Raw genomic sequence first — 72089 nt, 5'->3', positions numbered from 1 at the left:
TGAAATCAGGTGGCGTGATGCCTCCAGCTTTGTTCATTTTGCTTAGGATTGTCTTGGCTATGTGGGCTTTTTTGGTTCCATATGAAGTTTAAGGTAGTTTTTTCCAGTTCTGTGAAGAAGGTAATTGGTAGCTTGATGGGGATAGCACTGAATGTATAAATTACTTTGGGCAGTATGACCATTTTCACGATATTGATTCTTCCTAACCATGAGCATGGAATGCTTTTCCATTTGTTTGTGTCCTCTCTTATTTCCTTGAGCAGTGGTTTGTAATTCTCCTTGAAGAGGTCCTTTTCATCCTTTGTTAGTTGTATTCCTAGGTATTTTATTCTCTTTGTAGCAATTGTAAATGGAAGTTCTCTCATGATTTGGCTCTCTGTTAGTCTGTTATTGGTGTATACAAATGCTTGTAATTTCTGCACATTGATTTTGTATCCTGAGACTTTACTGAAGTTGCTTATCAGTTTAAGGAGATTTTTGTCTGAGATGATAGGGTCTTCTAAATATGCAATCATGTAATCTGCAAATAGAGACAATTTGACTTCCTCTTTCCTAACTGAATACCCTTTATTTGGTTTCCTAGCCTAATTGCTCTGGCTAGAACTTCCAATACTATATTGAATAGGAGTGGTAACAGAGGACATCCTTGTCTAGTGCGATTTTCAAAGGGAATGCTTCCAGTTTTTGCCCATTCAGTGTGATATTGGCTGTAGGTTTGTCATAAATAGCTTTTCTTACTTTGAGATATGTTCCTTCAGTACCTAGTTTTTTGAGAGTTTTTAGCATAAAGGGCTGTTGAATTTTGTCAAAGGCCTTCTCTACCTCTATTGAGATAATCATGTGGGTTTTGTGTTTGGTTCTGTTTATGTGGTGAATTACATTTATAGACTTGTGTATGTTGAACCAGCCTTGTATCCCCGGGAGGAAGCCTACTTGATCGTGATGGATAAGCTTTTTGATGTGCTGTTGCAATCAGTTTGCCAGTATTTTATTGAAGATTTTTGCATCTATGTTCATCATGGATATTGGCCTGATGTTTTCTTTTCTTGTTAAGTCTCTGCTGGGTTTTGGTATCAGAATGATATTGGTCTCATAAAATAATTTGGGAAGGATTCCCTCTTTTTGGATTGTATGGAATAGTTTCAGAGTCAATGGTACCACCTCCTTTTTACTTCTGGGAAAATTCAGCTGTAAACCTGTCTGGATCTAGACTTTTTTTTGGTTGGTAGGCTATTAATTGCTGCCTCAACCTCAGCCCTTGTTATTGGTCTGTTCAGGGTTTCACCTTCTTCCTGGTTTAGGCTTGGGAAGGTACAAGTTTCCAGGAATTTATCCTTTCCTTCCAGGTTTACTGGTTAATGTGCATAGAGTTGTTTGTAGTAATCTCTAATTGTAATTTGCATTTCTGTGGAGTCAGTGGTAATATCCCTTTTATCATTTTTGTATTGTATCTATTTGATTTTTTTCCTTTTATTGATCTGGCTAGCAGTCTGTCTATTTTGTTGATCTTTTTAAAAAACCAGCTTCTGGATTTACTGATTTTTTGAAGGACTTTTTGTGTCTCTATCTCCTTCAGTTCTATTCTGATCTTAGTTATTTCTTGTCTTCTGCTAGCTTTTGAGTTTTTTTTTTTATCTTGCTCCTCTAGCTCTTTCAATTTTGATGACAGAGTGTCAATTTTAGATCTTTCCTTGAGTTTCTGGTGGGCATCTGTTGCTATAAATTTCCCTCTAGACACTGCTTTAAATGTGTCCCAGAGATTCTGGTACGTTGTGTCTTCATTCTCTTTGGTTGTAAAGAACATATTTATTTCTGTGTTCATTTCATTGTTTATCCAGTCAACATTCAGGAGCCAGTTGTTCAGTTTCCATGAAGTTGTGTGGTTCTGAGTTAGTTTCTTAATTCCAAGTTCTAATTTGTTTACACTGTGATCTGAGAGACTGTTATGATTTCCATTCTTTTGCATTTGCTGAGGTGTGATTTACTTCCAATTATGTGGTCAATTTAGATTAGATGCCATGAGGTGCTGAGAAGAATGTATATTCTGTGGATTTGGAGTGGAGATTTCTGTAAATGTCTATTAGGTCTGCTTGGTCCAGATTTGAGTTCAAGTCCTGGATATCCTTGTTAATTTTCTGTTTCATCGATCTGTCTAATATTGACAGTGGAGCGTTAAAGTCTCCCACTATTATTGTGTGGGAGTCTAAGTCTCTTTGTAGGTCATTAAAAACTTGCTTTATGTACCTTGGTGCTCCTGTATTGGATGCATATATATTTAGGATAATTAGTTCTTCTTGATGCATTGATCCTTTTACCATTAGGTAATGCCCTTCTTTGTCTCTTTTGATCTTTGTTGGTTTAAAGTCCATTGTATCAGAGACTAGGATTACAACTCCTGCTTTTTTTTGCTCTCCATTTGCTTGATAAATCTTCCTCTATCCCTTTATTTTTAGCCTATGTGTGTTCTTGCACATGAGATGGGTTTCCTGAATACAGCACATGAATGGGTTTTGACTTTTTATCCAAATTGCCTGTCTGTGTCTTTTGATTGGGGCATTTAGTCCATTTACATTTAAGGTTAATATTGTTCTGCATGAATTTGATCCTGACATTTTGATGCTAGCTTGATATTTTGCCCATTATTTGACACATTTTCTTCATTGTATCGATGGTCTTTACCATTTGGTACATTTTTGGATTGGCTGGTACTGATTGTTCCTTTCCTTGTTTAGTGCTTATTTCAGGAGCTCTTGTAAGGGAGGCCTGGTGGTAATGAAATCTCTCAGGAATTGCTTGTCCATAAAGGATTTTCTTTTTCCTTTGTTTATGGAGCTTAGTTTGGCTGGATTTGAAATTCTAGGTTGAAAGTTCTTTTCTTTCAGGATGTTGAATATTGGCCCCCACTCTCTTCTGGCTTGTAGGGTTGGATCTGCTATGATAATGAGCTTCCCTTTGTGGGTAACCTGACCTTTCTCTCTTACTGCCCTTAGTATTTTTTCCTTCATTTCAACCCTAGTGAATCTTACGATTATGTGCCTTGGAGTTGCTCTTCTTGGTTTCTCTTTTTTTAAGGATACTCCCAAGTCTTGTTTAGAAGTCCCTTTGTAGGCTTTACTGGTATTCATATCTTCTTTATCAGATAACTTCATATATACTATTTTTATTGCTTATTTGCATGTTTGTAATGACTACTACTTCATATTGTATTGTGTTCACCTCAGTTGTATCTATTCCTTACAAAACTCTATGTAATTGGTACAATTACTCTTTTTATATAGACAAGCACATTGAGATCTAGAGGTGTTATATAACATCACATGATCATACAATTTGGTAAATAGTAGGGCCAGGATCAAACCCAACAGTGAGGTGAACTTTCACTATTGTAAGTAATGACAAATAAGTCCCCCATAACACAATCACGACTGGCTATTTTAAAGAGACAGGATTTTTTGCAATAAAATATTCCAGAAGTCACAACTTAGAAACCATTATTCCCAAACATGCTTTTTTCCCAACATATCTATTGTTTTCCTTATTAAAATTTCCTTATTATACATTCTTATATACCGTACTTAAGATAATTATTTTTTATTTTAGTTTAGAGCCAGAGGAAATAATAAAATGCTTTGTTAGATAAAAGATGCCAACTTTTCAAAAGTTTCACAATATCCCCAACATACGTTTAATAGAACTTACAGATTTCCCTTATGGCTTATTTTAATCAAAAGATAAGTTTTAGTACTCCATGAGGACTGATACATATACTATTGTAATTTCGAGAGATAGAAGTTATGCTTATTATGCCTTTTGCTTAATCACAGAGTATACACTAATCCTCATGGTTGAAGGAATTTGACTAGAAAGGTAAATGATGCAATATATAATCTGTTGATTTGATATTTGTAACAAGGGATATATTCCAGGTGTATTCCTGAATAAAATATCCAGTTATGCCATGAGATGACTCACTCTTTTTTACTCTTTCCTCCCTCTATTTTATCCCTGTTAAGAGCATCAATTGTGCCCTTGACACACCAACTGTTAGCAAAATCATAGCTTAAGTGTAAAACAACTGATTGGATTTATTTAACCATCTATGGGAAATATAAAATTTAGTTTTAAATGTGATCCATCTCATATGGGAAGCCTCTATTTTCTCCAAACCAACTTTGAAGCAGGACTTTATGGCATCATCTTTAAAAATAATGCATCTTATAAAGCAACAGCAGCTAATATAAATGTAATAGAGATTTCGAAGTATGGTGACTTCCACTATTTCCTCCGTGACATAAAAATTCCTTCATTCTCTGTTGATGTAATTCCACACTAAATATCTTACCTTCCACAATGATGGCACAATTTACCTGCCTCTTTGTACATGCAGTCTTGCTTTTTCACCCTTTCTTACTCTTTATTGGCTCTGAATATTTACTATGCCTCATTTTTTTTTTTTTTTGGGTCAGAGGCAGTTTATTTTAAATGTGATTTCATTTACATTTATAAGCAGCTTTTCTTGACAGGAATTTTGATTAAGTTGCCTTTAATTCTGATACAAACCTCTGTTGCTTTCGGACTTAATGTGCTCTGTCCCCAACAAAACATATGAAAATATAATTTAAAGCACAGTTTTCACAGACACAGTACAATACATTCACTATACACAGTATAACAAAATATTCCCATCCTTACCTGTTTAGTAATACTGTCACAATGAATAAGTAAATAGAAATTGGAATTTGTTTTATCATTGAAAGAAATTTAACATGCACAATGACTATTTTATGACTGTTTAGCTGTTAAACTACTGATCCAGCCTGCACTAGTTCTCTGCACTAGAAGGAGCAAAGCTAAATAATAATTGCTGGCCTAAAAACTTTTTTTGGTTAATTGTAGGTAGATATGAAATAGCCAAGTAGGGCCTTCTTATGCACCAACTATGTCATCTGGATCACCCTTTTAAACATAGGATAACATTGTATATTCAGGACCAAGACCATGCTTCAGATCTGAGAAAATTTTTAGACGGCAGTGTCTATAAATACTTTAAAATCCCTCATTATGAGGGATTCAGAACTTATGAATATAGAGGTTTACTCATCTGGCTAACATAATTGTCATCCTTTCAAAACGTCTGAAAATTGAGGAGGGACCCCTGCTTCCTAGCTATATGTGATATAAGATTTTTCATCATCAGATGGGAACATGGGAAGATAACTTTTTATGAGCAATCTGAGTTTGTTTTATGGGCAGTGAGCTATCGCAAAGCATTTTTTTATTGCATAATTAGGCAACTGGTAAACTCTCTGGTTTAAGGAATAGCACTTGGGAGAAAAGAACACTCAAGGCATGATGGTACTGTCGGTGAAGAAAAACTTCAGGAATGGTCCAGATGTAGGTTACTCTAACGGGTCGTATTAGTCATGCTTTTCTTTGACCACCTGCTGCAAGAAGCACTTAATTGTCAATAAGGCTCATTTTCATATTTCAGCAAAGTGTTTATAAAGCTAAACAGACATTTCCAATGAGAATGCAGACCTCTCTACAATGTGATGAGAAAAGTGCCTTTTAAGAAAAGACTCAAAAATGATGAGCATGAAGAAGAGGCAATAGGGGCCTTAACAAAAATGAACCTCTTTGAAACATGCTTAGAATTTTAGTTCTGAGTTGCAACCCACAGGATTGGTAGGGCAGTGGTTGCAAGAATTGGCAACACATAAACATCATTAAATTGTTGGCAATAGAGAACTACAAAGTGCTTTAAAACTTCATCTGAAGATGAAGATATAACTAAATTCCACACACACAAAATTTGCACTTAAGTATTTCAAAGTGTTTCCTAACAGATTTCAAGGAAAAGTATTTCACTAAATTGGTATCTTGGTCCGCAGATATCAAGAGGCATAGATTGAATCCCTTGCACCCAGCAGGCACTCAATGAATGTGTGTTAATGAATGAATGAACTGAAAAGACTATTTTGTACAAAATGCCATTTATAACACTAAAATGACTAGTAAGTCAGAGGGCAAGATTTTCAGCTTTTTAAAGGGCAAAAGGATTTGCAAGATCTTTTTTTTTTCTAAAGCAAACTAATTTTACTGTCTTGTTTCTCCCAAATGTACCCATTCAGAAACATTGCCTCATTCATCAAAGAAAAGTCCCTCTGAATATCATCTAGGACCCATACTCATTAGAAAGCAAGAGATAATTCTAAATGCCTATTTTTTTTTTTGTAATCAGCTCTTTAGTAATTCAAAGGAGGGACTCTTCTTTTGACAATAAAAACATATGACTATTTTTGTACTCTGAGACAACATCATGCAGACTTCAGCTTTACCTGTTCTCAAAGATAGTACTGGATTCTATATCTTGGAGAAAAATATACTAATTGCAAATCTTATATAATAATATACGTAAGGAAACAGTTAACTCAATGGCAGTATTCATTAACAGAAAAATGAAGAATAATAAGGATGTAAAAATGGGATTTAAACACTATACTATAGTGTTTAAACAGTAGCCACCCAAAAGATATGTTCATGTGGTACTTGTCAATATGACCTTATATATGTCTTTGTGAAGTAAGTGAATTAATAATATTTAGAACAGATCATCCTAGATTAATCAGGCAGATCCTAAATCTTTGTATGAGATACAAGACAGAAAGTAGGAGGTGATGTGAAGACTGAGGCAAAGACAAGACTGATATATCTACAAATTACAAGTATTGCCAACAACTATCACAAACTAAGAGAAAGGCATGGAACCAGACTCAGGATTGCAAAGAAACCAATCCTGTTTCTGGCCTCCAGAACTATAAGAAATTCATTTTCTACTATTTAAAACAGGCTATTTATGGTTATTTATTGTGCTAGCCCCAGAAAACTAATACAGATGCTTTTAGTTTCAAACTAACAAATTTTATAACACTTAATGTGTATTATTGTTACTTGTCCCTTATTATACTGTGAATATGGTGTAGGGAATTGAGGATTGACTTTAAAGGCAGAATGATGAATTAAACTTGTGTCTCAACTTTACTTTTTATTAACTGTGTGAATAAGTTATGTCTTTAGTTCTTCATCAAAATTGGGAAAAATATTGTACAAATATGAGAGAGTATTTAATCTCATTTTCCTATAATGTTCTTACTTAAAATTATGCAATTACATATTTAAAGAAAATGAACTAGTATTATAAAGTTTATTACAGGATGAAGCAGTTCTTTGCTCTATAACTCTTGCTTTCCACATCTTTTCTTCCTTGCTTTTTAAACCTGTTTGATGTGGTAATGTTGTAAGGATAAGTATATATGACTATATAGTCAAATTTGTATTTATCAGTTTTAGATATGGATTTGTTTTCTATTATAATAGTTCCAGAATTAACACCATTATTCTCCTCAACTCCTTATTCCCTCTTCCTCATTGTAATTTTAGCACAACTGTGATTGAATCAATACTGTGGGTATATATATATATATTATTTTGACTACATAAATAGTAAACATTGTTCAGCCAAGTAATTTACATTGGTTATATATTTTTTCACTCACAATTTTTTATTATTTTATACCTCTAATTTTCTATGTGTATATCATCATTTTCCCCTAGTCTTCAACGGCTCTATGATATTTCTACTATGAAATTTTATTTTCAGATTTATAAATGGATTTTCAAATGGTGGGTATTTGATCTATTCTTGAATAAATGACATCTATATTTCCTCTTTCTTTTTCCCACGTTATCCAACTAGGAAGCTTATAAAACAGTGTATGAGAGATATAGATTGAAAACTTGAATGTTGATAAGTGACTTATTCTACCTTTACCATTAATTTTAGATGGGATAAAATTTTAGTTTAAAAATCATTTTTTAAAATAATTTTGAAAGTATTTCTATATCTTCTGTATCCATTATCACTATTGAGTTTTGTATCATGTTTCCTGTTTGTTTTTTAAGTCCTATTACTCTTAAGCTTTCTTCAATCTTTTTCTGTTTTTGGTCTCACATGAAAAATGAAATGAATCACAGAGGAGATTGTCAAAAGTTCTGAGGATGTGAGTAGAAATTATTAACAGATGAGCAACATTAATGGAGAAACAGGAAAATGGCATGTCAGTACTTCAATATCCTTCCTTTTGAGATTGAGCAATTTCTGTAACAATGTAGTTCAAGCAGAAACTGGACCGTATCTGACACCTTACACTAAAATTAACTCCAGATGGATTAAAGACTTAAACATAAGACCCAACACCATAAAATCCCTAGAAGAAGACCTAGGTAAAACCATTCAGGACATAGGCATAGACAAGCACTTCATGACTAAAATGCCAAAAGCATTGGCAACAAAAGCTGAAATAGACAAATGGAATCTAATTAAACTCTGCAGCTTCTGCACAGCAAAAGAAACAATCATTAGAGTGAACCGTCAACTAAGAGAATGGGGAAAAAAAAATTGCAATCTACCCATCGGACAAAGGGCTAATATCTAGACTCTACAAAGAACTAAAGCAGATTTACAAGAAACAAACAAACCACCACCACCACCACCAACAACAACAACAACAAAAAACATCCAAAGTGGGCTGAGTATGAACAGACACTTTTCAAAAGAAGACGTATATGAGGCCAACAAACTTATGAAAAAATGCTCATCATCACTGATTATTAGAGAAATGCAAATCAAAACCACGTTGAGATACTATCTCACACCAGTTAGAATGGCAATCATTAAAATATCTGGAGGCAACAAATGCTGGAGAGGATGTGGAGAAATAGGAACACTTTTACACTGCTGGTGGGAGTGTAAACTAGTTCAACCATTGTGGAAGAGAGTGTGGCAATTCCTCGAGGACCTAGAAATATAAATTCAGTTTGACTCAGCAATCCCATTACTGGGTATATACCCAAAGGATTACAAATCATTCTGTTATAAAGACATATGCACATATATGTTCATAGCGGCACTGTTTATGGTAGCAAAGACCTCAAACCAATCCAAATGCCCATCGACGATAGACTGGACCAAAAAAATGTGGCACATATACACCATAGAATACTATGCAGCCATAAAAAATGATGAGTTCATGTCCTTTGTAGGGACATGGATGAATCTGGAAACCATCAATCTCAGCAAACTGACACAAGAACAGAAAATCAAACACTGCATGTTTTCACTGACAGGCATGTGTTGAACAATGAGAACACACGGACACAGGGAGGGGAGCATCACACACTGGGGTCTGTTTGGGGGGGGCCAAGGGAGGGACAGTGGGGGTGGGTGGGGAGGTCGGGGAGGGATAACATGGGGAGAAATGCCAGATGTAGGTGATGGGGGAATGGAGGCAGCCAACCACACTGCCATGTGTGTTTCTATGCAACAATCTGCATTATCTGCATATGTACCCTAGAACCTAAAGTATGATTCAAAAAAATGTAGTTCACCATTCACTTGACTTTGAAGTATACCTCTGTGGCAGTCTGAAGGTGGTTCTGCAACCCTATTGTGTGATACCAAAACATATCCCAAGGTCTATGGTTCCCAATATCCTAAGTATAGGGACTCCAATTAAATTTCTTCAGAAAATAAATCTCTGGTCTTCTGTAAGCCCTTTTAATGAGTCCCCTTCAATACCTGCATTTTCATGTCTTTTGCCTCTTTTGCTGTTACTCTGCAGGGTAAATAAGCTCTTCTTATAATTTCCTACTTCTGTTGGTACATTAGATTTATTTTCTTTTGACGTTAGTTACCAATTTTTATTGGCTTATTTCAATTTTCCAAAAACTTGATACCTCTCATCCACTATTTTTTCTTTTGTCCCTCAAGAATGAACAAACATATTGCCACATAAATCAAAAAATTACACAAATTTGACAGCTTAAAACAACACAAATTTATTACCTCACACTTTCTCTGGCGCAGGAATCTGAGCATGGTTTAGCTAGGTGCTCTGCACAGGTTCTCACCAGACTAATATCAAGATATTGACTAGGTTGCAATGTAATCTGAGGCTTGAAATCCTCTCTCAAGATCGTTCGTTGTTGATGAAGTTCAGTGATTTTTAGATATGACTGTAGACCTAGTTTTCTCACTGGCATCAACCAGGAAATACACACAGTTCCTAGAAGCTGAGTTAAGATCCTTGCAATATAAATCCTCCGTAGGCAGCTCACAACATAAGCTATGCCTCTTCAAAGCCAGCAGGAAAATCTCTCTTGTTTCAAATATTTCTGATGACCTCTTTTCTTTTCTTTTTGCTTTGTTTTGTTTTGTTTGTTTGTTTGTTTCTTTCTTTTTTCTTTTTCTTTCTTTCTTTCTTCTTCTTTTTTTTTTTTTTTTTTTTTTTTTTTTTTTTTTGAGACAGCGTTTCTCTCTGTCACCAGGCTGGAATGCAGTGGCAGGATCTCAGCTCACTGCAACCTCTGCCTCCCAGGTTCAAGCAATTCTTCTGCCTAAGCCTCCTGAGTATTTGCGTCTACAGGTGTGTGCCAACATGCCCAGCAAATTTTTATATTTTTAGTGAGATGGGGTTTCACCATGTTGGCTAGGATGGTCTCCATCTCTTGACCTTGTGATCCACCTGCCTGGGCCTCCCAAAATGCTGAGATTACAAACATGAGCCAGGGTGCCTGGCCTTTCTGATCCCTTTTAAGGACTAAGCTGATTAGGTGAGCCCCACCTGAGATAATTTCATTTTTAATGAATTTAAGTAATCATGAATCTTAAAATCATCTTCAAAATATCTCTTGTCATGTAATGAAATAATTGCAGGAGTGATACACCATTGTATTCATAAATCCTGCTCACATTTAAGAAAAAATAATGAAGCAGAGTATGTACACCAATAAGTGGGAATCTCTGGTGCCATCTGAAACTCCTGCCTCTCACTATATTTGTCCCCTATTGTAAATGTGTGAGGAATATTTTCAGAACCCGAGATCCATCAGAAGTTATTTTTTTTTACTATTAGTTAACAATTTATAATTGTATACATTTATAAAGTAGAAAGTGATATTATGATTTATTAATACAATGTGGAATAATTAAATCAAGCTAATTCACATATTTATCACCTCAAATACTTTTTGTGGTAGAAACATTTAAAATTTCTTAGCAATTTTGAAATGTACAATATACTAGTATTAACTATATTCATTATGTTATACAATACATCTTAAATAAATAATACACTTATTTTGTTTTATTGAGATTTTGTGCTTTGATCATCATCTCCCCACTACCTCCAAGTTCCCTTACACTAGTAACCATCATTCTATTTTCTGCTTCTGTGAGTTTGTTTTATATTGCACATATGACTGAGAACATGCAGAATTTGTCTTTTTATGCCTGGCTTTGCTAGCAAAATGATTTCCAATTCCATTCATGTTGTTGCTAATGATAGAAATTCCCTTCTTTTCTAAAGCTGAATAGTACTCCATTACACAATTTTACTACATTTTCTTTATTCATTAATCTTTTGGCAGACACTTTCAATGATCTGGTATTGTGGCTATTGTGAATAATGCTGCAATGAACATGGGTGTGCAGATATCTGATTTCAGATCAGTTTGACAAACTGGCTTCAAATATTTTGGGTAAATATCCAGAAGATTGATTCCTGGGTCATACCATAGTATTTTTAGTTTTGTGAGAAACTAAAATTTAATGTCCAATACTATGTTGAATAGAATTATCAATATATAGGCATCTTTGTCTTGTTTTGCATCTCAGAGGAAAGGCTTCCAATTTTTTTATAACTGAGTTTATTAGTGGTGGGCTTCTCATATATGGTCTTTATTGTGTTAAGGTACATTCCTTAGTTAATTTGGTCAGAGTTTTTATCATAAAAAGATACCAAATTTAGCCAACTTTTTTTTCCATCTAAGATGAAGATGAAGATCTGAGATGATCATATGTTTTTTCTTCATTGTGTTAAATTGATGTATCACATTTATTGGTTTGCATAAATTGAACCTTCCCTGCATCTCAGGGATAAATCCCACTTACCATGATCAATTTTTTTGTGTGTTATTTAATTAGGTTTGCTAGTATTTTGCTGAGATTTTTGCATGTATGTCCACCAAGACTATTGGCCTGTTGCTTTCTTTATTGTAATGTTCTTGTCTGGCTGTGGTATCAGGGCAATTCTGGCATGGTAAAATGAATTAGTATATATTCTCTCCTTTTCAATTTTTGGAAAAATTTGAGAAGGATTGGTATTAGTTTTTCCCTGAAATGTTTAGTAGAATTCACCAGTGAAACCACTAGGTGCTGGGATTTTCTCTGATGGGAAACATTTTTTTAAAATAATTTGGATCTTCTTATTCATTATTGGTCTGTTCAACTTTTCTATTTCTTCATGATTCCATCTTGGTAGGTTTTATGTATCTAGGAATATATTCATCTCCCTTAGAAATGAGACTCTACCATCATGAGTGTGTTTAATATCTTTTAGAAGAGGCTTTTAGGAATGGACTGATTCATTCTCTCTCTCTCTCTCTCTCTCTCTCTCTCTCTCTCTCTTTCTCTCATTCCCTTTTAGCTTTTCTACTCTTCTGCCACGTGAGGAAAAGTGTTTCTGCTCTCCAGCATTCAAGGCACTAGCTTGGAAGCAGAGACCAGGCTCTTAACAGACACCTGACCTACTGACACCTTGTAAGTGGACTTGCCAGGCTCCAAAACTAAAACACCAAAAGCAATGGCAGCAAAAGCCAAGATAGACAAATGAGATCTAATTAAAATTCAGAGCTTCTGTACAGCAAAAGAAATCATCTTTAGAGCAAACTGGCAACCAACATAATGGGAAAATTTTTTGCAGTCTATCCATCTGACAAAGGGCTAATAACCAGAATCTACAAAGAACTAAAACAGATATACAAAAAAAAAAAAAAGAAAGAAAGAAAGAAAGAAAGAAAGAAAAGATAAACGACCCCATTCAAAAGGGGCCAAAGGATATGAACAAGACACTTTTCAAAAGAAGACGTATATGAAGCCAGCAAACATATGAAAAAATGCTCATCACTGGTCGTTAGAGAAATGCAAATCAAAACCACATTGAGATATCATCTCACACCAGTTAGAATAGTGATCATTAAAAAATGTGGCGACAACAGATGCTGGAGAGGATGTGGAGAAATAGGAACATGCTTACAGAGTTGGTGGGAGTGTAAATTAGTTCAACCATTGTGGAAGACATTGTGGCAATTTCTCAAGGATCTAGAAATAGAAATTCCATTTGACCCAGCAACTCCATTACTGGGTATATACCCAAACAACTATAAAATGTTCTACTATAAAGACACATGCACACGTATGTTCACTGCAGCCTTGTTTACAATAGCAAAGACCTGGAACCAACCCAAATGCTCATCAATGATAGACTGGACAAGGAAAATGTGGCACATATACACCATGGAATGCTACACAGCCATAAAAAATGATGAGTTCATGTCCTTTGTAAGGACTTGGATGAATTTGGAAACCATCATTCTCAGCAAACTGACACAAGAACAGACATCCAAACGTGGCATGTTCTCACTCATAGAAGGGTGTTGAACAATGAGAACACATGAACTCAGGGAGAGGAGCAGCACACACTGGGAGCAGTTGAGGGGGCTAGAGGAGGGACAGCAGGGGTGTGAGAAGGGTGGGGAGGGATAACATGGGGAGAAATGCAGGATATAGTATGCACCTATGCAACAACCCTGCATGACCTGCACATGTACCCCAGAACCTAAAGTAAAATAAAAATAAAAAATAAAAAAATAGTGCAGACTTTGAAACAGTAAATAAATAAATAAATAATAAATTTGATACACATTACACATTATGGAACATTTTATAATTTTAAAATAAAGACAATGACCAATAAATTTCATGTTTTGTGTCATAGTGATTTTAAAATAACATGTAGTGACAAATTAGGAGAGAAAACATTTACTACCACAGCCCAATGTATAGTGAAAACAACAAATGTTTTATAAAGAGACTTATGCACATAAATGATAAGGAAGAAGTAGGAAAAATAAGAGAAGAAAAAGTATGAAGTATTACTCAAAATAAGAAAAGATTACTAAATTGTCATAATTTTCACAACAGTTCTTCATGTTTCTTTTACAAAACCCAGAAGACAAAAGAAACCTCACTCTTTTATAGAATCATTTAATGTTTAAATTTTTCCTTACATTGACTATTTATTGCAAATGGAAATACTCTTTAAACACTTATACCAGTTTCTCTTATCTTTCACATATTGTGGCAATCCTTGAAGTCATTTTTTTTCTTTTAAACTTTGTTCCATGTAATTGGATTAGTATCATTCTAAAATTAATTTATATAATAAATTAATATAGTCTTCACTACTAGGACTCATATTCTGGTTTCCTTTTTAATGAACTGTAAGATGTTGCTATGTTAGTAGAGAAAAAAAAAAAGAGTGTCACAGACAATTGTTACATGCATTTAAAAAATATATATGCCTACAGTATCCTAATTATGTTGGATTACAAAATATTTTTCTCTTGAATATACACCTAGGCAAATCTTGAAGATTCAAAGAACACATACATAAGACTGACAGCCAAAACAACATATCATGATGTTCATTCGGGTTTAGTTCCACTGTACTGAACAATGGAGACACCATTGTCAAAGGAAGTCATGTGTTTTCTCTCCCAGAAATAATTTACAAAGCACCTTACAAAATTATTGAATAGGAAGAGTAATTTTTCCTGGGTTACATGATGTCTCCTTGATCCATTGTTGTTGGAGAAATAATTTAAACAGAGAAGTAATCTAAGACTAGCAGAGTGTGAGTTAGGAGACCAAATCATCATTGATTTCCAAGGTGACAGAAAAATATCCCAGTTTAGAGAGATTGTAAATGAGCATTAATTGCACCCCATTTTGTATCTGCAAATGGAAACAAATAACTCCCCCTGAGGAACATAAAAAATAATTGTCACATAAAAATTTCCTCATAAAATGAGTTAAATAGTTAGCAGTTTCTCTATATTAAATAAGTGAATTAATCCTATATGGTAATAGAATATTTTTGAAAATTGTATTACAGCTTTAAACTCAGAGCTTCTATGAAACTTTGCTTTAAAAAAGTAAATATTTTCTTTACCTGTGTCTATCTGTATTCCTGGGCAGGCTTACAATACTAAATAGCTAAATGTGGTTATTCTGTGATGATTTTAAAGATATTTATTTTATCCTTAAACTAATTGCTTTATCTCATAAAATTGAAATTTATCATTCTTCTTATTTTTATTAATGTTTTTATAATGTAATCAAGCCACTATTCATTTAAAAGTTGTTGAAATGTTCTTTTCTTTTACTGTTCAACCTGTTGACCAGCTCAAGCCAGATATGAGTTTACCAAATGTATTGTCTCTTTCTGCTAGATATATATCTAGTCCATGTACTCTAGCTTTACAGTTTATTATTTTTTGTTTTTTGAAATGGGGTATCACATTGTTGCCCAGGCTAGATTGCAGTGGTAATCCTGACTCACTGCAGCCTTGATCTTCCTGGGCTCAAGCAATCCTCCCATCTCAGCATCCCAAGTAGCTGGGACTAGAGAACCATGCCACCACCCTGGGCTAATTTATAATTTTATTTATTTATTTATTTATTTATTTATTTATTTATTTATTTATTTTGTATTTTGCAGGGACAAGCTTTCGCCATGTCGCCCAAGCTAGTCTTGAACTCCTGGGCTCAAGTGATCCACCTGCCTCGATCTCCCAAAATTCTGAGATAATAGGCCTGAGCCACCATGCCTCACATTTTATAGTTAAAGGTAGGCATGTGATTGAGTTATTTATGCCCCTTACATGTGGGCAAAAGTAATAGACATCAATGCCTGATCCACTAAAACAATCCTGGGTGTGCTGTTTCCTTCTTGATCCTTCGCTAGTGAACTTGGAAATGTTTGTTTGATGATGATGATGATGGAGCCATGATGTAGAAGAAACCTAAATCATTAAATCACTGCTTCCTGGAGAATTGCCTACCAATCAGAAGCATCAACTTTGTATTTCCTATAAGCAAGAAATAAATTTCTATTGTTTGAAGCCAATGTGAATAAATTAATGTCTTAAAATGGGAAGATGATTCTGGATTATATAAGTGAGCTGATATGTTTTGGTTGTGTCCCCAACCAAATTCTCATCTTGAATTGTAGTTCCCATAATTCTCATGTGTCATGGGAGGGATCAGGAGGGATGTAATTGAATCAAGGGGTGTGTCTTTCCCATGCTGTTCCCGGGATGATGAATAAGTCTCACAAGATCTGACTGGTTTTATAAAGGAGTTTGTACACTCCCTCTTGCTTGTTGCCATGTAAGATGTGCCTTGGCTTCTCCTTTGCCTTCCACCATGGTTGTGAGGCCTCCCCAGCCATGTGGAACTGTGAGCCCATTAAATCTCTTTTCTTTATAGATTACTCAGTCTTGGTTATGTCTTTATTAGCAGCATGAGAACAGACTAATACATCCATAATCCCTACATGTCAATGGCAGGACCAGGTGGAGGTTATTGGATCATGGGGGTGGATTCCTCCATGCTGTTCTCATGATAGTGAGTAAGTCCTCATGAGATCTGATGGTTTTATAAGTATTTGGCACTTCCCCTGCTCACACTCATTCTTTCTCCTGCAGTCCTGTGAAGAGCTACCTTCCATGATTGTAAGTTTCCTGAGGCTTCCCTATGCCTGCAGAACTGTAAGTCAATGAAACCTCTCTTTTTAATATAAATTACCCAGTGGCAGGGTAATTTCCTTACAGCAGTGTGAGAATGGACTAATGCATAGGCCTAATGCAATCACAAGTGTCTTGATAACAGGGAAGCAGGAGTAGTATATTCAGAGGAGATGTGAATATGGAAACGAAGGTTGAAGTGATGCAGTACCAGAAGTTGATAAATGTGGGCAGCTTCTAGAAGTTAAGAAAGGTATGGAAATAAAATTGCCCCTAGAGCCTTCAAAAATAATGGAGACTTGCCAGCATATTTCGGACTTTTAATCTTCTGTTTAATAGTACACTTTTTATTGTTTTAAGCCGCTAATTTGTGATAATGTGTTACAGCATCTACAAAAAGTAATATAATCTTTAAATATGTAAATAAGGAGAAAACATGAACGGTTTGTACATAAACCCTTGTTAATGTATGAGGAATCCAAATATAATTTATCATACATATATATGTATATATATATATACATATATATATATAAGAAGCACCCAATATGTATCTTCTAATATATATATGTGTGTGTATATATATTTATGTATGATATATATATATATATATATATATATTATATATATATACACATATATAAGAAGATACATATTGGGTGCTTCTAATATATATACATATATAAGTATCTATGTGTATATATATATGTATGATAAATTATATTTGGATTCCTCATACATTAACAAGGGTTTATGTACAAAGCATTCATGTTTTCTCCTTATTTACATATATATGTTTGTATATATATATATATATATATACACACACACACATATACATATAAAGAAATGTATTAGTCTATTCTCATGCTGCTAATAAAGACGTAACCAAGACTGAGTAATGTATAAAGAAAAGAGGTATATATATATATACACACATATATATTTACATTTCAGACTGAAACACAACACAGAAATTAATTAAAAATACTGATGAAATTTGATTAAAGCCAATATTTTAGTTAAGAATATCATGCCAATGTTATTTTTTCTATGTTGATAATTATAAGTAATTAATTATGTAAGATGTTACATAAAATGTTAACAACGGGAGTAAGTTCAGTGAAAAGTATTCAGGAACATTGTGTACTATCATTGAAACTGCTAAAAATTTAAAGCTATTTCAAAATAAAAAGTTACAGAAATTTTTTAGAAACAACCTTAAAGATATTCTCTTCTTTTCTCATTTCTACTTGTACTAAATGTATTGAGATTCTTATCTATTTGTATATAATTATTAAAACTGACTTCAATGGTCTTATAAATGTCTCTTATTTTGACCTTTTTAACCCTCTATTATAAACTGTCACATGCAGAAATAATCAAAATATTTGCATAAAATTTTATAATACCCCATGGTTTTCATTACGTAGCATATTTCTAGCTTCATTTCACTATGCTCTCATGCCTGTTCCATATTTAATTGTTCTTTCCAGTTCTCTATATCTGCTAATCTCATTTAGATCTCTGTTCTCTCACACTTGAGATTTCTTCAGCCAAAAATATTCTTCTCAATTATTTAAGCAGATAATTTATTCTAACCCCCCACACACAAAAAAATAAATAAATAAAACAGCTCAGGAATAACAGTTCCCGTAAGCTTTTTCTAGCATCTTTGATATAAATTTTGTGTTTTTTCTCAGAACCCTGAACATAAGTCTATTAATAGCCTTTTATCTACTATCTAACCTATCTTATCCACAATCCACTCTTTAGGGCCTGGCAATAAATACATTCAACCACATCTTTCAAGAATTATCAAATAATTATTGAGAATAAATTCAAGTGGAAATATAAAGTCAAATTTAATAAGTAATCAAAACGTGAGAAAATATTAAATTTTTTAAAAAATATTAAATCCTGTGATTCTATATAGAAAGTAAACATATCAAATGTTATCACGTGTCTGGACTAAGATACGAGAAACCAGTCAGAAATATTACTTGCTAAAACATACTTGACAGGAAAACATCATTCGAAGAAACTGACCTCAGATGGAATTATACTGCAGAACTACAGGCATTTCCATGACAGAGGAACTCGATGCATGTGTTCATGTGTGTGCATTAGAGTTCTTCAGTCTAAGAATCAAGTCTTAAGTGTCACAGGATTACCTTTCCTCTTTCAGAGCCACAAGGAGTCATCTTTATTTTCAAAGATCAGAGTCCTAGGGGATCCATTCTGAAGGCTTTTAAGGCTGCTATTGACTCTATTGGGACAACCTGGACAAATCATTAATCTTAAGTGAGTCAGTCAGCAAATAAATTCAAGGGGAATGACATGAAAGACATTTTGTCTGAGAGCAGAGGAAACAGATCCAGCCTTTGTAAATCTCTTTTAAACTCAGAATGTATGAACTAATTCATTTCCGTCATTGTCAAATAGATAAGGGTTCATAATTTTTTATTTGAGTTTAAAAAGAAAATATGGCTTTTTCCCTCCCACTACACACTAACTATAATAACATATCAAAGTTCATAAAATTCTTTATATGTAATGTCAAAATCATATCCAGTATATGAATTTGGTTGCTTGAAGACATAATGTTGAAAGTGTCAATGATCAAGGCCAAAGCAAAGCCTGAATTTTTTTAATGCATTTTCTTCTTAGTTTTATATAGTAGAGTTGCCATGGAAACTGGTGAAGGAGCTAAATTACTTGTTGATTTCGTGTAACCCTTATCTTCTGTTCTCCTATTCCAATGCTTAAGTGAAAAACTGAATAGGTAGGATTTTTTACATCTTTATCTCCCTTTAAGAATATCCTTCATCTCCTTTAAGAATATTCATTTCCTTTAAGAATTTACAAGAATATTTCCTGATCGATTCTAAAGTTAGAAATGAAGAAGTCTTTATTTAAATTTAAAAATGCATTTTATATTACAACACATTCTCTTCAGTAACTTGAGTCCATGATTTCATTATCATCACACAATTGTCAAATTTAAGGAATGCACAGAGTAGAGTTAGTGCCTAATATTACCCAAAATGTGCTAGCTGTTGAGATAATACAATTGTAGTACACCTGTATTCAAAGCTGGATGTCCAGAGAGGGTGTATATGGGACAGCAGCCAGTAAAGACTCCCGCCACTACCTTATCTTAATAAAAATATGCTAAAGAAGCTATAGTTAATTATTCAGGCTGAGTGACTGTCATTAGTAAAGACAGAAAAAAATAGTATTACTATGTGCCATGGTACACTGCTGAAATGCAGCAGTGAAATATCAGAAAGTGTGATAGACAGAAAACAAAAGGGTAGCCAGTGTCTTAGGGAAAAGCATAATATGATGAAGTGGTGTTGATTCAGTGGCATAAGGGTTATTCTGGCAGTAATATTGAAAGTACTAGAATTAATGAATACTTTTGGGGTGAAGGATTTGAAAGTTTATATAGAGAATTTGGCATCTAGTTACAAATATTTTAAAAGTGGATTCAAAAATGGCTTCTAAGGGCAGGGATTTTGGGGAATGGTTTATTATAGAGAGTGTATGCTTTCTCTCTTATGCAAACATCCTCAGGGGATCTCTGTGTAGATGTGATTTCTCAGTTCAGGAAGTAATATCTCTAGAGTCCAAAAAACTAACCATCCTAAAAAAGGGCATCCCAGGAGAGAGGACTACAAGGAGATTAAAACTACAGGGAATTAGTATACTCCTCAGGGTAGAAACACACAGGAAATCCAATACTGAAAGAATAGATAAGTAAAAGCACTATGCACTGGCAAAATTGTATCTTATATAATGTATGTATGTCTCTGCATCATTTTTAAACAACGGACTATAAGGAGATGAAAACTACAGGGAATTAGTATATTCCTCAGGGTAGAAACACACAGGAAATCCAATACTGAAAGAACAGGTAAGTAAAAGTACTTTGCACTGGCAAACTTGTGTCATATACAAATGATATATATTATATATGTATATGCATTTACATTTGTCTCTGCATCATTTAAAACAATGAACTAGATTCATATATAATCAAATTAGTTGAGATCAAAAACATTATGTTGAATTTAAAAGTAACATAGGCAATAATATTTACAGCACAAATCCAGCAAGACATGTTTTCAAATATACATTTGTCTAAATAAAATTATAAAATTTGGATGGGAGAAGATAGGAATAGGTTTAGGAATGGAGTATAAAATTAGAAAACCTATAAAGTGGCCGGGCGCGGTGGCTCAAGCCTGTAATCCCAGCACTTTGGGAGGCCGAGGCGGGTGGATCACGAGGTCAAGAGATCGAGACCATCCTGGTCAACATGGTGAAACCCCGTCTCTACTAAAAATACAAAAAATTAGCTGGGCGTGGTGGCGCGTGCCTGTAATCCCAGCTACTCAGGAGGCTGAGGCAGGAGAATTGCCTGAGCCCAGGAGGCGGAGGTTGCGGTGAGCCGAGATCGCGCCATTGCACTCCAGCCTGGGTAACAAGAGCAAAACTCCGTCTCAAAAAAAAAAAAAAAAAGAAAAAGAAAAAGAAAAAAAAATAAAGAAAACCTATAAAGTAAGTGAAATAAGTACATGAAAATAATTCTTTGCCGGTATGTGGTAGGATACCACATACTTTGTCCTTAAAAGAAAATACATTAATGTCTAAAGATATTTTTGAATATTAAAATTCAATAAAACGGAATGTCCCATATCACTCTCCTGTGGACAATAACAAAAGACCATAGGGAATAAAGATACTCACATGAATTGAAACAGGAGTGGGTGCTGCATTTAACCTTCAGTACAAGATAACAAGGAGATGAGTCGACCTGAGGAAAGCCCCTCTGCCTTTTGAGGAGACTCTGGGGAGTTTAGGGCCTCAGAAAAAGACCTCAGAATTTTATACACATGTTTTTTTCTCCTCTTTTTTTTTTTTTTCTAAATGTGCTCAAATTCTTTTACATTTTTCTCCAATATTTCCTGCCATACATATTTGAGGAAGAGGGCATAGACAGCTTTGTCTTCCAACAGAGCCCCTATTAGATCTGCAGTGGGCATGTGTTAGCAACATGACACAGTCCCTAATATAGATGTTTAACAAGGAAAAAAAAGTTGGGGAAAACACATTGACTATCCTATTTACATAAAAATGTATGTATAAAATCCACACAAAGACATGGATGTACTGTAAACATATATTGCAAAGCGAAAGAAGTCATTCTGAAAAGACTATAAAACTGTCTGGTTATATGACATTTTGGAAAAAGCAGAATTATAGAATGGTTGGTAAATCAGTGGTTACCAAGTGCTTTGAGAGAATAAATGAAAACTGGAAAATTCTACAGCAATAAAGCTGTTCTGTATGCTATAATAATGGTGAATACATTATTGCAATAGAAATTTATGAAACACTGAAATGGGTGTGAGAAAACGGTACTGACCTTGGAGATGAACAGAGACTAGAGGACTAAAGGCAAAAGAAACTGCATGTACACTATACTTGATGAATTATTTCCATTAGACATGTATCCTGCAATTTAAGTAAATGGATGAAATGGATGGTAGCTTCTGGCTGGTGGGGAGGCGCAGTTACAGGTAACCAAGGGGAAAGGAGTAAAATGATTCATGTGGTAATGGGTTAAAGACATTTGTTAAATGTCTAGAGTTAAAGACATTTGTGTGAATTTATGTTTATTTAATATAGTACTATAGATATATTTGGATAAATTTGCAAATATTTAGATATGTATACGTACACAAGTTACTATATGTGTATCTATATGTGTATTTCCTTGCTTTATCAGCTGAGAGAGTCTAGAAGCAACTGCATCACAGGAGCATTCAGCACATCTAGAGCCAAGATCTTAGTTTCCAGTACCACTTACAAATAAAAGGAACCACTAGTACTCTTTTAAAAAATGGCTTATTTTGGAAGTAGGCAAAGAAACATAGAAGATGAGTCTATAGCATTCTATAGTGCCAGAAAGCAATAAAATGCTCAAAAGGGAAGAAAAAGAGAAAGAAAGAAAAGAAAGGAAGAAAGAAAAAAAGAAGGAAGGAGGGAAGGAAAGAAGGAAGGAAGGGAGAAAGAAGGAAAGAGAGAGAAAGAAAGAGAGAAAGAGGCTGAGACCTATTGGGCTACATTCCCAGATGGCTAGGCATTCTAAGTCACAGGATGAGAGAGAAGGTTGGCAAGAGATATAGGTTATAAAGACCTTGCTGATAAAACAGGTTGTAGTAAAGAAAGCTGGCCAAAATCCACCAAAAGCAAGATGGTGATGAGAGTGACCTCTGATCATCCTCACTGCTACACTCCCACCAGCGCCATGACGGTTTACAGATGTCATGGCAACACCGGAAAGTTACCCTACATGGTCTAAAAAGGGGAGACATGAATAATCCACCCCTTGTTTAACACATCATCAATAAATAACCATAAAAATGGGCAACTGGTAGCCCTCAGGGCTGCTCAGTCTATGGAGTGGCCATTCTTTTATTCCTTTATTTTCTCAATAAACTTGCTTTCACTTAACTCTATAGCCTCACCCTGAGGATGGCTTAAGTCCAGGAGTTTGAGACCAGCATGGGCAACATAGTGAGACTCTGTCCCTACAAAAAAATAAATAAATAATAGTGGTCATGGTGACATGATCCTATAATTCCAGCTGTGTGGGAGGCTGAGGTGGGAGGATTGTTTGAGCCTAGGAGCTGGAGGCTGCAGTGAGCTATGTTTGCACCACTGTATTCCAGCCTGAGCAACAGAGCAAGATCCTGACTCAAAAAAAAAATACATAAAAAGAAAACAATATTTTGTGGGACATTTTAAACATAAAGAATGCTTTAAGTCATGATCTGCATTCTATATTTATTTGAAGTAAATTATCTTAAATTTAACTTGTTAGTGATTCAAGTTTTATAAAGACAATAGCCATATTTCCACACTTGTGCTGTCTTTAGTCTTGTTACTTTGTGACTGAATCAGCCTCCTAGTTCACTGACTCCCTGATGCAGGTTGGGTACTAGGGGGGTGAATATACCATCTATCCCTTGAAGAAACAGCTCACAATTACTGACTAGAAGTTTACTGTTTCAGGCACTGTGTTAAGTTCCTGGGGAAATGTGAACTGATGGAGGGGAAAACCCCACATGTGGAAAATTTCCACTTCATCAAGAGCTACACTGACATTCCTCAAAATGCTGCTGGTTGAGATACAGGAAGAACACAAGGGTTCATGGAAGAGGGTCTCAAGGAAGAAGAGAGGTTTGATGTGGGGCCCTGGGGACTATATGGCCATAATAAATCCCATGCTGCTGGGGAGGTTGGGGAAGGCCCAGAACCTCCAGAAGAAAGAGTGGGGAAAAGCATGGATAAGCAGTAAGAAGGTCCAGCATAAAGAGTCTTGGAATTGTGACCCAGTCCTTGGCATATACCAGGCACTCCAAAGCTTGCTGAATGTCAGCAGTTGGTAATTGAGGTGATTAGTAACAACCTCATCTGCAATGAAGGTGTATTAGTCTGTTCTCATGCTGCTAATGAAGACATATGGAAGACTGGGTAATTTATAAAGGAAAGAGGTTTAATAGACCCACAGTTCCACATGGCTGGGGAGACCTCACAATCATGGCAGAGATGAATGAGGAGCAAAGTTACATCTCACATAGCAGCAGGCAGGAGAGCTCGTGCAGGGAAACTCCCATTTATAAAACCGTCAGCTCTCGTAAGACTTATTCACTTCCAGGTGAACAGTATGGGAGAAACCACCCCCAGATTCAATTATCTCCACCTGGCCCTGCCCTTGACATATGGGTATTATCACAATTCAAAGCGAGATTTGGATGGGGACACAGCCAAACCATATCAGAAGGCGACGTGAAGAGTAGAACGTTTTGTAAAATTGGACAATGTAGGTACAAACCCCGTGCTGTAAGGGTTGAAACCTAATCCCCGCCATGATAGTATTAACAGGTGTGCCTTTAGGAGGTGATCAGATCACGACTGCAGGGCCCTCATTAGCAGAGTTGATGCCCTTATAAAAGAGGCCTGTGGGAGCTGGGAGTTCATTTGCTCTCTTCCACCATGTGAGGACGCAGCGAGAAGGAGGCGTTCTGCACCCCGAAAAGGAGCTCTCACTGGACTCCAGTTGCTGGCACCCTGATCTTAGACTTCCCAGACTCCAGAACTGTGAGCAAATTTCTATTGTTTATTAATTATCCACTGTATGGTATTTTATTATAGTAGCCTGAACAAACTCAAACACCAGTTGTTTTCTCCATCCAGTTCTGCCGTTCCTGTGAAATTCTGGGGCCTCGGGGCTGGCCGGGAGGTCACTAAATGTTGCAATGGGAAGACACTGTATCAGAATAGGTAGAGATGGGGTGACAATGTTATATAACTCGCATATCTCGCAAATATTTTTTCTGCCTCTCCGTGTAGGAGGGTTATACATGCCGTCTCATTGATAGTAGAAAATGATGCTGTGGTTTACTTTGAAAATAAAGTGTTGGTGGAAGTGATAAGTTGCAGTTCGAAGTAAGAAACTTTAAATCAGGCGTCCCCAAACGACGGCCTGCAGGCCGCATGCGGCCCCCTGAGGCCGTTTATCCAGCCCCCACCGCACTTCAGGAAGGGGCACCTCTTTCATTGGTGGTCAGTGAGAGGAGCACGGTATGTGGCGGCTCTCTAAGGGTCTGAGGGACAGTGAACTGGCCCCCTGTGTAAAAAGTTTGGGGACGCCTGCTTTAAATGATAGTAGGTGCTTTGGCGTGGTGATCTCTTTTCCCTCAGTTTCCAACAATGTTCCGGATTGCTGCTGCTCCATTCGCCTAGTTCCACAGACAGAATGACTGCAGGAGCAGAGCCACAACCAGGCCTAACACAGACTTGTTAAGTGGATAAAATGTGAATGTTTGGGGTCAAAGCCACCAAGATTTGCCATTGTTGTTAGGGAAACATAGCCTATCCAGAATGACAAAGGAGACATGGAGTCGGTTCCCCCTGGCAACTGAGAAGTATGGAATTATACAACTGCAAATTGTTTTCTGAAAGCTTACTTTAAGCCAGGAATTATGCCGGATACTGTAGAAACAACAATCAATGTCTTATCCTTAAATAGTTCAAAGCCTACCACAGAAACAAATATGAAAACAAATATTTACAGAAAAATGCCTATACTAATATATAAACAGATACTAAGCCTGTGTTTAAGTCTGAAATTTAAATATACATACATGTCAGAAAGAGGTTTCTTAGCTCAAGAAGACAATTATATTTTTTTTAAAAAGCAATTTTGTTATAATGATGCTAATGGCAACATTTATATAACACTACTCACCTGACACTAAGTGCTGGGCATACATTTAATGATTCACCCTAATAGTCTTGGGAGGTAGCTACTATTATTACCCATTTCATAGCTGAGGAATTTAAGGTATTAAAGGTTAAGTGATTTCCAAAACTACAAAGATTGCCAGGAAGATTTTGAGTTCTACATATGCATTAACTTCCAGTCTTTCTTGAAACCTTGCTAAAATAATAGTAAAGATGTTTTTAAGGCCATAAATTTACAAGGACAATGAAAATTAGAAACCATAGAGTCAAAGTTCTACCTTACGTGGAGCTGTGTCTTTCTTTGTTGCTTCTTTCTTGAAATTGTGAAATTTTCTAATCTAGTGGTTCTCAAACTTGAGCAGGCGTCAGAATCCCTGGGAGGATTTGTTAAAACACATGAATGTGTTTGCCCCATGCCCATAATTTCTAACTTAGTAGGTCTGGTGTGGGGTTGGAGAATTTGTATTCTGATAAGATCATAGGTGATGCTGTTTGTGCCTTCCTTGAGAACTACCCTTTGAGAAGCACTGTTCTGATCCAGTTTGCTATGAGGGGAAGCCGAGAGGTAAGATTTTGTAATTGGGAAGGGTAAGGTTCCTTTGTACTTTCAAATGCTGACTGACAAGACACAGAGGCCAGAGCCCCATATGTAGAAAATCCCTGTCCATGAAGTCATCATCTGCTGGTTGTAATCACTTCAGGACCATGTAAAATACAGATTCCCAGACCTTACCGCTAGCAGTTCTGGAGAAGGAGACTTAAGGTATGTAAGATTTAAAAGCTCCTTTGAAAAGTTTTACAAGTTAGAAAGCCATTTCTTACTCTGAACAGCCAGATAAATTCTGTCACCTCTTTTGAAAACTTATAATCAATATAAAAATATAGTTAAAAGTAAATGAGTAGAAAAATAGTCTATTCAAACACAAATTATAATAAACTTTCCTGTATATTAATATAGCCAAATAAATTTCAGAACAAATAACATTTCTAGAAATCACAAAAGATGAAAGGAAGACATAGTAACACTAAATATCTATGTGCTTGACCTCAGTATATATGAAGCAAAACTGTCAGGAATGCAAAGACTAAAAAATTCACTTAATGTAATTAGGTATATTAATAGAATAAATAAAACTGATGACCTCAAAGACATAGAAAAAACATTTGATATATTTTCTTTTTTTTAACTTTTAAGTTCAGGGTTACAAGTGCAGGTTTCTACATAGGTAAACTTGTGCCATGGGTGTTTGGTGTACAGATTATTTTATCACCCAGGTATTAAGCTTAGAACCTATTAGGTCCCCTTTAGGTTAACAGTCTTAATAGATGCAGTATTTGATGTTATGTTCCTGTGTTAGTTTGCTAAGGATAATGGCTTCCCTTTCATGATGGACACACATAATGGTAAGAACAAAAAGGAACTTCCCCAACCTGATAAGGGGCTTCATCAAGGAACCCACAGGTAACAACTTATTTAATGGCAAAAGATTGAATGCTTTCCCTCTAAGATCAGGAACAAACAAAGTTATCAAAGTTGTCACTACTTTTATTCAATATTGTACTGGGGATGATCAGAAAGAAAGAAGTAAACCACCTTTAGTCACTTTGACATGATCTTTTATATAGAAAATCCTAAATATCTGGAAAAAATGAAAATATTAAAACTAATAAATAAGATCAGCAAGTTGTAGAACACTAGGTCAATATGCAAAAAATCAACATTTGTGTACTTTAGCAAAAAGTAATCCAAAAATACATTTAAAAAGACAATTCAATTCAATTTAACAATTCTTAAAATATTTAAATGCATAAGAATAAATGTTGATGTTTTATATAACAAAAACTATAAAATTTGTTGAATTTTGTTGGATATTTTTGAAAACTATAAAATCATGTTGAAATCAATTAAAAAACAAAATTAATGGAATGAGAGGATTGACAACCTGTATTCATGTGAAATACTTAGTATTAAGATAGCAATATTCCTCAAATTTATACAGTTTCAAGTTAATCCTTATAAAATACTAAGACTTCTTTCTTACAAAAATTGTAAAGCTGATTTTATTAGTTATAGAAAACTCAAGGTACCCAGAATAGCCAAAACAATTCTGACAAAGAAGAGCAAATTTGCGGGACTCACAATTGAATTGGCCTTCCCAATTTCAAAACCTACTACAAGGCTTCAATAGAAGAGACAGAGGATAGTACTGCTGTAGCACAGACAGATCGATCTATGGAATATAACTGGCATTATAGAATCAATGTAATATAACTGACATATATAGAATACATGATTTTATGCTAAAATCATATTTAATAAAATTTCCAGGAAAATTTAATGAGGAAGAAATAATCTTTTCAAGTGGTGCTGGAACAACTGGATGTACATATGCAAAAGTATAAAGTTGGACCTCTAACTCACACCATACACAAAGATTAACTAAAAATGGACTCTAGATATAAAAGTAAAATATAAAACCATGTAAATCTTAGGAAAAAAAATATGTAGGTGTAAACTATCATAACCTTAGGTTAGACAGTGTTTTCTTAGACATGATGTAAAAAGCACATCAAGAAAAAATAAATTTGACTTCATCAATATAAAAAAATTTTGCTAAGGACATCATCAATGAAGTAAAAAGACAAACCATAGAATAGGTGAAAATATGTCTACATCATATGTCTATAATGAGACAAACATTCAGAATATTTAAAGGATACTTATAACTCAAATGTAAAAAGACAGACAACCCAATTTTTCTAATTGGCAAAGGATTAGAATAGATATTTCTCCAAAGGAGATATATAAGTAGTCAATAAGCATTGATAAAATACTCAATATAATCAGATATTAGGTATCAACCAAAACCACAATGAGATACCACTTCACACTCAGTAGAATGGCTAAAGTAAAAAGATGTAAGATAACAAGTATTGGCAAGGATGTGGAAAAATTAGAATGCTTCTTCTTGCTGGTGAGATTGTATAATAGCATAGGCACTTTACAAAACAGTTTGGCAGATGGTCAAAAAGCTAAACAATGAATTTCCATGTGACCCAACAATTCCACTTCTAAGTACATACCCAAAGAAAAGAAATGAAAATATATGTCCAGATAAAACTTGTACATGGAAATTCATAGTAGCGTTAGTCATCATAGTCAAAGTAGGACTTAAGTGTTCATCAATTGACCCGTCAATATACAAATGTGGCATAGCCAGAGTATAAAATATTATTCATCCACAAAAAAGAATGAAGTACTAGTACATGCTACATCATGGATAAACCTTGAAAAAGTTATGCTTAGTAAAATAAGTCAGAAAAAAAAACACATATTACAGGATTTCATTTATATGAACCACCAAATTGTGTACTTTAAACTGGTAAATACCGTTTTTGAGAATAATATTTCAGTAAGTGTCATAAAAAATCAGCTCGTGTACAAAGAAGGACCAAAACAGTATATAACCATATATCAGTTAGAGCATGTAAGAAACAACACTGGAATTCATCAAGGAGTGACAGAACCATCAGAGGTACAGAAAAAGAGGAATGTTAAACATCTGGACTAGTTGAGATTGGTTTGTAGCCAGGATAGTGTCCTTATTGTGGGGAAAAACTTCTCTGCAAGAACTCCCCAGCAGACCGCATTCCATATGCTTGCAATTTAGCCACAGGATAGCACCTTGGCTCCCATAGGCCCTAATCCTAGTATAAAAAAGTAGCTTAGAGTAAATGTAACTGCATTGTTGCTGAGAGGGAATTCACACTAGGTCTCGCCCTGTGACTGAGACCCAAGCTGCTGCAGCATGGTGTTATTTAGAGAGCCCAGTTTTCACCAGATTACATCCTAATAGCCTCTGCATCTCCACATTGTGGAGCCACACTGACACCCTTTCACAACCACGCAGAATGCTGCAGCATTACAATATTGGATGGACCTAGTGGAGGTACAGCTAAGAACCCAGCAATCTAGCCCATGTAGTGTCCTACAATCAGAGCAACTTGTGGTTCAGTGCAGCAGGAATACTGCCTGTAGGACAAAGGGAGGTGATACATGTCTAAGAGCGTGGGAGCCAACTCTCTGGAAATGCTGTCATTGACAACAACCCTGTCTCCTCCAGTAGTAGGGCTACCATGCACCTGCATGTGCCTTTTGGGGGCCTGAGGATTGGCCCATGACATTCTATCCACCACCACAAATAATACCCTTGCACACTGTCTGAGTGCCTGAGGACAGTCCTGTCATCAATGCAGCCAGCCCTATTGGCCAACACTAGCACTGTCACATGCCGATGCAGGGTATTAAGGTTCAGCCAGCCCTATTGGCCAACACTGGCACTGTCACATGCCCTTCAGCAACCTAAGGATAGATCCACCACTCTTGCTGTCACCTCCAGTGCCTGCACACAACTTTGGGAGGCCTGGGAGCTAGACCATTCAGCCTGCTTCTGCTGCCACTGGCACCAACCCAAGAGTGCCACCTGGGGACCTGAGGACTGGCCACCTGGCATCCTCATCCCCAGCAGACACCACTAAAGTTTATTACAGACAAAGAAATCACATTACAGTACCCATTCAGAATCAAAGCCAACACCCCCACCCAATTGACACTATAGATACATTTACAGAAAAAAAGTATGTCCCTGTGAAAACCAATCTATAAAATCATTACACCAAATGTGTAGATATCAATTAAGGACACAAGAAACATGAAAGAGCAGAGAAACCTGACACCTTTGAACAATACAATAATTTTCCAGTAACATATTCCGAAGAAAGGATATCTATGCAATGCCCGAACAAAAAGATACATATTATAAAACAGAAATCAAATCAAACAGAAATCCTGGGACTGGAGAATTCAATGAATAAAACAAAAGAGATAATTAAAAGCTTCAATAATAGACTAGATCAAGCAGAAAAAAAAATAGAAAACCTGTTCTTGAAGATGGGTCTTTAAGATAACCAATTAGACAAGAAAAAAAAAAGAAAAATAATTTTAAAAGTCTATGTTACATATGGGACATGGTAAAGTAATAAATATTTGAATTCTCAGAGATTCAGAACAGGGGATTTTTCCAAAGGCATAAGAAAACTAATGACATAATGGCTAAAAATTTCTCAGTCTTGTAAGAGATACAGGCAATAACTAACAGGAAATGTAAAAATCCCCAAATAGATACAATTCAAATAGGTCTTCTTTGAGGAATATTTTGACAGTTAAACTGTCAAAAATCAAAGACAAAGAATTTTAAAAACAGCAAAAGAAAAATGTCAAGTAACATGTAATAGAATACCCAACAGACTAACAACAGATTTCTCTGCAGAGAACTGAGAGTTCAAGCTTACCTGGAGTAACCAGGCAACATATAAAGAAATAAAGTCATCCAAATTGTAGAAGAGGAAGTCAAATTATCCATGCTTGCTGATTATATGATCTTGTGTCTAGAAAACTCTGAAGACACTACCAAAAAAATTCTTGGATTTGATAAATTTAGTTACAAGATGCAAATTGAATATACAAAAGTCAGTAGCCTGTCTTTATACCAAAAGTGTTCTATCCAAGAATCAAATAAAAAAGGCAATTCCATTTATAATAGCTAGAAAAAAATAAAATATCTGGGAATAAACCTAACCATGGAGGTGAAAGATCTCTACAAGAAAAGCTACAAAACACTGATGAAGGAAATTGAAGATGACACAAACATATGAAAAAAATCCCATCTACGTGAATCTGAAAAATTAATATCATAAAAATGACCATACTTCCCAAAGCAATATACAGAGCCAATTTGATTCCTATCAAAATACAAATGTCACTTTTCACAGAATTTGAAAAATCCTAAGATTGGTGTGGAATCAAAAATGAGCCCCAATAGCAAAAGCAATGTAAGAAAAATAGAACGAAGCTGGAGGCATCACATGTTCTGACTTCAAATTGTACTATATATCCTTGTAGTATAATTCTAGTATCCTTGCAGTATAATTTGATGTCAGAAAATGTGATGTCTTTAGCTTTGTTCTGACTTGGTACTAGCATAGTACTAGTATAAAAATAGACGTATTAGATCAATAGAACCAAATGAATAAACCAGAAATAAAGCAATATAAATAAAGAAATATTTATAACCATCTCATCTTTGATAAAGCCAGTAAGAACATACATTGAGGAAGGGACAACCTTTCCAATAAATGGTGCTAGGATAATTGGATTGTCATGTGCAGAAGAATGAAACTGAACTCCTATCATTCACCATTTATAAAAATCAACCCAAGATAGATTAGAGACTTAAAGGTTACACCCCAAACTGCTAGCACTGGGGAAAAAAAGGAAAACAAAACAAAACAAAAAAACCACTAAGTTAAACTCTTCGGGACTTTGGCTTGGGCAAATAATTTACGACTAAAACCTCAAAAGTACATGCAATAAAAACAAAAATAGACAAAAATACCACTGCATAGCAAAAGAAATAATTAACAGGGTAAACAGACAACCTGCAGAATGGGAGAAAATATTTGCAAAGCATTTTCTAACAGTGTACTAATATCCAGCATATACAAGGAAATAAAATAACAACAAAAATAATCTAGTTAAAAAGTGAGCAAAAAACACTAATAGATATTTTTCAAGATAAGATAGACAAATGACCAACAGGTATATGAAAAATAACGTCACTGATCATCAAAGAAACACAAATTAAAACCACAATGAGATATTATCTTAGTTACAATGGCAATTATTGAAAGAAAAAATAACAGATGTTGATGAGTAGGTGGAGAAAAGGGAACTCTTATGCATTATTTTTTGGAATGTAAATTACTACTACCTCTATGGAAATAAATATGAAGATTTCTCAAAGAACTAGAAGTAGAACTACCATTTGATGTAGCAAACTCACAGTAGATATCAGCTCAAAAGAAAAGAAACCCTTACCTCAAAAAGATACCAACACTAGTATGTTTATTGCAGCACTATTCATAATAGCAAAAACATAAACTAAGTGTCCATCAACTGAGGGTTAAATAAGGAAAATGTGGTATATATGCACAGTGGAACACTGTTTAGTATTCATAAAAATAATAAAGTCACATATTTTGCAGCAACATGGATGACACTGAAGGGCATCATCTTAAGTGTAACAACCATGTTCTCGCTCAGAAGTCAGTGTTAAAAAAATGTATGCACATGGATGTAGAAAGTGAAATGACAGACAATGGAGACTCATAAGGGTCAGGGAGTGGCAAGTAGGTGAATGAAGAGAAGTTACTTGCTGGATATGATGTGTACCCTAAAAGCCCTTACTTGACCACTACACAATCCATGCAGGTAACACAATTATACTTGTATCCCATAAATTTATACAAATAAAAACAATCAACATAAAATCAATATAATTTCTGTGCACCAATAACAAGGTAACTGAAAAATAAAATAGCGATCCCATTTACAATGACTGACTTAATTAAAAAAATGCCTAAGAATAAATTTAACCAAGGAGGGGAAAGCTTTCTACAATTAAAACTTAAAACTCTGGTGAAAGAAATCACAGAGGACACAAACAAAAAGATATTACATACTCATTGATTGGAAGAATATAGTTAAAATAACCATACAATGTGACACAATCTGTAAATTTAATGCAAACACTATCAAAATACCAATAACATGCTAAATATCAATGCTAAAATTTGTATGGAACCACAGAAAAACCCTGAATAGCTAAAGCAACACCAAGCAAATAGAACAAAGCTGGAGATATTACACTACCTAACTTGAAACTATGCTACAAATATATAATTACCCTGCATTTTAGTCAGGATTATCCAAAGGGACAGAACCAATAGGATATATGTATACATAAAAGGGAGTTTATTAGGGAGAATTGGCTCACACAAGTACAAGGGGAAAACCCATGACAGGCTGTCTGCAAGCTGGGAAATGAGAGAAGTTAGTAGCATAGCTCAGTTCACATCTGAAATCCTCAAAATCAGGGAATCCAATAATGCAAACTTAAGTCTGAGACTGAAGACCTAAGAGTACTCTGAAGCCTCTGGTACAAGTCCCCAAGTTCAAAGGCCAAAAACTTGGAGTCTGATGCTCAAGAGCAGAAAGACAGGAAGCAAGCAACAAGCACAGCAGAAGAGGGAGAGAGAGAAACCCAAAAACTGCTTGTCCCTTCTTTGATCTGCTTTGTTCTAGTCAAGCTGGTAGCAGATTAGATGGAGCCCACCTTCACTGAGGGTGAGTTTTCCTTTTCCAGTCCATGGATTTCAAATATCAGTCTTCTCTGGCAGCACCCTCACAGACATACTCAGAAAGGATCCTTCATCAGACATCTAGGCATCCTTCAATTTAGTCAAGCTGACACCAGTATTAACCATCACAATAACCAAAACGTCTTAATATTGCTATAAAAACTGACACATCAATGGAAAAGAATACATAACCCAGAAGAAAATCTGCCTATTTACCTCCAACTGATTTTTGGCAAAGTCACCTAAAATAAACATTGGGAAAAGAATATCCTCTTCAATAAATGATGGTGGGAAAACTGCATATCCACATGCAGAAGGATGAAACTTAGATCCCTGCCTCTCACCTTATAAAAAATCAACTTAGAATGTGTTAGACTTAAATGTATTAGACACAACATTATAGAACTACTATAAGAAACTTAGGGGAAATTCTTCAATGCATTGATCTAGGCAAAGATTTTATGTCTAAAACTTCACAAGCGCAGGAAACAAAACCAAAAATAGACAAATGGGACTATACGGAATGAAAAAGCTTCTTCACAGCAAAGAAAACAATCAACAGAATGAAGAAGTAACCTGTAGAATGGGAAAAAATATCTGCCAACTATTCATCTGGAAAGATCCTAATATTCAGAATATACTGAAATACCCTAGCTTGGCTATAATGAATACATTTTAAACAATCCTGCTAACTCCATTTTTCCCACCCTGAGCTATGCAGGACATTCTGTTCCGAAAGCTTGCGGTCTGAGACACCTGGCATCTTTGTAACCAATTTTCTGAGAAACAGGGCCCACCAGCCCTGTACATCCTGTATCTGCAACTGTGTAACTGTTACCCTACACTGCTACCCCACATCCTGAGTAAAAAAAAAAAAAAATTTTAAGTAGAACTTTTTGTTAGGTCCCCCTTCTCTTCTAACCTGTTCCTTCTGCTTCTGTAATAATCTGCTTCCCTCCCTCTGACCCTAAACTGTTATAAAAATGTTGACTGCCCTTTGTTCTTGGTGGAGAGGTTTGAGCTCTAGCTGACTCTCAGATGCCGGCATGAAGGTGGTCTCTCAACAAACTCAGTGCATGGTGCTTCTGTTTAAATTCATTTGAGTATAACAATATGTGGAACTCAATTTAACAGCAACAGCAACAACAAAAATCCAATTTATAAGTAGGCAAAAGATCTGAATATTCATTTCTCAGAAGACAAACAGGCAACAAATACATGAAAAAAGTCCTCAACATGACTAATCTTCCAACAAATATAGATCAAAGCCACAATGAGAGATCATCTCTACCCAGTTATGGTGAGAATGTATAGAAAAGGAAACTATGATACACTGTCAGTGGGCATGTAATTTAGTACAGCAACCATGGAAAACATTGTGGAGATTTCTCAAAAGGGTAGAAATACAACTACCATAAGATCCAGCAATAAATACTCATGACTGGGTATTGATCCAAAGAAAAGGAAATGAGTAGATCAGAGATTCCTGCAAACTTATGTTTATTGTTGCACTATTTACCATACCTAAGATACGGAATCAACCTCAATGTCCATCAACAGACAAATGGATAAAGATAACGTGACACACACACACACACACACACACACACACATATATACACAATTGGGCTAATAGATGGATTGAGTAAGGTTGCATTATACATGGTTAATATGTAAATTTAATTTTCATAACCTTAAGCAACTAGAAATTACAATTTAAAAAAATGATTTATGATAGTGTCAAAATCCATCTTAGATTTAAATTCAAAAACATATGTATGATTTGCTTTACTGAATACTATAAAACATTTCCAAGATAAACTAAAAAGGACCTAAATATGAAGTTACATATTTTTATATATCAGAAGATTCAATATAGTAACATATCAATTGTCTCTAAATTGACTATTACAATTGAAATCTAGGAAACAATGAGAAATAATTAGCAGAATATATAAATTATAACCTTAACTGATCTTAAATGTACAGTATTTAACAAAAATATATTTAGCATAGCATAATTTATGTAAATTAAACACAATGTATGTTTAACATAATTTTCTTAAAAACATTGTTACATATTTAGTGAAGAAGATTGTATTAGTTATGTTATAGGCTGTATCATGAAACAGAAAACTATGCCCGTGTGCCACATATAAACTGTCACCTGTTTTTTGAAAATAAAATTTTTTTATCGGAACATATCCGTTTGTATGCATCCATTCATGCATTGCCTATGTCTCCTTTCACACTGAAAGGGAAGAGTTGAGGCAAAGTTGTGTAGTTTCAACAGAGGCTATATGTCTTGAAAAGCTGAAAATATTTACTATCTTGGGTTTTACAGAAAAAGTTTGTAAAACTTTGGCTAACTTATTGTTATGAAAATACTCCAAGGTATAGTGGCTCAACACAAGATATAAGTATTTCATGTATTTTTGTTTACCTTTTTTGTTTTTGTTTACTTTTCATTTTACTGTATAGTGGTAGATAGGCAGTACAGGTTCAAAAAGACCTTTCTGTTACAGTCACCAAAATTTCACTTTCTTTTGCCTTGCTCTCTGGTAGCGTAGACTACATTGGCTTCATCATCCTTGAAATTGGCTGGCCAAAACCACATACACATTTTAGCACATGAGTAGGAGAAAGAGTGAAAGCAACACTTATGCATGTTTCTTTTAAATAGATGATATGAAAGTGTACCTATTACATTCACTCACATTTCACTAGCAAAAGCTTTAGTCATATGGTCATAACCTAACTGCACAAAAAGGCTGGTAAGGATAGACCATGCTAAAATTTTGGGAAAACCCTTTTGTTAGTTAATAGAAAAATAAGATATAAACATATATAGGGGAAAGTTACTGTTACTAGTACAAATATATTCAACACTTTAGGTTGGATGCCTGAACTGGAAAGGGGAATCAATGTAGAAAAAAGAATTAAAAATATATAAAATAAAATAAACAAAAATAAGACCTGGAAAAACAGAAATTCTTAGTCCAGTTATATAATGAAGACTTGGGTATGTGTTGACACCTGTGTTGAACCTGACTATGGGGAACATATGCAGCCTGTTGCTCATCTTTGGAACTGTTTGGTATGCTAAGATGAAGGTCATGGCAGTGGAATAATTAAAAATTCATTTAGTGTGGCAAACGGAGCTTCTCTCAGGACATTTCCTCCCTTATGAGCAGTCATATGCCTTGATGGGCAAACTTTGAAAAAACTGGTAAGCTTGTACTACTATGTGAGCATGCAGAGCTGTCTCCTATTTAGGTAATTATATTTCTAAGTTTTCAATTCTTTTTTCATTAAAAAACATTACTTCTTTATGCCTGTTTTATTGCCAAGCACAGTACTATCCTGTTCTGGCAACCAAACACACACTAAATTAAAGTAAAAGCTCTTTCTGAGAAATAAGTAACAGATCAATCCTGGGAAAGCCTGGTTAAGAACAAAAAAAAGGAAGCAAAAGTATGCAATTATAGGATTGACCAGGAAGACATAACTACATATGCAGAAGAGACAGAAAGAACTATAGTAAAACATTATCTGAGAAAAGGGCATTTTCTGGTTAATACAAAAAAAAAAAATACATGGGAGAAGACAGAGAACAAATATTTCAGGGAAGAGCAAATCCAAAAGACTGATTACTAACTTATGTGGTGATTGTCCTGACTGCTATTCAATATATGGTGATTTCCTAATATATACTTTATATATCAGGAAAATGCAAACTATAGCAATGATTAAGGTTTCCTTAAGATAGGAAAACACTAAAACAAAACAAAATTAAACTAAACTAGTATCATCCAACACTAATAAACACTTTTATTAATTACAAACAGAAATGCAACAATGTACATTAAATTATAAAATATATATTATTTTTGACTTTGAGTTATACTTTTGAAAAACTACACAGAAGAAACAAAAGCACTAATCTCTCAAGATATTTGAACAATAATATTTTTGTTGTAGTGTTATCTATAGAACAAAAACTGAACATATTGGAATGCCTATTAGTTCAAACAAGATTTATTGCATTGCTATTCAGACATATTATGTAATGTAGAACAATTAAAATAATGAAATCCTGTAATTTGAGGCAACATAGATGAGACTAGAGGACATTATGTTAAGTGAAATAAGCTAGGAATAGAAAGTTAAATATGACTTGTTCTCACTCATATATGAAAGTTAAAAGAAATGGATCTCATAAAACTAAAAGTAGAACAGATGATACTAGAGATTGGGAATGATAGGGGAAATGGAGAGACAGTGAGAGATTTGTTAAAGGAGACAAAATTACAGCTAGGTAGCAGAAATAAGTTCTAGTGTTCTATGCCACTGTAGGATGATGATAGTTAAAAATAACTTGGCTTCAAAACACTAAAAGAAGGATATTGAAAGTTCCCAACGTGAAGAAATAATAACCATCTGAGATTATGGATATGCTAATTATCCTGGTCTCATTACCATAAATTATATGTTGGAAACTTCAGTATGTACCACAAGAATATATGCAACTATTATTTGTCAAGTTAAAGATAAATTTAAAAATAATGCATTATATCTATATTTATCTTTCTGTTAAGATAATTAGGATACATTTTCATCAAAACAAAAAACCTGAACCTTAAATTAATATAATTTTATGTTTTTATATTTGAGATGAGTTGAAGAATGAAGAGAAAGCTAACCCACCAAGATTTTAAGATAAGGTTCTTAAAAGTTACAGAGATGTTTGTATGGGAAGAAATGTTGTGATTATTTTATTTATATATCTGACTTTCCTATTTAATTCAATGATAAACATAGTTTTTTTGTTATTTAAAACATGAGGAAAAATTAATGACAGGTAATCATAATTGGAAGAAGATATATGAAGATCTATTGGTAGGAGATAGAAAGGGAAGGCAGAGTTTATCAAACAGTTGTTTGTTAGAAGCACTGTCATTAAAGTTATCTGTATCCGCAATGCTAAATCCAGTGGTCCATTTATATTATTCATCATACTTGACATATAAACAGCATTTGACACAGATTATCACTTCCTCCTTATCGATCAACTTTACTAGTAGCTTCAGATGTCATATTTTTATTTTTCTTCTACCTCACTGGTTGTTCCTTCTCAATCTGCTTTGGTCATTGCTTTCTCTTGTCCTTTGTGGATAAGAAATTCTGACAGAATACCTCGAAGTCAATCCATGGTCTTTTGCTATTTTTACCTGTAATCGACTTTTTGATCTCATCTAGTCTTGCAGCTTTGTATACCACTTGCGTTTTAATTCCTAATTTCATATTTATAGTCCTGACCTCTTTCGTATCACCAGACTCATCTATCCATCTACGTACTTGACATCTCCACTAATTTATTGAAATCTAAATTTCAAAAGGAAGTCACAGCTTTTCCTCTTCCACTACCCCCCAAAAATCTATTTCTCCAGCAGCTTCCCAATCTCATGAATCATAACTCTATCCCTTCTATTTAGCAGACTGATGACCTCAAAATCATTCTTCATTTATCAGGAACTACCAAGAAATCCTGTTGGTTTCAAAACTGAAATGCTTCCAGAGTTTGAATAGTTCATGCATTTTCTATTCCTTTTACCTTGGTAGAACCCACACAATCTCATACTTAAAAAAATAATAATGGCCTTCTAATTTGTCTTCATAAGTCTATCCTTCCCACTTGTATAATCTATTCCTAAGAGAAAAACCAAAGTAATCCTTTTGAAATGTAAGTAAGTTCATGACAGTCCTCTGGTAAAAACTGGCCATTTACTCACAGTAAAATCTAAAATTCTTAAAATGACCCTTAAGTCCCTAGATGACCTAGGCTCCCATGGCTTATCTGATTTCTCTTATGTTTCTTATCCTACATGTCTGCACTGCAGCCACACTGGTCTTCAAACACTTTCTGGAATATACAAAGTAAGCTATCTTCAGGACTAAGCTCCAGCTCTCTTGGCCTACAATGTTCTTATCCCAAATAGCTGCTCGGTCAACTCACACCTCCTTCAAGTCTTTGTTCAAATTTTAACTCCTCAATGAATCCTACCCTTACTGTGTCACTTAGCATTGCATTTGTTCCATTCATACTATTGCCAGAACTTGTAAACCTAATTGCCCTCCTATACTTATACCTTTTCTTCTGTGTAATTTATCATTGTTTATGTATTTTCTTATGTATTACACTTATTTTTTATTGTCCCATTAGCTAGAATGTAATCTCCTCAAGGGCAAATATCTTTGTGTTATTCTCTGATACACTGCATGCACCTGTAACAGTGCCTGATGCATAGCACTCAGTAAATGCTGGATAGATAGATAGATGGGTGGATGGGGGATAAATTGGTGGATGGATGAAGGCATGAATGAGGACAGGAAATTTTTAAGAGAAAGATCTTAATTACAATTGTAAGTGCTGAGTATTCCAAAATGTGAATAGAGTTAAGTCATTTATTGAATATGAGCTTTATGCAAAGATAATATGAATTTGGATAAAAGATATAAACTGCTAGTCTTATTCTATAAGGAGCTACAAAGAACAGAAAAGCGTTTCTCAAGATGGGAATTGAGAATTGCTTGTAGCCAAGGCCTAAAAGAAGTGCCTCTGAAAAATTTTGCTGAAATCCAAAAATGCAAATTTACTCCATATTTATACTGCATATTTATGTCTGTACTGCTAGACAACATTCCTTCCTAATTCTTTGAGAAAACACAAAAGTGTCAAATATGTGTTTGAGTAATACACATTTATAAAATCAAAACAGTATTTACTTTATTTAAAGTGCATCTCTCTCCATATTTTTGGTATGAAAAAGGAAAAGCAAATAATATGTCAAAATTGTCTTTAAGATAATATATTAAAAATTTTAGTTGGTTTTTGGTATATAGTCCTGACCTCTTTCGTTATCTCCAGACTCATCTATCCAACTACCTACTTGACATCTCCTCAAATGTTCCTGAAGAGCAACCTTTGACTTCTCATACACATAAAATTGTATAATGACAGTTGTCTTAGCATTAAGTAATTATTTTCTTAGCATTTAATAAGCCATAAAAACAACACAATAAAAACAGTTTATATTTGATGAAATCTTACATATGGTACTTGTTTCATATATAGTACTTTTAAAAAGTAAGTCATAATCTCAGGTACACTAAGTCTGCAAAAGATGTATTGAATATAACAATTTCATCTGTCAGACCCAAGATCAGAATTTCGTATATTTGATTCAACTACGTATGTTTTCTCTACATTTTTTAATACTCATTTTACTGATAAAATAGTGTATAGGAGAAGGAATGAGAATCAAGTGAGGAAATCATCCCTAGATGATGATGTGGCTGATGATGCATACAGGACACCCAGGGGACTCTTTAACAGACATAGTCTTGGGAAAATTTTTCCTCTTTGCAGAGTAGTTACTAACCATGCTTAATGTTGTTTTAAGTATTCTGCTATCAGGAAATGGGCTCATTTAGCCTTTTCAGAGCTTTAATGTATTACATACTCAGTAGAACTTGAGTATGTGTGTGTTTACCTTGTGCGATTTGTACTAATTATGAGTGATTCTGAACATTTACACCATAAAGTTATTCATAACTGAAGATTACCCAGTCCTTTAAGACTAGTGTGCTTACTCAAGCAGTCAGTGAAGTACCATCTAATCATCCAGCAACAACATTTCAATGCTAATGTGTTCCTTTTGTTTAATATATGATATAATTTATTTATCACAACAGCCTTTTGAGGTAGATAGCTTATCTTTGTTTCAATGAAAAAGTTAAATATTGTTACTTGCAAGCGTGGACATGTTCTAGATCTAAATATATATTCCTTCAAAGTGTCGTATTTATCCATGACTGACCTCTTACTATCTTTTCTACAAAGACAGTTCTGTATTGTTTTCTCCCTCTTCCGACTTCTAAACATATTGAGCATCTCAATTGCCATCATTTGGAATCTGATGAAGTAGGCTTATAAGAGGTACAGAGAAATAGAGAACCAAGATGACAAATATATTAATGGATTCGACCATTAGAATAATGGTTTGACTTTCCTTGGACGAATGAGTTTTACATACATGGGTAACTGGTTCATAGATTATTTTGTTCCATGAATTAAATCGTCTAGCTTGATGTCAGAACCTCAATGAAGACATAAGAACATATGGATCTCTTATAGGAGAGATTGAAGAACCATATGGCAAATGAAAAGTGAGTGAACTGGAGTGGCATATGAGAACTGAGTATATGATAGATATGAGGGAAGTGGAGAGCATATTTGGCTTTATAGAACATTTTTAGTGTTGATTTCATTTTAAGTGCAATGAGAAGTCAAACAGTTAAATCAATTCATGTTTTGCTTATTGAATAAATTGGCAGGAATTGTTGGAAAATATAAGACAAATCGTGAACAGAAAGCTGAAATTAAATGCAGAGATTTTATATTACTTCTTCACATTGAAAACAAAAAATGACATTCAATGGCCAATCTCAGGAATTATAATATGGTAAATTTATTTGAAAAGTTTTATAATAATAAGTAGTGATACATTAAAAATAAGTATCATACTCTTGCATTAAATTATTTCTAAAAATACGGTCTATTTAGGCCTTAACAATCTCAATAGCTTATAAATCTGGTTTATATCTCGAAGTTTTGTTAGCATTATACGTTGGTAATTATGGGGGTAATAGAACACAACAGTAAGAATCTAGAATTTCTTTAATATTGATATAAAGAAAAGCAAATAGCTTAAAGCATTGCCTATTTACTCATTTTCTTTTCCATTAAGAGTTTTTGATTATGATGTTTTTCTTATGTCTGTTTTTCTGAAAATATCTTTATTTTACTTTTTATTATTTGTACAATTTTTATTGAAATATAATTCACAAGCTATTCACCATTTTGAAGTACTTTTTAGTATACTCACAAAATTCAGCAACCATCTCTGCTATCTTATTTCAGAATATTTTTAACTCTCTTCTAGCCATTAGCAATTACTTTCCATTGCTCCCTCCCCACAGACTCTGGAAGCCAATAAATCTACTGTCCCTTTCTGTGGATTTGCTTATTGAGGACATTCCATATAAAAGGAATTGCACAATATGTGCTCTCTTGTGTCTTGCTTCTTTCACATAGCATAATATTTTCAAGGCTCATCTATGATGTAGCATATATCAGTACTTTATTCCTTTTTATCAGTGAATATTTTTAATTGTATAACATCCATGTGTCAGTTACAGACTTAAGGTTCATCATATGGTTATGTTAAGTAATACTACTATAAACATTAATATACTATTTTGTGGACATCTGCTTTCAATTATCTTGGGTATTATCTATAAAGATCTTAATTTTATTTTTCACTAAAGGCATGGAAGAATCTTAAGCCCCACATGTAATGATAGAAACTGTTATGGACTAACTGTTTACGTGTGGAAGTCACATCCCCCAGAGAGGCAGTTATTTGGAGAAGGACCCTCTAAGAAGTGATTAGGGTTAAATGAGGTTTTGGTAGGGCTAGTATCCTCATAGGAAAAACATCAGAGAGCTCAATGCGTCACTTTCTGTGCCTAAATACTGAGGAAAGGCTGTGTGAAGATATAGCAAGAAGTTGGCTGCCTATAAGCCAGAATGAGAGCTCTCATAAGAAACTAAGCCAGAACCTTACTGGACTTTTAGCCTCCACTACTGTGAGAAGATAAATTTCTGTTGCTTAATCCACTCAGACTGTGATACTTTGTTATGGCAGCTCAAGCAAACAGAAACATCAAACAGGGTTACTATCATCAACACTAATTCTTCCTACTTAGCTGACTCGAGTAACATTATGACACCTCTAGATGGAATCTCAAGGTTTTAAGGACATAAAAATACTAGGTTGGTGCAAAAGTCATTTCCAGTTTGGGCCATTGAAAGTAATAGCAAAACAACAATTACTTTTGCACCAACCTAAAGTATATTTCCTCACAAAATGATAAATGATCTTGAAGTTGCAAAACACTTATATCGAATTAGACTCACGGTACCAAACTGCAACTTGGGTCTACTGGTGTTTCATAAGATTTTAAAGATTTTTTAAAAGGTCTTCAGAAAATTTTCAAGAAATCTCCTTATTTCACATATGAGAGGTGAAATCCTGTGAAAACTGGCTGTAAAATTTCACATTGCCTAGATGATACAAGCATATCTGGAATATAATTCCAGGATTTTCTGTAGTATATCACACTGTTTTTTGGTAACAAATGTCACCCACTTCTATAAGGTGAAGAGCACATATTCTGTATCACTTGTTTCTTGCAATATTGATTACAATGTCCCCCCCATGTTCAACCTTTATTTTCTTGTTAGCGTTTTTTTTTTTTTTTACTTTGCCGTCATCTCTGCTCCTATTCTTGTTATCCCACAAGAGGATAACTGAGCTGTACTGTTCATCGATCTCTCTGCCTATTCTGTTATCCCTACAAAATGCCATTTATGCGCACAGATACAAATTTTATGTTCTTAAAGCTCAGCATTCACTATGCTAATCCATTACCTTGAAACCTTCAGAGTTTCCTCAGTGTTTACAAGATTCAGACACTACTTATCCTGATATTCTGGGCTCTCCATAACTTTTATGTTGACACTGGCGCATCAATATTGGCTTCCTTATCTTTTATTCTATTATGTAATGTGTATTCCCGTTGCGACATTGACAACATTTAGAGACATTGTGTTTTCCACAACAGGTAATAGGGTGTGCTCCTGGCTTCTGGTAGGTAGATTACAAGATGCAGCTAAACATCCTACAATGCACAGGACAGCCACCTACAACAAAGAGTTTTTGTTAATGGTTAATAATAATTAATAATAAGTGTTAATAGTTCCAAGTTTGAGAAACATTTACTATAGCTTAAATCCAAGCATGCTTTTTTCTTTGAATGACTCTGTCTTATTTGCTACATATCTTACCTACTCTTCAAGGTTTAGCACAAGACCTTTATGAAATCTCTTTGAAAACATAGGCCCTGTCTTCTGCATCCTGTAACCACACATTTTGTTGTTGTTGGATCCATTTGACACTTATCACATACTGTGTTGGTATGTAAAAGTCCAACTTTTATGTTTGTAATATGTATCTTTCAAATATATCTTAAACACTTTAAGCCAAGTCACAGACTTTTAAAAATGCATTATTTTTATTACAGGTATTCTGAGGATTTTATCTTGCTAGGACATGTGAGTGTGAAATTCTAACATATTCTGAAAATCAGACTCCTTTACACACTACTATTAATAACCCTCGTATTGGAAATAAATTATTCAAAACAGTTATCACTGTTGATAATAAAAGTAAAAATAAGTATTCCTGTTAATATATTTGACAATTGGCTTTCCTTTTTTGGTGTAATGCACATATTTCTATTTGTTGTTTATGAGAAAAAGATATTCTAATTCTTTTGTGAAGATTTACATTGATTTGAAAATATAGAATTCCTTATGGGCTGAGTATGCTTTGATCATACCATTGTTTATACATGATAATTAGATTGTAGGGTGGAAAAATATTTATTCTCTCTTCAGTTTTGAATGAATGAATACAAAGAATTTATTTTCAAACTATGCCTGCTTTATCCTTGCTATAAACTTTTTTCTTACAGCATTTAAAATTAGCTGCAGTACAGCCTAGAAATTTTCATAAAATAATGCTCTTCTTTTCTCTTTCTTTCTTTCTTGCAAAAAAAAAAAAAAAAAAAAAAAAAAAAAAAAAAAAAAAGCTTAGGAAGATGAAGGTGAATAATGATGGCATTTTTTATTTGTGTTTTAAAGGGAGTGTAACTCTTCATGCAAGTCCATTTAGTAAAAATTCAGTTGATGGAAAATGAGGAATAAACTACTGCTTTTCTGCATCATGAAATCCATGTACTATTTGATGCAGCTGTAAAATAGATGACTGCTTTCCATAATCCACATGAGTGCCAAGCAAATCTACATAGTACCCACTTGCTACCAAGTGCTAAGAATGCCACTTGAGCAAGTACTGAGAAAGGGAATCTGAATTATTGATCCTTAAAGATGTATCTGGCCTCTGTGCTCTAGCAGAATCCTGCTCTGAGAGTGGACATGTGCATTCTGGAGAATGCCTGATTGTTAAGAGGCATGCTAATTTTATTAAAACCATTTTTGTCCTTCTCTTGCTTAAATAAAAACATTATTTCAAAGTCTGAGCAAAGCCTATCAATCTTCCTTAATTAGCTTAAGAAAAAATGTCTATATCTCTGAAAGAGAAAAATATCCATTTAGAAATAGATACATGTAAATTCCTCTCCCAAAAGGTGTGATCGAATGCATGTAGATAGAGCTGGTTTTTCAATTAGGAACATGGGCTTTCAAAGCTCTACATAGATCTTTTGGTAACTCATTGTCACATGAAAGTTTTCAGATGCTATTTTCTTTACTTGATGTTGGTGTGTCTGAGCACATGGAGGTGAGCAACATTGCATGACCTGGAAAACTTAAATGTCATAGCCATTTAGTTTACATTATCAAGGTAAGACCCAAGTCAAACTGTAATCTCATCTACACATGTTACTGATACTCTAGTCTCCAATCTGTAAAAACCTTTAATACTCTATTCTTTTTGACATCCCTCCTGCTCCCAAGACCCACTTGCAAGCTCCAACACAGTTGATGGGGTCTGGCCCTCTCAGACCTCATAAATCAAGTGAAAAATGCAATCTTGAATTTTAAAGTTGACTACTACTCAGTCCTTTCTTGACCAATCGTAATTCCTATAACCTTTTCATTATTTTTCTAGTATCTTTTATATATAATTATTGTACTTATTACAGGTAATGTTTTAATTTAAACAAAATAGAGCATCAATATTGAAGTTTTAATTTTATTAAATTTAAATACCACTAAAATATTGCTCTCCATTGCAGGTGTCTCTTTGTATTATTAATGTTTATTTCCTAGATTTGTTTTAAAATTTCATTTGTTTCTGCCATTGTAGCCTTGCCTACATACCTTTCAAATATTTTCTCACTTAAATCTACATGTTACTATCTCTATTTTATAGAGGGTAAACCATGCTTCTGCCTAGGTGAGTAAGTAGTGAAATCAAGATTTCAACCAGACAATTTGGTTCAAGAGTTTGGGAAAAACAAGATAATCTCTATCAAATGTATTGGCAAATTGAAATTAGCACTGCTTTTGAATATGACCATACCATATATTACACACTTCAAAAAATATTTCCTTAGAAAAAAACAGTTCTGTGGTATTTTTTGAAGATCTATTTATAAGTTTTTTAAGTGCTGCATGCTAATCAGCAAATTCTTATAAGCTGTGAAAGAATAAAAATAATTTAAACTGGTGACATACTTTGAATGGCTGGTACTAGATGAAAAATAGGTAGGCATCATACTGCTAATCAGAAAATATTTCTTTGTGAATAAATCAGCTTGCTTTAGAAGCTTATGGAAATATACTGGGAAAATCATGGATTTCTTAGTAAGATAAGCTATGAGATTACAAACATTTAGTCTATGACTTAAATATACATTCCTTCTGTTTTGTTGGCATTCAGTAAAGGTTAATAAAGTGTTTTACTGTTGAAGACTAGATTTTTAAAATCATATTTTAAAAAAAGCAGAATCCAGTCTCTGTATCTCAAGCATACTAGCCATTTCTTCAACCTGAAACACTTCATACTTTCCTCAGTGTCAAAATATAATCTCTCTAATATTCAAATTTTTGTTTTATGTTCCCTTTCCTCTCATACATATTCTCAGATCAATACTGCCAAGATTCACAATAAAAATTCATACAAACTTCAGCACTCATCTGTACATAAAATCTCAAGATTCTATGGTAAGTAGTCAAATGTTATACAACATGTCCTATAATCTATCATTGTCAATAGACTCTAAGCTACTTTATTTTTTATTATCATTACGGATTTTTTTTTTTTTTTTTTTTGAGACAGGGTTTTGCACTAGTTACCCAGGCTGGAGGCTGGAGTGCAATGGAGCGATCTCGGCTCACCACAACCTCTGCATCCTGGGTTCAGGTAATTCTCCTGCCTCAGCCTCCTGAGTAGCTGGGATTACAGGCATGTGCCACCATGCCCAGCTAATTTTTTGTATTTTTAGTAGAGACGGGGTTTCACCATGTTGACCAGGATGGTCGTGATCTCTTGATCTCATGATCCACCCACCTTGGCCTCCCAAAGTGCTGGCGTTACAGGCATGAGCCACTGCGCCCAGCCTCTAAGCTACTTTAAAATAAGAATCAAGGCCTCTGCTTCCTTTAAAAATTAACCAGAGAACTGGTATAGCACTTATACGTCACAATTATGCTTAGAAGAAAACAGGTATCTTCCAACCGAGCTAAAAAATGGAAAAACTTTCTCTATGTCCTTACATACTCCCTATTTCCATTCTCATCCAGTATACCACTGAAATTTATATGAATTACAATATTCTTTTCTACCTCCATATTGATCTTACATCTCTTAAAAAAGAACTAGAAACTTACATTCTTGAAATGTTCCAACTAAACTAGGCTTGAGCCAAAATATCATACAATCTTTTCAATGATATGATTACCAAAATTTATGTAATTTAAATTTATATTAATTTAAAGATACATTCTCATTTTGGGGATATTAAAATGTGAATTAAGCACATCTTATAACTGAAGATATATATTAGCTGTCTTTTTGTAGATTAATTAGTACACAGTATATCAAACATTGTTTTCTATAATATACAATGTACACACATATAATTGTTAAATATTTAAAGATTTAATTAAACTATATTTACTTATATATATGTAGTAAACTATACAGTTAAATTATATATTGTCCATTAAATTATATGTATTATCAATTAACATTTTAAACAAATATGAGAGTGCCGATATCTTTTTATTAATTACAATTTAAAAGTCAATCTTATAGTATGTTATCCATCTTTATAAGAAAAATGCAAAGTAGGTTATATGTGATATCTAAACTTAAGGTTTTTTTCTCAGAAACATTCCTGTGAAAATGGTTATGAGTTTTAATTTTAAAAAACAATAAAGTTTAACCAGTAAAACCACTTGCATATGAGTTACTATTACATTTTTCCAATCAAATATACCAGGCTATAAATTAAATACTTCAATAAATTTTTATTTCAGAAATTCCATGTTTTATTTCAATATAAGATGTGAACATTTTATTGTCTACCTTATACATTTGGATAATTTCGCACAGCTTCATGAAATATATTTTCTTGATTTAGAAAATAAAGTTTCTTTACCTAGAAAACAATTATTCTTAATATGGCAACTGTATATATTTGTAGAGCTTTATCCTTAACTTGATGCAAATTTTTACTTGAATGTCATCTTCAAAAAAAAATAGTCTTTTTTAAAGCAGTTTAAGGTTTACAGAAAAATTGAGCAAAAAATACAGTATATACTTCCTATTCTCCCTCAATTATCCCTTCCTGACTTCTCCAGTTACTAACATTTTGCATTTGTGTGGTGCATTTGTTGCAATTGATTAACCAATATCTGTACGTTATTATTAAGTAAAGTCCATAGCTCATATTTGGGTTCACTCTTTGTGTATATTTTATGGATTTTGATAAATATATAATGGCATGTGTCTACTATTATAGTCAATTATATAGACATTACACATGAAATTACTAATGTTAATTAAACATTACACAGAATAGTTTCGCTGTCTTAAAAATGCCCCATGTTCCACCTGTTCACTCATCTCTCCCTCCTTCAGTCACTGATCCTTTTATTGTCTTCCTAGTTCTGCCATTTCTAGACTGCCATATAGTTGGAATCATACAGGCTTTTCAAATTGGCTTCTCTCTTTTAGCAATAGGTATTTAAGTGTCTCCAGTGTCTTTCTGTGACTTTGCAGCTCATTTCATCACTGAATATTTCAGTAAACAGATGTACCATATTTTGTGTATCCACTCACCTACTAAAAGACATCTTGTTTACTTCCAAGTTTTGACGATTGTGAAGGAAACTGTTATAAATATTTATGTCAGGGTTTCTTTTTTTCTGAATGTAAGTTTTCAACTCACTTGGATAAATACCAAGGAGCTCAATTACGGGATCATGTGGTAATTCTGTTTTTAGTTTTGTAAGAAACCACCAAACTTTTCCAAAGTGTCATTTTCATTCCCAACACCAGAAAATAACCGTCCCTGTCACTCCACATTCTCGTCAGACTTTGCATTGAAACTCCGTCTCTTACCCCATCCCTCACCCAACCCTTTCACTTATTATAGTACTTCCAAAAACCTGTAGATATTTGATTCGGTGACCCCTATTCCTTACACCGTATTTCACCAATGATCTCTTCTATAAATGACATAGGTTTTGGTGTTTGTTTGTTTTAATTTTGCCTATAAGAATTATTTTTTCTAGGAGGTAATTAAGAGGCATCAAAGTCACCCTGAACATTGGACGACTGAATATCTCCATATACATAGCTATTTTCAAATGCACATACCAGACAAATACATGTAATCTCATCAACTAATCATAAATCTATAAATTTTAGTGGGCAAATAGTAATATTTCTGAAAATAGAACACCATTTACTACAAAAATTATGTTCATTTAAGTAGTCCATGTGTCTTCCACATATAGTATAGAACCTAAAAATAGAAAAAAATTATATATTCAATCACAGAATGATATATTGAATAATTATTAAACATATAGTATAGGCCAAATACTGAACAAGGTTTTGGAATAAAGAAAAAAGATACTAAAAATTACCTATTCCAGAAAGCTGTGGTGAAGTTTGCAACTTTCTTAGAAACTCCTGTGCCTGTTTTTTAAAAATGTACAATATTATTTGAGATTGTCACCCAAGCCATAGGGGAATTCTCTTTATTGAGGTATTTTTCCCCTCAAACTGCATTTTTCAGTGTGTGTTTATTACCTAGCAACCAAACCATAAAAAACTAGTGTTAGATCTTAGATTGATAGGGTTTTTTGGTAGCTGAAATATAAAATACTTTTTATCATGAAACCCATAGAAATTTCCTCCACAACAACAAAGGATTTAAGAATTATTGTACCAGCTTTCTCACTTCAGGAAAACATATTTCAGCTTTCAGGGATTCCTGATTGATATTCTTTGAAATGCTGGAAATCTCACACTAGTAAATGATACCCTACAGACTCAAATCATCTTTTTATCTGTAGAACGATAGGCCAACATAGTATAAACCTTTCTGTGACAGATCGACTACCTCCAATTTGGCATGAAATGACAGCATCATTTCAGATCATGGTGGAACCTCCGCAAACGTAGCCAGGAAGAAACACTCACCCTGAGCAATGCTTTTTATTTGGCTTCCCTTGGATATGTGTATGATCTTGTGAAACCATTTTACTTGCCCCTAAGCATGAATGCCATTCTAAACTCTGTATTATGACTCAAAACACAGTTACCATTAACCTTGAGAAGCAGTGTGCTCAGTAGTCAGGACCCTCATCTCTGAAGCCAGACTAGCTAAATTTAAACCATTGCTCTTCATATCTTAGCTGTATGACCTTGGATAGCTTATTACTGAGTCACTCTGTGCCTCAGTATCCTCTTTTCTAAAACGGGAAAATGATAACACCTCTCTCACAGGGTTGTTTTGAGATTAAAAGAAGGTCACTAATGGAAAGTGGGCATGTTAGAGTAGAGCGTGTAGTAAATATTCACTAGAAGGTAGCCATTATTATGAGGTATATTTTGAAAAGACACAAAGCTGCATGGGATCTTGATTGTGCTTGGTAATCTTTGCGTTTAGTGTATATTGACTTCCCCCACTATATCCAACAGTGGGCCTTTGAAAAGCTTTCTGCAATCTTCAAATCCCCAGCGGTAACTTTTACTTTCATTAGGCGTTACTTTCATTAGGCGACCTTCCTGCCTACTGTACTGTACTGGAATGACTGAGGTGGTTTAAAGACAAATCCTTTAGTGCCCTCTTTCCATTTAAAAATGCCTTTGGGCCACTGTGTCGCTACTGTAACTTTTCTATTGATGTTTAGGAAGAACAGTTCTCCTTTCTTATCAAAGCTAACTACTCTGCTTGTGCGATTGATTTTGTTTCTCCTCCCTTGTCTGTGTTCACCAAGTGCTACCTCTCCTGTTAGCGATGACATAGCCTGTAACTGTCCCCTAGCTGTCTCCTCTTATCCAGAATCACATCTCATAGGAGATTTTACTCCTTGTGTTTGAACATAGTTTGGGACTGGTTTATTTTAGCATAATCAAATGTGTTTTGGAAAGGAGACAACTAGAAGAGCTTTACAGATGTGTATGATAAAATACTTGTGAATTATAAGAATTTTGGACCTAGGGAATGTGTGAAATTAGAGACTTTGGGCAATTAAATGTCTTAGTAATATCCAGAGCTTTTGAAAAAATGGGCACTATAATTCACAAGTTGTTGTGATAGCAGACAGAGTCCTTTGTAATGTTAAAAAAGGGCAATATGCTGAATTGTACGTGTTTTCTTACCAGCATGTTGAGAGATGTCTAGATGGAAAAGTTAACTTGATATTTACGTGTGACTTGATATAGTGAATACTCTCAGTTCCTCAGTTGGCTTTCAAGATACTATAGTCTTCTTGTTTTTTTTATTTAACTCATTGGCCATTTCGTCCTAGTTCATGTGGTTAGGGTGATCTCCAACAGTATTTATGTCTTCATTCTCTACGTTTTTTTCCCCCAAATTACCTCCCTATATAATCTCATCAAGTCCAATGGTTTAAAGGAAACCCACATGGCAAAGAATCAAAAATTACAGTTATGACTTCTCTTCTGAGATCCAGAGCAATAACATTAACTACTTCCTCAACATTTCCATTTGGATGCCGAAAAAACTCAAAATTAACTGATCCAAAAGATAAGTCTTAATTACATTGTACTTGCCAAATAAACACACAAACAAAAGAAACCTTCTTCCCATGGTCTTACAATTCAGTAAATGTTGCCACCATTTTTCAATTTTTTTAGACCAAAAAGTCAGGATCTGTTTTCAATTCCCTTCCTTCCTACAGTTCCATATTATTTCCAGAAGAAAAATGCCTGAAAGAGACACATTCAAAATATTAACCAAACATCAAACAGTGTTAACTAGTTTATCTACCACTCTTTTATCACCATTCTCTTCCTCATAGTAAGGTAAAAGGGACCAGGTTTGGAGAAAAAAAGAAATTAATATAGTCATCACTCCTGAGGCAATAAATACCTTTGGTAAGGTTGCTGAATCCAAATATACTAGCTGGCCAGTCAATGTGGTCATAAGGATGGCTGTGCCATGATGCTATTAGTGCAGGGCAATTTCTGAGGACCACAATTTTACCTTTGTTCAAAGGTAGAAGGCATTGGATTGTGAAGAACTGGGTGGAACTGAGTGAGAAATAACATGTCTTCCCCAGTCTTAAGGCTGAATGAGAAGTCTGAAGTCTTGTTAACAGTGGTAGCTATGCCAAATCTGGAGGTAGATTGCCATGCCAGGTAGCAGTGAGTTCCTATCGTGTGAAAGACCCAACAATTTAGAACTTTGAGAAAGTGGACGTCAATCTCAGCCTAGAATATGAAAAAACTTGGGCTATTTTGATGAACTGGGACCCAGATGATGGTTTTAAATTCTGGGGCTTTAGTATATGCCTGTAGGGGATTGGCAGAAGTAGCTGTGGAAGTGAAATGAGAAGTGGTGGTATGTGCAAACGTGAAAGGTTTTACAATTGTCGTAACCTCTAGAGTGCAGCAGAATTTAAACAGGAGCAGTCCTTTGGCACTCAGAACACATTCCAATCCATAGGCATTTCTCCAGTAAGGTAGAGAGAGGGACATCACTGGGAGATAGGATTAGATTTGGGTGTTACAATACACATGTCTCCAACTCCATATTACTTTGTGTAATTTGCAGGACAGCCTTACATTCTGACCTGGGCCTTATAGTTTTCTTGCTGTATGAAGTCTAACTAATGAGGTTACTTACATAGAGGCAAATGGTGATCTCTGCAAAATACCATTCTATGGGGTCATCTTTGGTATTGTTTTTCTAGTGTACATTCTTGACTTCCCTTGGTTGTAAATATGTGGATTTATTTCTGGGTTCTCTATTCTGTTCTGTTGGTCTACGTGAGACATTTACCACCACCTGTGGAGGTCTGGTCTGCAAACTCTGACTTAATGACAGATGAATAAATGTACTCTTAAACCCTTACAGTGATTTAAGTGGGCTAGGGATGGTTGTTGGCTGCTTTTCGAGGGTGAAATGTAACCAATTGACCAAGACTCCCTCTCCATTGTTAAATTTATTTAGTTAGATTTTACAACAGACATTTTAAGTTAACACTTGTGGATAATTAACATGGTTAAAAGAGTGGTTATATGAATGATAAAAGCTTTAGGTTTCAAGCCCAGAGTAAATACTATTAATGGGTAATTTCCCTTTGATCTTCTCCTGAAAGGACCATCCAGCACAAAATTTACCTGAGTAAACAACAGAGTAAAGACAAAGGGATGTGTGAGGTAAACAGACTTAAACTGGGAAAGCCTTTTTTTTTTTTTTTTTTTTGAGACTGAGTTTTTGCTCTTGTTACCCATGCTGGAGTGCAATGGCCTGGTCTCAGCTCACTGCAACCTCCGCCTCCTGGGTTCAGGCAATTCTCCTGCCTCAGCCTCCTGAGAAGCTGGGATTACAGGCATGCGCCACCATGCCCAGCTAATTTTTTGTATTTTTAGTAGAGACAGGGTTTCACCATGTTGACCAGGATAGTCTCGATCTCTTGGCCTCCTGATCCACCCACCTCAGCCTCCCAAAGGGCTTGGGAAAGCCTTTTATTGTTTTTATCTTTTCTAACGTAATGGACCTTCTGCCTTTACCCTATTTTAATAAAACCTTGTGGCCTTCCAAAAGGTTTGAGACTACAGTTTATAACTTTCCCCAATATTTTCTGTAATATTTTGCCAGCCACTCCAAGTGAATCTCAACATTTCTCCCTTTTTCTTTTTAATAAAATTAGGCTCCGTTGTTTACTGGTTAGTGATGTGTTTAGCCATGTGTCTGTTAGGTGAGGTGGTCCTTGCTTTTATTCCGGCTTTGCATGCTAGGATTAACACATAACGTAAGACAGTTAAGAGAACAATTAGCAACAGTCTTTTCCAGTTAAAAAGCAACTCCTAGGAATGGGAGTTTAACCAGGAGAGATGATTTTGCACACCTTTCCGTTGTTTTTGGCCAGATTATTTAAAAAGCAGCTGTTTGTACTGCCTTAGTAATAGATGCCACTGCCACACTGGCAGTTGCTAAGATGACTATGGCTGAGACTATAAAGGCCATAAGTGTAACTGTGAATCCTTTGTGTTTGACCTGTAGTGTTACTTGGCATTTCAGTTTACTGTATGCCATTAATGAGGAACTTCACTGGGAGTAAGTTAATTTTTCTTTAATTAAGCAGTTGTTGTTAGAAGCTGTAAAAGGGTGTTCGTTTAGGTTACAGGGCAGAAAAATGTAGCTTAGAAGATGGCAAAGTGAAAGAATAAAAAATAAATCCTAAGCAGGATTTGCTTTGCCATTTGTGTTGTCTTCAGCATTCCTCAGGTGAGGTGTGGGGCATGTGTGGTTTGAGGAAGCTGCATTGTTCTGCAGGACTTTTTTTTGGCTTGCTTGAGGGTTCCCCCCCACTCGCCCCCATTCCTTTGATGAGGACGCAGTCTCTTGCCTGGTGCTGGTGTACTGGAAGTTGTAGTGGTTGTGCCTTTGCTAAGAGACTTTTTATAATCTTTGTAAAAGAATAGGTTAGTACTTTAAAAACAACTTGTGCTTTATTTTAATGTTTAGTTTACAAAAAAACGAGATACTTCCTTAACTTTTAACCAATATATTTACACACAGATTATTTTGTACAATTAATGTTTTAAAACGTAGACCTTCAAAACAAAATTTATACAGCCTACTTGCATAAATTCCCTCCTATAACACTTTTTACAACTTTCACCGACAAACTTAGATATGCTTAAACAGTTTTGTTTTATAACCTTTCTTAATAAAGTTGCAACCTTATAACTTTTTAAATATTTTTCTTTCTACTTCCTACTTGATCTCTTTTGTCTTGCTTTTCATACCTTTCTTTGCCTCATCTTTCTCTCTCTCTCCCTCTCTCTTACTGATTCTTTTTTTCTATTTATTTTTCTAGTCTTTGTTTTTGTCTTAAGCAGTGATGTTATTATTTGTAAGTCAGCTTGTTCATTGCCATAAGCTAATAGGCCAGGTAGTGAGGTGTCGGCTTGAGATTAGACTTAATTAAAGCTGTTTTAATATTTTGTAATAGATAAACTGAGTAAGCTAAGTTACTTACTATATTTGTGGGCTGAGTGAAAATAGTTTTAATGGTAGTATCACAGCTCGAATCTCAGCTTTTTGACTGCTAGTAAACTTAGATTGGGTGACTGAATTATGTGGTTTTACCAGACTACAGATTTTCTTAGTTTATCTGATTCATTAGTAAACAGTGGTAAATCATTAGGTATGGGGAGGTGCAGTATCACTTCGAATTGTTTTTTCCTTAAAGGAATCTTGATAATATTAGGATGATAGCTTAGCAACTGACTGCATAATTTATTAAGGTGGCAAGCTGAAATTGGTAACATGAAGTTTTAAGAGGAAATCTGAAAGCATCTCTGGAAAGCAGAGACTCAAATAATATGTCTTAACCATGTGCTTAGAGCCACAGGCAGAACAGCTTAAATTTTGCAGTTAAGTTTTTAGGCTAAGTTTATAGACTTTAAACTGGCAAACTGTTCTGAAAACAGTTACTTAATAGTAGAGCAAAGACTATCTCAAATTTTTTTATGCATATGTTTTTACCACACTCACAAATTTACTGAGAATGGGCACAACATTTTTACTTTTTAATTTAACAAATATTGTTTAATTTGGCTTAAAGTTTTCCTTTGAAGGATAATGTGTGGTTTTACATGCTTAACTTTTAAATTCTTTTTTACTAATTCATGGGGCATTTTTTATAGCTGTTGGAAATGGATTATATAAATTTACAAAATTAAGCGTAAATAAGGCATGTGCTAGTAGGTTTGCCTTTTAAGATCGAAAACAGGTTTTGCAACTTGTTAATTAATTAGGAAATTCTTTTCTACTGAGGAGCAAAGCTATATGACTGGCTTTTAGTTGCTCCTTACTAATTCATGGGCTAGCTGTAATTTTTCTCCTTTCAGAGGTTACTGTTTTACTTAACTTAGATTTTAAAAGAGCCATGTTAGGGGTTGGATTGAAATAACAGTGATTAATATTAGAAAAAGGTCTTATAAATTCTTAAATTTTACTTAAATTTTAGCAGAGAATTACAATTTGGGATGTTGCTTGTATACAAAGAACACAAGAAATTTCACTGTGGGGCACCTGCGGAGAGCAGCACGTGTTCCCATGCTGGCCCCGCCCAGGTGCTGCTCACTACTTCCTGCTTGTGCTGCTTGCTCCCCCTACATGGGCCACAGCTGCCTTGGGTGGAGCTTTCCTGCCGGAGCTTTTTTTTCCATTTTTTTTTTTCTTTTGCTGGTTGCTTGGCTTTGGCCTGTAATGCCTTTTTTTCTTGTCCTTCTATAGCCATCCCAAGTGAATCTCTACATCTCTGTATCTTTTTTACACCAATATTATGCCAATTTGTTCACTATATCTTTATAGTATATTTTGAAGGCATGTAATGTGATGCCTCCAGCATTGCTCTTTTTGTTGTTTGGAGTTTAATTGGCTTTTGGGGGTCTTTTGTGTCTCCACACTATTTTAGAATTGCTTTATTTTTCTATATCTGTGAAAAATGTTATTGGTAGATTTATAAGGATTACATCAAGTCTATAGATTGCTGTGGACAGTTAGATAATTTTAACAATATTAATGCTCCCAGTTCACAAGCATGAGAAGTCTTTCCATTATTTGTGCCTTTTCAATTTCTTTCATCAGTGTTTTGTAGTTTTTATTGTAGAACTATTTTCTTCTTAGTTAAATTTATTTCTAGGTATTTTGTGTCACTCTTCTAAATAAAATTGCTTTATTGACTTTTTTATAGTTCATTGTTAGTGTATAAGCATGCAAATAAATTTTGTATGTTAAATTTTTAATCAGCATTTTTACTGAATTCATATATCAGTTCCAAGTGTTTCTAAGGGATTCTGTAGATTTTCTATACATAAGATCATGTTGTCAGCATAGACAGACAGTTTGACTTCCTCTTTTCCAATTTGTGTGTGCTTTCTATTTTTTCTCTTGCCTAATTGCTGTGGCTAAGACTTCTAGTACTATGTTGAATAAACGTAGTGAAAGTGGGCATCTTTTTCTTGTTATATTTCTTAGAACAAAGGCTTTCACCATTATATTATTCATTATATGTTATATGTGGGTTTGTCATATTTGGCATTTATTGTGTCGAGGTAGGTTTCTCTATGCCTAATTTGTGGGGTGTCTTTATCAAGAAGGTATGTTGAATTTATTAAATACTTTTTCTATATCTAGTGAGATAATTATATGATTTTTGTTCTTTGTTTAATGTTATAACGCATTCACTGATTTCTGTATGTTGAATCTTCCGTATATCCTGGTATATCTTTTTAATGTGCTGTTGATTTGATTTGCCAGTGTTTTGTTGAGCATCTATGTTTATCAGGGATACTGTTCTGTAATTTTATTCTGTTGTTGTGTCTTTGTCTGGTTTTGGAATCAACTCAAGAATGAAGGAGTGGTCCCTAGTGCTACAGTGAGTGTTACACCTTGAATAGAATTCACAGAATAAAAGAGTGTGCAGCGATTCAGTTTATTAAGCAGAACAAAGTACAGCTTCCATGTAGTGGAAGGGCACCGGGGAGGGGTGCTGCTGCTGGCTTGGAAGGCTGGAGTTTATATTTTCTTCCTTATCTCCTCCCCTGTTTCTTTTTTGTCCAATGAGAGATGTTCATTTTTTAATCTTCTCCCTGAGGGGTTTATTTTTAATCTCTTATTGGGCTTGAGGCCCTGAGTAATTGTCCCAGCCCATTTTGCTGCAGGGAGGGATGGGAAGCCTCTCTACTGAAGAGTTCCTGTTCTGACCCCGGGAGCCCTTTTCTAGCCTGATCCCTCAAGGATATTGCTAGCCTTGTATATTAGATTTGGGAAAACTCCCCCCTCCTCTTAAATTTTTTGGAATAGTTTAATAAGAATTGGTATTAGTTTTTATTTTAAAATTTGGTAGAATTCAGCAGTAAAGCCATCTAGTACTGTGGTTTATTTTATTGGGGCCTTTTTATTACTCATTCAATCTCATTACTGACTATTAAATCTCTTCAGGTTTTCTATTTCTTTCTGGTTCACTCTTGGTAGATTGTGTCCAGGAATGTATCCATGTACTCTAACCTTTCCCATCTGTTTGATGTATAGTTGTTTATAATAGCCTCTAATTATCCTTTATATGGCTATGGTGTCAGTTATGATATGTCCTTTTTCATTTCTTATGTTATTTATTTTGATCATATATTTTTTTTAGTTTAGCTAATGGTTTGTCAGTTTTGTTTATCTTTCCAAGAAAAGCAACTTTTTGTTTCATTGATGTTTTGTGTTCTTTTTGTCTCTATTTCATTTACTGATCCTTACTGTTTCCTTCCTTCTACTAATTTTTGGTTTGGTTTATTCTTATCTAGTTCCTTGAGGTGCATCTTTAGGTTTTTTTAATCTAGAATTTTTTTTTTTTTTGAGACAGAATCTTGCTCTGTTGCCCCGGTGGAGTTCAGTGGCAAGACCATAGCTCCCTACAGCCTTGAACTCCTGAGCTTAGTCCGTACTTCTACCTCAGCCTGCCAAAAATCTCATAGGAATGAACCACCACACCACCATGGCCAAATAATATGTTTATGTGTGTGTGTGTGTGTGTGTATAAATATAATTTAGAGATGGAGTCTCATTATATTGTCCAGCCTGGTCTCAAACTCTTGTCCTCAAGTGATCCTCCAATTTCAGCCTCCAAAAGCAGTAGAATTACAGAATTTGAACCACTGTGGCCAAAACGTGTCTACTTTTTTGATGTAGGCATTTATTGCTATAACCTTCCCTCTTAGTACTTGTTGTTTCTATTTAAATTTGTCTTAAAATTTTTAAGTTTTTTTCTTAATTTCTTCAAAGACCCGTTGGTCATTCAAGGGAATGTTGTTCAATTTCAATTTATTTGCACAGTTTCCAAAGTTTCTCTTGTTATTGATTTCTAATTTTACTTGATTGTGATCTGAAAAGATACTAAATAAAATTCTGATGGTTTTAAATATGTTGAGACTTACTGTGTGACCTAAAATATGGTCTCTCCTAAAGAATGTTTCATGTTCTGCTGAGAAGAATGTTAATACTATAGTTATTGGATAAAATGTTCTATAAATTTTGTTAAAATTCATTTTTCCAAGTGCAGTTTAAGTCTAACGTTTCTTTGATTTCTTTTTTTTTTTTTTTTTTTTTTTAATCTAGGTGGTTGGTCAGTGAAATGCTGTAAGTGGGGTGTGAGAGTTCACAATCATTGTTCTGTTAGGTTCTATCTTTCTCTTTAGTCCTAATGATATTTTCTATAACTGGATGCTCCAGTGTTCCATGCATATATATTTATAATTATTATATAATGTTGAATTGATCTCTTTATACTTATATAATAACTTTCTTTGTATCTTTATACTTTTTTTTTTTTTTGCCATTAAGTCTATATTACCTGATATAGGTATAGTTACTCCTACATGCTTTCAGTTTCTGTTTGTATGGAATATCTTTTAAATCTCTTCACTTTTAGTTTATGTGTATCTTACAGGTGAAGTGACTTCCTTGGTACTTTTGGTTATTGTTGGGTATTATTTATAGGTAGAGTAAAAAACAATACAACACTCTGTCTTTTAATTTGAAAATTTATACCATTTATGTTTGTGTTTCTTATTAATAGGTTACAACTTACTCTTGCCATTTTGTTAATTGTTTTCTGATTGGTATATACCTTTTGTTTCTTTCTTTCTTATTGTTTATGGTTTGGTGGTTTTTTGTAGTGATAGTATTTGATTCCTTTATCTTTCTCATTTTTATCTGTTCCACCAGTGTATTTTCTATTTTGAGCATTTTCAGGATGTGAGATATTTTTTTCACTTCCAAATGTAGAATTCTCTTAAATGTTTCTTATAGACTCAGTCTAGTGATGATAAATTCCCTTAATTTTTGTCTTAAAAATAATTTATTCTTTCATTTTTAAAGTATAACTTTGTTACAGTTTTATTAGATAACAATTATTTTCTTTCAACACATTGAATACACAATTTCTTCCTTTCTTGGTCTGAAATATTTTTTTTTTTTTTTTTTTTTGAGACGGAGTTTCGCTCTTGTTACCCAGGCTGGAGTGCAATGGCGCGATCTCGGCTCACCGCAACCTCCGCCTCCTGGGTTCAGGCAATTCTCCTGCCTCAGCCTCCTGAGTAGCTGGGATTACAGGCACACGCCACCATGCCCAGCTAATTTTTAGTATTTTTAGTAGAGACGGGGTTTCACCATGTTGACCAGGATGGTCTCGATCTCTCGACCTCGTGATCCACCCGCCTCGGCCTCCCAAAGTGCTGGGATTACAGGCTTGAGCCACCGCGCCCGGCCGGTCTGAAATATTTCTGCTGGGAAATCCACTGTTAGTCTTATGAGGACCCTCTTACATGTAACTGGACACTTTTCTCTTGCTGTTTTTAGAATTATCTTTTTGAGCCTTTGACTTTTGACAATGAAACTATAATGCACATCAGCACCTTTTGGAGCTAAATACATTTGGGGATATTTAGGCCTCATGTATCTAGATGACTATATCTTCCCAAACTTGGGGATTTTGTAGCTCTTAATTTTATTACTTAGGTTTTCTATGCTCTTTTTCATTTTTTCTCCTTTTGGAATTAAGGAAATGTGAATATTTGTTCACTTGATATTTTCTCATATAATTCATAGGCTTTATGATTTTATATTCTTTAGTTTGTTTCAAAAGACTTGTCTTCAAGTTCAGATATTATTTGTTGTGCTTGATCTAATCTATTGTTAAAGCTTTAGAGTATATATTTTATTTCATTCATTAAACTCTTCAGTGCAAAATTTCTGAAATATGGTCTATCTTAAGGAATATTAGAGGTTGCTGCAACCCCAAAACTGGAGACTCATCTTGGATCCAAATTATAATCAGTGCACTGAAATCAAACTTACAGCATTGTACTCCCAACGTTGTCAAGATGCTAGCTGACCATGGACACAGACTGTAGTATGCTCCACATGCTAGATAGCTAGTATGATAGTATGATAGCTGTCTTTTTTGTTGAATTTCTCATTGGCATCATAAGTGGTTTTGCTGATTTATTTGCATTTTTCTATCTGTGTTCTCTTATGTCTCACTGAGTTTTCTTAAGATAATTATTTTTAATTACTTTTCAGGATTTTAAAAAAATATTTCCTTTTCTTTTAGGTCTGTTACTGAACAATTATGTTATGTTTCATTGGAGATGTCATGTTTCCTTGCTGCTTTACATGTCTTGTGTTTCTACATTGATATCTGTGCCTCTGGTTTAACAGTGACTTCTTTCTTTTTCTTAGGAAAACATTTTTTCTATAGATGCATTTATAGTATTTGTGGGGTAGGATGGCTTGGCTTTGTTTCTGGTGAGTGTGCTATTATAGTCTTTGTACGACTTCTTCCAATGTAATCAATGTCAATGGTATCTGCATAGGCTGTAGCTGTTTTTGCAGGCTGTAGAGTGGTTTTGCTGGGTCCAGGCATGCCATGAAAACTGGTCCTCAGGCACCAAGGTGAAGCATATTGGCATTTCATGGCCCTGCTGCTGGAGCAGACAGGTTTATCAGCCATGGTTGCAATAGGGTTCAGGTAGGCCTTTCCTTTTACCACTGAGTGGCACACAAAGGTTTTGACAGCGGTACTGTTGGGTCCCATAAGTGATGTGCAGACCATCTGTGAGCTTCACACTCTCGTGATCCCCATTCTTAAATTTTATCTCTCTCTCTACCTCATCCCTAATGCTCACTGCATTTTCACCATACCTTAGGAATAAAAGTCAGAATGACAGGAGGAATCAGTGATGTGTGCTACTTACATTATTGGGTTATAAAGTTAATGTCTTTTAAATTTTTACATGTGAAAATATCCTCTGTGTCAAAACAGCTTTTTCAGTTTGTCCCTTCTAAACCATCTACCTTATCACTGGCAATTAAGAGAACATGTAACTATTTTTAGAGCATTTCTTGTAGTATATAGGGTACAGTAAGGGCTGTGTCCATTTTGACAGTGTCCTAACTTGACAGGGTTAGTAGTATAATGCTGTAAGTTTCACTTCAACACGCTGACTGAAAATTTGGATTCAAGATGTGTCTCTAGTTTTAGGGTTGCAGCAAACAGCAGAAGCTATAAAAGTCTTCAAACAAAGTTTTTTAGAGGGTTAACCTTAGTAAAAAAATAATCACCACAACAAACAATCATAGGAATTTCTCCTTGCTGATGGGCATCATAGTTATCATATTTTAATTCTCTTGGCACATAGTATATTTACAGTTTCTGTGTAACGATTGTGTTAGAATTCCTTGTTCTTCTTTAACACATATGTGGAAGAGGTTAAATAAATAAGAGTATGTACTATCTTCTGGTGGATATATATTTAAGGTTTATTTTTCATTTAATTTTTCACCTCATTTAAATGTTAGTTTCTCTTAGAGTGGAATAATACAGATCTAACCTTTGTGTGATTCATAGTTCTGTTGAATGTCAACTATCAGAAAGATCAGTTGTTCACTTGAGTCAAAAGATAATTGTCTCTTTGTTCTTTTTTAATTCACTTATCCATTAATTTACTGAGCACCTTTATGTGCTGAGTGGTATAAATAGACCAACAAAATCACTGATATAATAAAGATTATTTAAGAAGATTCATAGCTATAGAGATTTGTAAGTATTAATCATCAATCAACTAACACATAGAGTTTTAGAAATGTCCTGAATCTAACCTCTCTTGAAAGTAGATGTATTAGTCAGAGTTCTTCAGAGAAATAGAACCAATGGGATATGTATATAATTAAAGGAGATTTATTATTAGGAATTGGCTTACATGATTACAGAGGCTCAGAAGTCCCTGGGATCTGTCTGCAAGCAGGAGACCTAGGCAATCTAGTGATATAATTCACTCTCAGTCTAAAAACTGACAATGTAAGCCCTAGTCCAAGGAAAGATGAGATGAATGTCCCAGGTCAAGCAGTGAGGCAGGAAAAAAGGTGCAAATCCCTCCTTCCTTCACCTTTCCTTCCATTCAGGCTCTCAGTGGATTGAATGATGCCCACCCACATTGGGAAGGGCAGTCTGCTTTTACTAAATGTGTACATTCAAAAGCTAATCTTACCTGGAAACATTCTCACAGACAAATCCAGAAATGTTTAATCTTAGCACCAATGTCTTAATCAAGTTTACACATAAATTAATCATCCAAATAGGTATAGCCATAGACTAAGTCCTGGAAGATGGAATATGAGCAGAAGTATGTGCATCATTTACAAATCTGATTTCTAAAAAAAAAAAAAAAAACCCTTTAATTCAGGATGCTTCATATTATTTTCCTTTGTGCCAAACTGATACAGAAAAACACACTTAATGTTGAAGTCAACGTGTTGTAAATAGTAAAGCCACTATGTGAAAAGAGTTTGAGTCTCTGATTCAGTCCTCGGAAAAAAGGCATACATCCTCAGGGCTACTCTTCTATTCTTTACTTGAGCAAGAAATAAGCCCATGAGGTCTTGGGGGTTATTTGTTAAAGCAGCCAGTGTTAACTGATAAATCAAGCTTACTGTCACCTCTTCCATATAGAGTACTACCAAAATTCCAAAACTTAATGATTCTTGAATACTTAATGTCTCAAGGAAAGAAGCAGTGAAGAGCAATTTCATTCCTTTTTGCAGCTAGATTGAATGGAAAGGGCTAGAATTGTTGATGCCTAATAAGTAAAGGAAACAGGATCCATCCCTTGGCCTGCTATAAAGAAGAAAATAAAACATGAAGAACCTGATCAGGACATGAGAAAGGACATTTCTCAATAAAAGAAAACACTGTGAATTTTCTTGCATTTTTGGAATATAATCTCCTTGAGAGAAGGAAACTCAAGAGTTCCTAGTCATTACTATACATTAAAGGGTTAAAATAGTACAGACCACTAAGTAGACATTTCATAAAATCTGCCAAGAGAAAGTATAAATTTCTAATAAAGTCTCTCAACCTAATCATAATAAGGTACTGATAGACTATAAACACATTCTAATATGATATGTGATGAAAGAGCTGTCATCATGCTTTACAAATTATCCCATTTCTAGTGAATATTGTTACATTTACAATACCATTAATGTAACTAATCATCAAGAATTCTAATGGTTATACCAAGTTTCCCTTTGGTTACTCATCTTAACTGTTTAAGTAATTTCTTTAGACTTTTAAAATACTGCTTAAGGATAGAGAAAGAATAAGTCAAGAAAGTTGACAGTGACAGAGGAAGGAGAGAGTCAGTGTAGAAAATCAATCAGAAACAGAAGCCTGCAAAGAACACCCTTTACACATGTAGAAAGATCTAAGCAAAGAACATATGTACTACTACCTCTCTAGTGCTTGCCACTCAACTGTGGTTACATGGAAACCTGAAGTTCAGTGAGATGTCAGTAATGGTTCTGCAATTGAATAAATATATAGTTGTTTTTTTTTTAAAAACATACTGGCACTTGCAGTGATGACAGTTACTGAGAAACCTCATTAGCAAAGTTTTAGAGGTTTTATAGTCCTCTAGGACAGTCTAAAGTAGAAAGCAGTCAGTTGGTTGAATTTATTCTCAGATTTTAACGACGTGTATTTAACTATAGATATGATGTAGAAGTGAGCACTGTAATGCACTAGGGGAGTATGGTAGGCTAGTGGCCTCAGTTTCTCTTTCATAAATTACTTCCCTAATCTCCTTTTATGCAAACAAATAGGTTGTCTCAATGTATGTGAAAAGTCAAAGGGAAATATTCACTTAAAAATTTTTTTGAGAGAGAGAGTTTTGCTCTTGTCACCAAGGCTGGAGTGCAATGGCTTGATGTCAACTCACCACAACCTCCGTCTTCTGGGTTCAAGCGGTTCTCCTGCCTCAGCCTCCTGAGTAGCTGGGATTACAGGCATGCAGCACCATGCCTGGCTAATTTTGTTATTTTTAGTAGAGACGGGGTTTCTCCATGTTGGTCAGGCTGGTCTTCAACTCCTGACCTCGGGTAATCCACCCATCTTAGCCTTCCAAAGTACTGGGATTACAGGCATGAGCCACTGCACCAGGCTGGGAAATACTCATTTTTAAAGTGGCAAGTTATATGTGTTGCTTTTATTATCTTCCCCCTTCTATACTGGTCTCAATGTTCCACAAACTTAGTTTGGATGTCAGAATTAAAACATATGTTAAGGTTTTATATTTTTAATAGTGTATTAAATTAATATTACATTTTTAATTTTTTTACAGTATTCTGTTTTGATTATATTAGAACATATATTTTGAAATATGTCTGATGGTCCAATTAGGTTACCTTTTTTTTTAAAATTGCATTTTAGGTTTTGGGGTACATGTGAAGAACATGCAATTAGGTTAATTTTACATATGTGTTGTGATACTGAAAAAGATTTCCTTTTTGCCCTAAGGACAAATAAGATAAATGTAATAATGAATAATTGAACAACTTCTTGAATATACTAAAAATCACAGATGGGTATACTTTAAAGTGTTGAATTTTATGGTATGTAAATTATATCCCAATCAAGTTCTTATTTAGAAAATTAATGATGAATTAAAATCTTCTGAGTTATTTCAACGCACTAGTGATATAAGGGACATACACAAATTATAACAGGTCCATAACAAAAGCAACTTATGAGTGCATATTGAATAAGAAAGGATGATAATCCCAATTATCCTATTCCATTATGTGCTGTATGTGGAAAACAACATACAAATGCAGTATGGCTTAAGTAGAAAAAACACTTAACCACAATTCACAGGCATTTGACAATTAAAAGTGCTTTTTTTTTTTTTTTTAGAATTTATGCATAATAGTTGTACATCCGTCTGGGACACATGTGGTAGTTTGAAATATGCATGCAACGTACTGTGATCAAACCAGGGCAATTGAGACATTCATCTTCCCAAACATTCACTCCTTCTTTATGTTGCAAACATTCCAGTACCCTTCCTCCAGCAATTTTGACTATCCAACAAATTATATTTTTGCTGGAGGGGAGGTATGTTAACTATAGTTGCCCATTTACTATATATCAAACAATAGAGTTTATTTCTTCTATCTAATTGCATGTTTGTATCTATTGAGCAACCACTCTTCTTCCCACTTTTCTCCGACCCTTCTCAGCCAGTTAACCACCTATCAACTCTCTACAAAGATCCACATTTGTAGCTCCTACATGTGAGTAAGAACATGTGTTATATGTCTTTCTGTGATAGGCTTACTTAGCTTAATGCAATAACCTCCAATTACATTCATGCTGCTTCAAATGACAGAGTTGTATTCATTTTTATGACTAAATTATATTCAGTTTTGTATATGTAGCACATTTTCTTTGTTCATTCATCTGTTGATGAACACAGTAGTGATACAAAAAACATGTGGGTACAGGTATCTTTTTGATATATTGATTTCTTTTCCTTTGGATAAATATCCAGTAGTAGGATGTTAGAGCATGTAAAACTTCTATTTTTAGTTTTGTGAGAAAACTCCATACTATTTTCCATGAGTCACTATACACTAATGTACTAATTGACATTCCCACCAATAGTATACAAGAGCTGTATTTTTTCCACATCCTCACCAGAACCTGTTAGTTTTTCACTTTTTTAGTATTAGCCATTCTAAAAATAGTAAGATAATATTTCAGTGTGGTTTTGATTTGCCTTTCCCTGGTGATTTGTGATGTAGAGCATTTTTCCATATAAGACTATAACTTTTTTCATATAACTATAAGACTATTTGTATGTCTTCCTTTGAGAAATGGATACTCAGATCTTTTGTCCATTTTTAATTGAATAATTCATTTTCTGTTGTTGAGTTGTTTGAGTTCCTTAAAAAATCTGGTTATTAAATCATTGTCAGATGATAGTTCACAAATATTTTTTTCCACTCTGTGAGTTATCTCTTCATTTTGTTGATTATATCCTTGGCAGTGCAGAAGCTTTTTAACTTGATGTCATCCCATTTGTGTATTTTTGTTTTTGTTACCTGTGCTTTTGAGGTGTTACCCAAAAATCTCTGCCCAGACTAATGCCCTAAAGTATTTCCAGTGTTTCCTGATAGTTTCATAGTTTCAAGTCTTAGAATTAAGGCTTTATTGAATTTTGATTTGATTTTTTTGATATCATGAGAGATAGGAGTCTAGCTTCGTACTTCTGCATATATTTACCCAGCAGTTTACCTAGCACCATTTATTGTAGGGACTGTTATTTTCATAATATATATTTTTGGTGTCTTTGTCAAAAACAGGTTAGTTGAAAATGTGTAAATTTATCTCTAGTTCTCTATTCTGCTCCATTGGGCCATGGGTCTGATTTTATTCGAGCACCACGCTGTTTGAATTAAAATGAATTTGTAGCATAATTTGAAGTCATATAGCATGATGACTTCAGCTTTCTTCTTTTTGCTGAGAATTGCTTTGGTTATTCGGGGGTCTTTTGCAGTTCCATATAAACTTGATGATTTTTAAATATTTCTTTGAAGAATCCTTGGTGTTTTGATAAGATTTGCATTGAATTTGTAAGTAACTTTGAGTATTACAGACATTTTAACTATTAATGGTTACAATCCATGAGCATGGATATCATTGCATTTTCTGTGTGTTGTGTGTGTCCTTCTCAATTTCTTTCATCAGTGTTTTGAATTTACCTTGTAGGGATTTTTCACTTCTTTTATAAAATTTATTTCTAGGTATTTTTGTAGCTATTACAAATTGGATTTCTTTCTTGAATACCTTTTCAGATTGTTAGCTATTGGCATATATAAATGCTGCTGATTCTGTTATGTTGATTTTGTATCCTGCAGCTTTACTGAATTTGTCTGTCAGTTAAAACAGGTTTTTTTTTGTGTGTGTGCAATCTTTTGGTTTTTCTAAATATAAGATTATGCCATCTGTTGACAAGGATAATTTCAGTTCTTCCTGTCCAATCTGGATGTCCTTTATTTTTTCCTTATGCCTAATTGATCTGGTTAGGACTTCCAGCACTAATCTGAGTAAAAGTGAGCATCCTTGTTTGTCCCAGATCATAGAGAAAAGGTTTCCAATTTTCTCCATGTGATCTTAGTGGTGGATTTGTCATTCATGGCCTTTATTTATTTTGTTTTGTTTTTGAGTGTTTTCCTTCTGTGTCCGGTTTGTTGAAAGTTTTTATCACAAATGTATGTGGAATTTTGTCAAATGCTCATTCAGCAACTATTGAAATGATTATATGGTTTTGGTCCTTGATTCTGTTAACGTGATATGTTTTATTTATTGACTTGCATTTGTTGAAACACTCTTCCATCCTTGAGATGAATCCACTTTATTATGGCGAATGTGTTGTTAAATTCAATATGTTGTTGAATTCAGTTTTCTAGCATTTTTAGGGGATTTTTGCATCTGTGTTCATCAGAGATGTTTCTGTAGCTTGCTTTCTTTGTTGCCTATGTGACTGATTTTTGTATCAGGATGATGCTAGCTTGATAGAATGGGTTTAAAAATATTGCTGCTGCTTATTTCTTTTAAGAATAGTTTGCATAGAATTGGTATTCATTCTTTTTAAAATGTTTGGTAGAATTCAGCTGTGAAGCCATCAGATGCTGAGCTTTTCTTTGATAGGAAAGTTAGTTACTGCTTTGATCTCATTACTCATTATTGGTCTGTTCAGGTTTTCTTAAAGGGGCTATTTTACTATTTAAACAAGCACAGTGAAGTTCTTATTTTTGAAAAAAAAAATAAGGCACAAAATACAAGGTATTTAGTAACAGAAGTTATCACCCAGATAACAAGCAGTCACATCATTGGTATGAAACTAATAATGTCACCATACAAAATTATAATTACTAAAATGTTGAATAAGATGCAGTATAATGAGTTGAAAAGCTGTTTCTCAAATAGTATAATAAGTCAACATATTGATGACATATTACCTGATGCTGAAGAAAATTTGGATAATAAACTGAAAATTAGCAACTTTTCTATCCTGGTTGATGATTCAACATACTTCACCAATAAATGCCATGTCAAATGTCACCTTTTACAATGTTACTATTTCTACTTTTAAAAAAGTAATCTTTTAAATTTATTAAGAATATCATATGTCTAGCTATGAATTTTTAGTATATTTGTACTACTTGGTGTTCTGTGAACCCCTTGAATCTAAAGTATAGTATGTATCATTAGTTTTAGATAACCATCATTCTGTTCTCTTTATGAGTTTACCTTTTAGTTAAATTCCACATACTCTATGGTTTGAATGTATTTGGCACTCTAAAAGGAACTTAAACCCCAAGATGATAGTATCAAGATATGAGGCAATTGGGAAAGTGATTTGAGTCTAGGTCTTCCCAAAAAACTCAAATAAATAAAATTAGAATGAAAGAGGAGACATTACAACTAATATTACAGAATCAGTCATTAAGAAGATTAAATCAGTATAAACGAACAGTAACAGTTTTCAGTGTACAGAACTTTCACCTTTTTGGTTAAATTTAAGCCTATCTTAGTCCATTTTCTTGTGCTTTAAAGAAATACCTGAGACTGAGTAATTTATAAAGAAACAGATTTATTTGGCTTATGGTTCTACAGGCTATACAAAAAGCATGGCATCAGGATCCGCTTCTGGTGAAGGCTTCAGAATGCATCCGTTAGTGGTGGAAGGTAAAGGAGAGTTGTCACATATAGAGATGACATTGTGGGAGAGTAAGCTAGAGAGAGGTAGGTGCCAGACTCTTTCTTAATTTTTATTGTTCCATGAGTTATTGGTGTACGGGATGTATTTGGTTACATGAGTAAGTCTTCTAGTGGTGATTTGTGAAATGTTGGTGCTGTCATCACCTAAGCAGTATACACTGTGCCATATTTGTAGTCTTTTATCACTCACACTCACACCCACCTTGCTCTTCCCCCCAAGTCCCCAGAGTCCATTGCATAATTCTTATGCCTTTGAGTTCTCACAGCTTAGCTCCCATGTATCACTGAGAACATACATCTTTGGGTTTCCATTCCTGAGTTACTTCTCTTAGAATAATAGTCTCTAGTCTCATCCAGGTCACTGCAAATGCTGTTGATTCATTCCATTATGTGGCTGTTAGTATTACATTGTATATATACACCATAGTTTCTTTATCCACTCATTGATTTGTGTTTAGTTGCGGATGATTGATGGGCAGTTGGGTTGGTTCCAGATTTTGCAGTTTTGAATTGTGCTGCTATAAACATGTGTGTGTGCAAGTATCTTTTTTGAATAATGACTTATTTTTCCTATGGGTACATACCCAGTAGTGGGACTGCTGGATCAAATGGTGGTTCTACTTTTAGTTCTTTAAGGAATATCCCCACAGTTTTTCAGAGTAGCCATACTAGTTTATGTTCCCACCAGCAGTGTAGAAGTGTTCCCTGTTCACTTCATCCATGCCAACATCTACTGTTTTTTGATTTTTTGATT

The sequence above is a fragment of the Saimiri boliviensis genome, chromosome 3 (genome assembly GCF_048565385.1).
Source record: "Saimiri boliviensis isolate mSaiBol1 chromosome 3, mSaiBol1.pri, whole genome shotgun sequence".
Lineage (NCBI taxonomy): Eukaryota > Metazoa > Chordata > Mammalia > Primates > Cebidae > Saimiri > Saimiri boliviensis.
This window is presented reverse-complemented; position numbering follows the sequence as displayed.